At 43.7% G+C, this 72089-nt stretch overlaps 2 protein-coding genes and 1 non-coding gene across 7 annotated transcripts; 2 read left to right on the top strand and 1 right to left on the bottom strand.

The window, feature by feature from the left end:
* Positions 1 to 460: 460 nt before the first annotated feature.
* On the bottom strand, positions 461 to 13645 carry KLHL15 (kelch like family member 15). 4 transcript variants are annotated; one of them, XM_056558571.1, is made up of 3 exons: positions 13161 to 13645; positions 9641 to 10352; positions 461 to 2403 (listed from the first exon to the last, which is right to left on the bottom strand). In XM_056558571.1, exons 2-3 carry the CDS (start codon positions 10343 to 10345, stop codon positions 1294 to 1296), a joined length of 1815 nt encoding a protein of 604 aa, XP_056414546.1. In that variant the 5' UTR covers positions 10346 to 10352; positions 13161 to 13645; the 3' UTR covers positions 461 to 1293. The 4 variants fall into 4 exon arrangements, with proteins under 4 accessions (XP_056414546.1, XP_056414548.1, XP_056414547.1 ...); XM_056558573.1 differs by having other exon boundaries at positions 13060 to 13645; XM_056558572.1 differs by lacking the exon at positions 13161 to 13645 and adding an exon at positions 12812 to 13026.
* An 18297-nt stretch (positions 13646 to 31942) lies between these two features.
* PRDX4 (peroxiredoxin 4) lies at positions 31943 to 57129 on the top strand. 2 transcript variants are annotated; one of them, XM_056558589.1, is made up of 8 exons: positions 31943 to 32204; positions 37226 to 37343; positions 43300 to 43416; positions 43561 to 43683; positions 49362 to 49492; positions 54066 to 54100; positions 54325 to 54371; positions 57007 to 57128. In XM_056558589.1, the coding sequence occupies exons 1-8, from the start codon at positions 31997 to 31999 to the stop codon at positions 57008 to 57010; spliced, it is 783 nt and encodes a 260-aa protein (XP_056414564.1). In that variant the 5' UTR covers positions 31943 to 31996; the 3' UTR covers positions 57011 to 57128. The 2 variants fall into 2 exon arrangements, with proteins under 2 accessions (XP_056414564.1, XP_056414563.1); XM_056558588.1 differs by lacking the exon at positions 54325 to 54371 and having other exon boundaries at positions 57007 to 57129.
* Positions 57130 to 71763: 14634 nt separating this feature from the next.
* Positions 71764 to 71866, top strand: LOC130359723 (U6 spliceosomal RNA). The gene has a single exon (XR_008890414.1). It is a non-coding gene; the product is annotated as a U6 spliceosomal RNA (small nuclear RNA).
* Positions 71867 to 72089: the final 223 nt, after the last annotated feature.

Consider the following 72089-nt stretch of genomic DNA (forward strand, 5'->3'; position numbering starts at 1 on the left):
TATATATATTATATATATATATATATGTAAGTGCCCTCCCCCCCCATGAAAGTTAACATTTCACCCTGGGTCCCTAACCTAAAAAGGTCAAAATTCATTTAGACAGGCTTATTGTACTTGTGTTTTGCCATCCATATTCTGAGTATAACATATGGACAACCCCCCAGTTACAGACTGAACTGAACTTGATGCACCATAGATCTCTATTGTGCCATACATTCAGTTCAGTTGATCCGGAGGTCTAAATGTTGTTACATACAAAATACAGACCATTAAAACACAAGTATAATATGCTCCTCAGGATCATGCCCAAGTCCATTTTTTTATTCTGCACTATTATCCTTGTGGCAAATAACTTTTTCCTCCTTTTCTTACAGAAAAAAAAAAAATTATATATATATATTTCTAGATAAATATTCTATATAATTCTAGAAACTTCCAAGATATGCAAGAAGGAACAGGGTTAACTACTTTAAATTAATACATGTGTATAATATAGCATGAACCAGTAGTTTATCTTGTATATTTTACGTACATAATTTCAACCTGTATTTTATATTTAGTGAACCTGTAAAAGCCTTCTCAATACTAAAGGGCTGAACCATATTACGGGAGGTGTGCATGTTCCAGTTGTAAAGGAAAAACTAGGGTGTTTTAAGAAAACATTCATTTACAGTCATTTGTGCAATAATACACATTTATTAGCTAAAAGTTGTCCCTTTATTCTGAGGGTTCTGCAAACCTCAATAAATAGTTGTGCTTTGTGCACCTTCATTGACAGCTGCCACGTTTTTTGTTTTGGGAAGTCAAGTTTATGGACCTGATGAAGTGGTCATGTATTTCAATACTATGAGAAATGCTGCAGCCATAAAAGAATATAGGAGGTAGCAAAAGGCCTGAGTCATGCAGATATTGTAAAAGGTTGATATTTGCACAGGAAAAAAAACCTTAGCACATGTTTAATTTTAAAAGCCATTACTGAATATTTAACGTTTCTCATTTGCATGCCATATGGCAAATTCAGTATTAAAAAACTAAAAAGTCAAATAGGTGTTCAAGTAAGGGCATAAAAAAAAAATAAAAAAATTAAATGTATAAAATTTACTCACACCAATTTGAAATTAGGCAAAATTCAGACCAGACCCACTTGCAGTTTTGGATTTTTTCAGAACGGTTTGCTCCCTGTTTCACTGAAAGCATTTAAATATTGAGCTTACACAAAGCATAGAAAGAGCAAAGATCTGAGTTGCTTAAGACATAAAACTGATAACAGGAGTTTATTATATATTACTATTAAGTGCAGCGTTTTACGTGCTCTAAAACGTATTCTGGAAAATGGAGACTGCATACTTGTAAGCCATCCAGCTTGCAAGGCATTCTGGGGTATTCATCCTCTTTCCATTTGTTCTCCTCTGGGTCAAAAGTAAGGATGGAGTCGCTATAATGGCCATTATAACAGAGTCCACCAAGCACCATGATCTGTTTATCCAGCACAGCTACTCCATGACCACTCCTGCCAATGGGCATAGATGCCAGAATAGTCCACTGATCGGCATCCGGGTCATAAACCTCCGTTGAAGGACAGCCCTGTGATTCAAAAGATGCTCTTAAAATAACACAAACACCTCCAAAGACATAAAGTTTGCCATTGTAACATATCATCTTGTGAAAACATCTGGCATAGTTCATTTTGCACTTGTTCTCCCAGCAGTTTGTGTGCACCTGTGTTCTCCGAGTTCTCTGTTCTACCGTTCCTTCTTTACTTGGGTCAAATACACAAACTTGCTTGGATGTTGAAGATGACGTAATCCCACCAGTGATAAACAGCTTGTTGTTGAGAACTGTGCCCTCATGGCCGTACTTATTAACTGGATAAGGATCCACAAATTCCCATTTGTTCTCTATGATATCATAGCGCTCTGTTGAATAAAAGGTTTCATCTCTCGTCCTTCCGGCCACTGCATAAATATATCGCCCGATAACACCCACTGCAAACTCAGACCGAGGTACAGACATGTCAGACATTCGTACCCAAGTGTTTTGGCGAGGGTCATATCTGAATACTTTTGATGAAGCGTGAAATTCTCCATCCGGGCCCAGTTCTTCTCCTCCAAGTAAGAAGACAAAATTGTTGACTATTGCCAGGCAGTCAGGTCGTAGAGGTACTAGAGGTCCTTCAAGTTCCCACCAAACACGGGGCTTGTGCAAAAGAAGAATTTTACTATTTACCATGCTATGTCCTATCATCCCTCGGAACACTGCCGTATGAGGTTTGGCAGATCGGATATGGTTAGATTTCATCTCCATTAAGGGTTGCTCACTTACATTGTGAAAGTAGTTTAATGCCTGTTCAACTTCGTGCCTAAGCTGACGTGAATATCTGTAAAACTCTGAGGTTTTCACCTAAAAGAAAACAAAAAGGAGCAATATGAGAAATTACCAGAATAAAAAGGTAGTTCCTACATTACACTCACGTCAGTAAATTGCCATACCCATGACATAGCCCATACAAAAAAGACCTTATTTTCTTGTCCTCTTGTACTCCTGTTAAAACCAAGAAAACATACTCCGAAATTATATCTTCTTTAGTAAAGGCTAAAAAGAATTAACCCCTTAAGGACCAAGCCCATTTTAACCTTAAGGACCATGCCAATTTTATTTTTGCGTTTTCATTTTTTTCCTCTTCGCCTTCTAAAATCCATAAAACTTTTTTATTTCCATCTACAGACCCATATAAGGGCTTGTTTTTTGCATGACCAATTGTACTTTGTAATGAAACCTCATTTTGCCATAAAATGTACGGAGAACCCAAAACATTTTTTTAGGGAGGCGATTTTAATGAAAACCACAATTTTGAAGGGTTTCGTTTTCACACTGTACCCTTTATGGTAAAAATGACGTGTTCTTTATTCTGTGGGTCAATACGATTAAAATGATACCCATGGCTAGACACTACTATTTTTTGTGTTGCTTAGAATCTAAAAAAAAAACTTTTGTACAAAATCAGTAATCTAAAAATTGCCCTATTTTGACCACCTATAACTTTTTAATTTTTCCGTATATAGGGAGTTATGAGGGTTAATTTGCGCAATCTGTACTTTTTAAATCGATACCACATTTGCATATATAAAACTTTTAGATTTTTTTATTAGTTTTTTTAACTAAAATGTGCCTAAAAAGCAGCATTTTTTGAACTTTTTTTTTTTTTTTACATTTATGCCGTTCACCGAACAGGATCATTAAGATCAGACATATACGCACATGGCGATACCAAATATGTTTATTTAGAAAAAAAAAATGTACGCTTTTTGGGGGTAAAGTGGGAAATCTATAGCAATCATTTGATTGCGAATACTGTTCAGTGCTATGCATAGGACACAGCACTGATCAGTATTATCAGTCATCTTCTGCTCTGGTCTGCTCGATCTCAGACCAGGAGACGGCGGGAGACTGAGGCAGGTGAGGGAACCTCCGTCCGCCAATACAAACGATCGGATACCCGTGGCAGCGCTGCAGGCGATCCGATCATCTATTTTAACATCCTCACTGCCGCAGATGCCGTGATCTGTACTGATCATGGCATCTGAGGGGTTAATGTCGGCCATCTTGATTGCGAATGTCGGCCATTATAGCCGGAACCTGCCGTGTATGTCACGAACACAGCTCCGATGCTCGCGGTCATACACAGGATGTAAATGTACATCCTGGTGCGCTAAGTACCGCCGCACCAGGACGTACATTTACATCCGTGGTCGTTAAGGGGTTTAAAAAAAAAAAAAAAACCCTGTTCAAAACAAAAATAAATGAACAGACATACAAAAATCACTTTATATTACAGAACTAGGAGTCTTGTAAGTGCATTCAGTATCAGGCCATGTTCACACTTGCACTTGGTTTGGAATAACTATAAATTAAAGCTTTAAAAAGGGGTACTCCGGTGGAAAACTAACATTTTTTAAATCAATTGGTGCCAGAAAGTTTTGTAAATTACTTCTATTTAAAAATCTTAATCCTTCCAGTGCTTATCAGCTGCTGTATACTGCAGAGGAAGTTCTTTTCTTTTTACATTTCTTTTGTCTAACCATAGTGCTCTCTGCTGACACCTGTCTGTCTTTCTCAGGAACTGTCCAAAGCAGGAGAGGTTTGCTATGGGGATTTGCTCCTGTTATGGACAGTTCCTGAGACAGAAAGTTATCAGCAGAGAGCACTGTTGTCAGACAGAAAAGAAATTCAAAAAGAAAAGAACTTTATGTGGAGCATACAGCACTGGAAGGTTAAGATTTTTAAATAGTAGTCATTTACCAATCTGTTTAACTTTCTGGCACCAGTTGATAATATATATTATTTTTTATTATATAATATATTTTTTTCCACCGGAGTACCTCTTCAACCCCTTAATGACCAAGGACCAAAAAGTTAATGTCATTTAACCCTTTCCCTAATAAAAGTCCAAATCACCCCCCTTTTCCCATAAAAAAAAAAACCCCAGGAAAATATAAACATGTGGTATCGCCACGTGCGTAAATGTCGCCGCGTGCGTATAAAAATGTATCATTAAACCGGACGGTCAATGGCGTATGCGCAAAAAAAATTCCAAAGGCCAAAATAATGTATTTTTGGTCACTTTTTATTTCATGAAAAAAAAAAATGAATAAAAAGCGATCAAAAAGTCCGATCAATACAAAACTTCAGCTCACTGTGCAAAAAAATGAGCCCTCATACCGCCCCATTCGCCGGAAAATAAAAAAGTTATTAGGGGACAGAAGATGACAATTTTAAACATATACATTTTTCTGCATGTGGTTATGATTTTTTCCAGAAGTATGACAAAATCAAACCTATATAAGTAAAGTATCATTTTAATCGTACGGACCTACAGAATAAAGATAAGGTGTCATTTTTACCGGAAAATGTACTGCGTAGAAACAGAAGCCCCCAAAAGTTACAAAATGGCGTTTATTCTTCAATTTTGTCGCACAATGATTTTTTTTCCATTACGTCGTAGATTTTTGGCTAAAATGACTGATGTTACTGCAAAGTAGAATTGGTGGCGCAAAAAATAAGCCATCAGATGGATTTTTAAGTGCAAAATGTAAAGGGTTATGATTTTTCAAAGGTGGGGAGGAAAAAACGAAAGTGCAAAAAAAAAAAAACGGAAAAACCTGTGGTCCTTAAGGGGTTAAGAACCGCATTAAAAAGGCAAATGAATCTTAAAACATCTAAAACTATCTAAAACTACCTAACGGGTAGTCCACTGAAATTTTTTCTTCAACTGGTGCCAGAAAGTTAAACAGATTTGTAAAAAATCTTAATCCTTCCAGTACTTAGCTGCTGTTATGATCCACCGGAAGTTATTTTCTTTTTGAATTTCCTTTTTGTCTGACCACAGGGCTCTCTGTTGACACCTCTGTCCAGAGTAGGAGCAACCCTCTCCTGCTCTGGACAGTTCCTGACATGGACAGAGGTGTCAGCAGAGAGCACTGTGGTCAGGCAAAAAGGAAGAAAAAAATTCCAGTGGAGTACCCCTTCAACTTAGACGGGTTTGGTGTAAAAGACAGGTGTTAACTCATTTTAACAACTTCATCAAATCCTACCTACATAGATTTTTTTTTTTATCATATCCTACTATTTGTTTAAAGGAAACCTGTCATCACTCATGCTGCCTAAACCATGCCATCCTCCAGCTGCTTTTCCATGCCACACCATCCTGGGCTGATAGATATCACCCTATATCTAAGCAGGGGGAAATTTATCAAAGCCAGAGGGGCAGAAAGCTGCCAATGGGCACCCATGGTTTAGGCAGCAGGGGGAAAAAAAAGGTTCCCCCTTAAAACTACTATAAATGCATTACTAACAAATCCTTGCATATATCAGTTTCCTGTGAGAAGGACATACCGTAATCTCCAAATGGTCAGTAGTGTTTTCTAAATTTTTCACATTTGAGCTCCTACTCCTAAAATCTTACTCACCTGGTGCACTGTGATTTGGAGTTGTTCTGGCTTACCTCTTAGTGGATGACACACATACAGCATTATCATGATCTGCCTGTGTAGAAGTATAAAGAAATACTCCACTGCAGTATCTAACAAAACAGTTGAGTCATGACAAGGCTGGATATGATGCTCCAGTGGACGCAGGGCCAGAAGAATCTTAGGGCAGGGTTTCCAAAACAGGGAGCCTCCAGCTTTTGCAACACTACAACTCGGAGCATGCCTGGACAGCCTTTGGCTGTTAGAGTGCAAGGAGTTGTAGTTAGGCAACACTTACAGGCTTCCTTTTTGGGAAACCCTGCCTTAGGCTGTCCAAAGCAGCCATTTCTGGCTTTATCCCATACAGACAAACACTACATGCCAAAAGCAAGCAAACACCCCTTCTAACCAGTTGGTTTTGCCTTGTTATATAGTACAGTTGAGAAAAAAAAAAAAAAAAAAAAAAAAAAAATACATACGTTCATCAAGTTCAACCACATCCACTGGCAAAATGTACAAAAAGTCATGTGTACAAGCATAAAATCTTGAAAAAGAAACAGATGAATGGTACTTGAGAACATAGGGGCTTTTAATATGGCACATGACAGGATGTTACCAAGTCAGAATGTCAGCTTATCAAGTCTCTGAGCTGCCAAATAAAAAGTAGGTGTGGGTATTGTGAAGTGGAAACATCCAGGACCAACAGCACTTCAAAAAGGGGTACTCCGCTGCCCAGCATTTGGAAGAAACTGTTCCGAACGCTGGAGCTGGGAGCTCGTGATGTCATAGCCCCGCCCCCTCAATGCAAGACTATGGGAGGTCGTCACGCCCCCTCCCATAGACTTGCATTGAGGGGGCAGGGCTATGATGTCACAAGCTCCCGGCGCCGGCCCCAGCGTTTTTAACAGTTTGTTCCAAACGCTGAGCAGTGGAGTACCCCTTTAACACAAACATACTGTGTCAGCTCTAGCTAATGCTGCAACATGCAACATCACAGCAGAATGATTTCTTCCATTATATAGTTTGAGCAAAACCCTTTTCTATATCAAGACCACAAAAACCAAAAAAGTTTACAGAGTTTAGTATAAGACAACCTGACTCAAAAGCACATAGTCCCAACCTCAACCCAAAAAATAAAAAATCCTTTGGGTTAATTTGGTGTTCCACCTGTAATTGCAGTATTATATGAGCAGACTGTCTATTGCAAGCAGACCTACACTCATTACAAACCGGGGCTCAATGCATCACACTGCCAAGCAGCCTATCGCCAGCCAAGGCGGGACACCACTGCAGCCGGCAAATAGATGAGCCGCAGTGTGACAAGTTGACCATGGGCAACCAGGAAGAACACGGCAGGGGAGGACTGGAGCGACAATACTGTGACACCGACGGAGCGGCAGCAGACGAGTCATATTTGTTGTTTTATGTTCTAGCATAATGGCAGAAAATAGCTCTGCATGAAATATCTCCTTTAACCTCTTAAGGACCAAGGACGTACCGGTACGACCAGAGTCCTTTCCCTTTCTATAACGCGGGTCGGGCCCGGCCTCTAACAACGGGCGGGACCTGTGGCTAATAGCGCGCAGCACTGATGCTATTAACCCTTTAGACGCGGCGTTCAAAGTTGAACATCGTGTTTAAAGTGAAAGTAAAGCCATGCCGATTAGCTCAGGGGGCTGTTCGGGATGTCAGTGGCGAAATCGCGGCATCTCGAACAGCTCTGGGACACGAGGAGGGTCTCCTACCTTGCCTCCTGGTGTCCGATCACCGAATGACTGCTCAGTGCCTGAGATCCAGGCATGAGCAGTCAAGTGGCAGATTCATCGTTCAGTGGTTTCCTATGAGAAACCAGTGATCAATGTAAAAGATCAGTGTGTGCAGTGTTATAGTCCCCTATGGGAGCTATAACATTGCAAAAAAAAAAAAAAAAAAGTGAAGATCATTTAACCCCTCCCCTAATAAATGTTTGAATCCGCCCCCTTTTCCCATTTAAAAAAAAAAAAAAAAAAAAAAAAAAACTGTAAATAAAAACATATGTGGTATCGCCGCATGCGTAAATGTCCGAATTATAAAAATATATAATTAATTAAACCGCACAGTAAATGGCGTACGAGCAAAAAAAAAAAAATCCAAATTCCAAAATAGTGTCAATATCATGAAAAAAACATGAATAAAAAGCCAACAATAAGTCCGACCAATACAAAAACGGTACCGCTAAAAACTTCAGATCACGGCGCAAAAAATGAGCCCTCATCTTGACCCATATGCGAAAAATTAAAAAAGTTATAGGGGTCAGAAGATGACAATTTTAAACAAATACATTTTCCTGCATGTAGTTATGATTTTTTTCAGAAGTACGACAAAATCAAACCTATAGAAGTAGGGGATCATTTTAATCGTATGGACCTACAGAAGAGAAGGTGTCATTTTTACCGAAAAATGTTACAAAATGGCGGGTTTTTCTCAAATTTTGTCTCACCATGATTTTTTTTTTCTGTTTCGCCGTAAATTTTTGGGTAAAATGACTGATGTCATTACAAAGTAGAATTGGTGGCGCAAAACATAAGCCATCATATGGATTTTTAGGTGCAAAATTGAAAGATTTATGATTTTTTAAAGGTAAGGAAGAAAAAAAGGAAAGTGCAAAAACGGAAAAACCCCTGGTCCTTAATGGGTTAAGGAAATAAAAAATGCCTCATGCCTTCCAGTATTTTAGTTGCTGTATGCCTTGGAGTAAACTCTAATCCTTTTAATAAGACATGATCTGCTGTCAGTCTCTGGAACTGTCCTGAGCAGGAGCAAATCCCCATAGCAATCCTTGGACAGTTCCCGACATTGACAAAAGGTGGCAGTAGTGAGCACCGGGTGTGACTGGAAAGACTACAGGACTTCCTCCAGCTAATAAGTACTTTTTTTTTTTGAATGAAAGTCATTTACAAACCTGTTTAAAATTGCCTGGCATCAGTTTAAATTTTTTTTTTCTCCAGAGTATCCTTTTAAGCCTTGTTCATCATTGTACCATGTTCCAAAATCTTGTGCAAATCCTTCCCAGAAGTACAAAGGATGCTACAGCAAAGAGGGACCAACCAAATGCCAATGGTTTTGAAATGAGATGTTCATATGGCTTATAAGTTTATGGTTTATTTTGCCACAATTTTATCCATGCATCATACATTTCTGTGACGAGACTATCATAATATATATTTGTGTGCCTTTGGTCTACGCATTTAGACTGCATTTAACCTCTATAAGAAGGTTCAGTGATATGCACACAACATTTACAAGTACTATTACAGTTTAGTTAGCACTATTTAGTTAGCACTATGACAGGTCTAGTGCTAACTAAAACAAAAATAAAAAAATAAGTTACTAAAGACAGAACAAAAAGAAAAGAATTAATAACAAATTTAAGAATCACGCTAATTAATTTCTATACCATATACAAAATTTTATTTGCCGTAAATAAGTAACAAATAAAAGAATAAAAAAAACAAAAAAATAAAACGAATACATAAACAAATAACTGTGGGTCAATTCTAACTCGCCACCTCCACTACCTTTGCAATTTTCTCCAGTTTTTTACCCCACCATCTTAATAATATCTTACCTATTGATGTGGCGGTGCCCTAGCTAAGTGAAGAATCTTGTCTAGTGCTTTCAAACTCACTAACCTTCTCATAGACATGGGATGGAGTCATCAAACAAAACCTGATGTTCTGAATGATGGTATCTGTGTGTCTCCAGCGTCTCCTATCATGTCGCAGCCAAGCCTGAACAGCTTCATACAGCTCAATCTCGGGGAACCGACTCAGACGGTCATTGTCCAGGTAGCTCTTGAGCTTTTCAAAGCTAAGGTAGGAAAGAAAGTCAGGTCTAGCCATAAGGGGAACAAAGTTCTCCAACAGAAATGTGTCAAGCTTCTCCCTGACACCTTCAACGTCAACACTGAAGTCATCCAGAAGCCTCATGATTTCTGCACAGTTGTCCAGGCAAATTTTAGCCATGAGGAAAGAACAGCAAAATTTTACAACTTCAGTCAACTGCACATACATAGCCGCTTGCAGGATTTCATGGACGGTAGCCATGCTAAGGTCTATGTTACCATAGTACATAAACTGCAGCACATGGCTGAAGCCTGTAGCTGTCAATCCCTTAAGGTAGATCTTGTCCTGATCACGTTCTCTCATGTCTGCTGTAAACATGATGCGGAAGTAGTCACTCTGAGTGGCCAGCAGTGCCTTGTGTGCTTGAAACTGGTGATCCTCTATCACAAGGGTGACATCAACCAACAGGCCTTCTTCATACAGTGCCCTGAATCCTGCAGTGACACTGCTGTCATGGATTGAAGAAGAGTACCCTTCCACGTCCCCGGCCATGAATCACCTGAGAAATACATTACATCATTATTTATATCATAAAAGATAGTAAAAGCTTTCTATAGTATCCTATAGTAATCATAAAATACCTTAAAATCAAAACATGTACACAAGGCAAAGCAACAGCAAGGTGCATGTTTTCTTTTTCATTATTTATAAGGCTAGGCTTACATTAGCATAAAACAGAGGCATTTTTGTTTATTATGGTTGCAAAGCTTGGACAGACAATGGAGCTGATGACCCTGACTGCCAGCTAGGGTCATCAGAATTTGTGGCCAAAATGTGGACACAAAAATACACCTGTATTATGTGCCTAGGCTAAAAGTGGCCACGTAACAGTGTGACAAGTGCAAGTGTGTAAGCTCAGCTAATCCTCCCATTGTGTAATACATTAGATATTTATCATGAAGCTATAAAATAAGGCTTCTTTCACACTAGCAAATTACCGTACTCCGTTTAGCAAGTTCCGTCGCTAGTTCCGTCCTAAAATCAACTGTCACCGGCAGTAACGAAATCCTACACATCCGTTAGAAAATCCCATTAGTGTCTATGGGATTTTTCTAATATCCGTTTGAATCCATTATAGTCCGTTATTGATAACGGACGTTATTTTGTGACGGAAGATAGTACGGAAGAAAATAGTTCATGAACTATCAATAACGGACTGTAATGGATTCAAACGGATATTAGAAAAATCCCATAGACTATAATGGGATTTTATCATGGACGTATAGGATTTGGTTACTGCCGGTGACAGATGATTTTAGGAAGGAAATAGCGACGGAACTTGCTAAATGGAGTAATTTGCTAGTGTGAAACAAGCCTAAACTTTGAGATGTTACAGCCAAATCAATGGTGTTTTATACTGCACCAATTTGGTGGTATTTATAATACATTGGACCTGCGTCTATTGACATGTCAGAGCTCTCCACATAAAGGACAGGTCTCTATATATCTTTGTATGTGGGGACAGAAATGCTACGTGCAGCCACATCTACATATACAGATGTATATGTAGTATTATTCTTATTGTGAAGGGAGGACCCGTGATCATGTCATCCAGAGGTCCTCAATATTTAAAAGTAGGTGCTTGATTAAGTCTGAGTGGTAGGTAGGAAGTATCACAGATGGAAATTAGTGAGGAGTAGCGGCATAGACATCGGCCACCAATATAATTTAAGTTTTTAATTATATATTTCACTTATGTGTAATGGTGTGTTGGTGTACTTTTGGCACAGAAGTGATAGTTACAACATTGCTTACCATCTTGTGATGAACCTAAGGCTGGGCGGTATGGCCAAATATGTGTATCGCGGTATTTTTGTAACTTATGGCGGTTCCACGTTATATATCGGTATTCCCCCCGCCCACCCCCAAATTAATTATCAGCCCAGCGCTGCGCTGTCCCCATCGGGGTAAATACTCACATCACCCGCAAGCGGTGCCCTCCTCATCCTCCTGTATGTTGCGGCCGCCGCCGCTGACACTATACTGTATCCCTATGCCCGGGCTGCAAAAGGTAAACAAAAATAAACTTTAACGCATGTTCCCACGTTGTCCTTACGCTCTTCCTGGGGACGTGAACGTCAGACAGCCGTCAGCCTATCACCGGCCGCAGCGATGTCCCGCCCCGGCCAGGGATAGGTTGAGCGCACTGTCATGTAAGAAGCCGCCTTCTTACATGACAGTGGGCTCAACCTATCACCGGCCGAGGCGGAACATCGCTGCAGCCGGTGATAGGCCGACGGCTGTCCGATGTTCCATTCCTAGGAATCTGGTCCAGACCGATGGGGAAGGTGAGTTAAAGTTTATTTTGTTCACATTTTGCAGCCCGGGCATAGGGACACCGTATAGAGCAGTGGTCTTCAACCTGCAGACCTCCAGATGTTGCAAAACTACAACTCCCAGCATTCCCGGACAGCCAACGGCTGTCCGGGCATGCTGGGAGTTGTAGTTTTGAAACATCTGGAGGTTGAAGACCACTGGTATAGAGTGTCAGCACCGGCGGCTGCAACAAACAGGAGGACGAGGAGGGCAGCGCTTGCAGGTGATATTTGAGTAGTACCCAGATGGGGACAGCACAGCGCTGGGCTGATAATTCATTCATTCCCGAGGGGGAGGGGCCAAACCGGTATTGCGGTATGGGTTAAAAATCATATCGTGCAGCACAAAAATTTCAGTATTCAGTATGAACCGGTATACCGCCCAGCCCTAGATGAACCCCTGCAAACTAGCCAATGCTACCGCAGGGAACTTCTGCGGATGGTTTTCATAGCAGCATAGGGAGTATGGCACCGGTCCGACCCCACTGCTGACTAGGGGATAACCTTCAATCTTGGGACGTAGCTCCTGGTCACTGGGATCTACAACATAGTCACACTGGTGACCCCTGAAGGTGGACCGCCGCCAATCAGAATGTTATGGCATAACACTAGGATATCCTGTAGCATTGTAACATGGGAATACCTCTTTAAAAACACAGGCTACATGGAAGCGCACTCTTGTCCAATAGCTAGTATAAAGCATGGCTGGACTATGGTGAAGCCACCGCTACCCTGTGCTGCAGTCAAAACAACCCCAGTGCAGCTCAGGACAGATGAGTCATGTCTGACAGTCTGGTTACTAGGGACACACTGCCTAACAACGAGAGTGAGGTCATCAGGAAGCACAAGTAATAACCGTGTCCAGGCCCAGCCTGACCTACTGCTGCTCACCATACACAGGTGTCCGGGTATCCTGCCTCCTGCACGGGACATGGGCGGAGCTCCCATCCATATAAGGTAATGCCGGTGCACACAGCGCGCACAATACTCACCTAGCAGCCCGTACACTGAGGGGATGCGTCCTGCACAGCCCAGTCCTGGATGGAACATCCGGCCTTTATCTTCCGCACGTCTTATAGCCGCTGCCCGGTGTCCGCTTCACAGACACATGCTCACCGCTTCCCCGCCACACCAGCCTGCCCGCCAGCTCCGCTATCAGCCTAGACAGCAGCACCTTACTACCTGCGGCGTCCAGGCCAAGAAGAAGCCCCGGAAGTCGTGTCACGCCACTCCGCATTCCCATTGGTTGATTTCCAGCTTGTATTCATTCGATTGGATAACTTATTTTCAACCCATCCGCCCTTTCCGGCAGAACTTCTCCGTTTTCCATATAGGATGGATTTTCCCTTAGTTAATATGGCGGTAGACACCGCCCCTCTCCTGCCAAGTATGGTCGGTGGAGTGCATATTTTTTATTATTCATCCTCAGACCAATTGTACTTTGTAATTATACCTTTCCCTTTACCATAAAATAAAAGCTGGAAACAAATAAATATAAATATATATATATATATATATATTGTCTGGGAAATGGAAAAACATTTTTTTTTTTTCAAAGTTGAAGGGGCTTAGTTTTTGCATAGGACACTTCATGGCAAAAATGAAACCTACTCTTTATTCCTTACCTTTTAAAAATCATAACCCTTTAAATTTTCCACCTAAAAATCCATATTATGGCTTATTTTTTGCGTAGCCAATTCTACTTTGCAGTGACATTAGTCATTTTACCCAAAAATGCACGGCGAAACGAAAAAAAAAATCATTGTGCGATGAAATCAAAGAAAAAACGCCATTTTGTAACTTTAGGGGGCTTCCGTTTCTACGCAGTGCATATTTCGGTAAAAATTACACCTTATCATTATTCTGAAGGTCCATACGGTTAAAATGATATCCTACTTATATAGGTTTGATTTTGTCGCACTTCTGGAAAAAATCATAACTACATGCAGGAAAATTAATACGTTTAAAAATGTCATCTTCTGACCCCTATAACTTTTTTATTTTTCCACGTACAGGGGGGCGGTATGAAGACTCATTTTTTGTCGGTATGATTTTTGTTTTGATCGGACTTTTTGATCACTTTTTATTCATTTTTTAATGGTATAAAAAGTGACCAAAAAAGCGCTTTTTTTTTACTTTGGAATTTTTTTGCGCATACGCCATTGACCGTGCGGTTTAATTAATGATATATTTTTATAGTTCGGACATTTACAAACGCGACGATACCACATGTGTTTATTTTTTTTTTTTTTACACTGTTTTATTTTTTTATGGGAAAGGGGGTGATTCAAACTTTTATTAGGGAAGGGGTTAAATTACCTTTATTAACATAGGGACCTATAACACTGCACACACTGATCTTTTACACAGATCACAGGCGTGTATTAAAACGCCTGTGATCAGTGTTATCGGCGCTTGACTACTCCTGCCTGGATCTCAGGCATGGAGCAGTCATTCGTCGATCGGACACCGAGGAGGCAGGTAAGGGCCCTCCCGGTGTTCTGTCAGCTGTTCGGGACGCCGCGATTTCACCGCGGCGGTCCCGAACAGCCCGACTGAGCAGCCGGGTCACTTTCACTTTAGAAGCGGCGGTCAGCTTTGACCGCCACTTCTAAAGGGTTAATACCGCACATCGCCGCGATCGGCGGTGTGTGGTATTAGCCGCGGGTCCCGGCCGTTGATGAGCGCCGGGACCGACGCGGTATGATGCGGGATCGCTGCGCAATCCCGCTTCATATCGCGGGAGCCGGCGCAGGACGTAAATATTCGTCCTGCGTCGTTAAGGACATTCATAAATATACTGAATGAATAATACTGCAGCGAATAATTAGCAAGTGACCGAAAAATTGCAAAAATCAGTGATCATGCTGATGCCAGTCATTAACCCTTCAGATGCCATGATCAATGCCAATCATGGCATCTGAAGTATCTGTGGGGGTGGGGGGCTTGTGGGGTAATTCATCAGACCACCTACAGTGCAATCGCCAGGGTCTGAATAATCAAGATGGCCGCTGGAGCTTTACTTAACTCCTTGGGGGCGGAGCCCATTATAACCCTAGAGACCGGAGCATTTTTTGCAATTCTGACCACTGTCACTTTAAGCATTAATAACTCTGTGATGCTTTTAGTTTTCATTCTGATTCCGAGATTGTTTTTTCATGACATATTCTACTTCATGTTAGTGGTAAATTGTCGATTTGCATCATTTATTGGTAAAAAATTAAAAAATTTGATGAAAAAATAGAAAATTGTGCATTTTTCTAACTTTGAAGCTTTCTGCTTGTAAGGAAAATGGATATTCCAAATAAATTATATATTGATTCACATATACAATATGTCTACTTTATGTTTGCATCATAAAGTTGACAAGTTTTTACTTTTGGAAGACACCAGAGGGCTTCAAAGTTCAGCAGCAATTTTCCAATTTTTCACAAAATTTTCTAAATCGGAATTCTTCACGGACCAGTTCAGATTTGAAGGGGATTTGAAGGCCTTCTTATTAGAAATACCCCATAAATTACCCCATTATAAAAACTGCACCCCTCAAAGTATTCAAAATGACATTTAGAAAGTTTGTTAACCCTTTAGGTGTTTCACAGGAATAGCAGCAAAGTGAAGGAGAAAATTCTAAATCTTCATTTTTTTACACGCGCATGTTCTTGTAGACCCAGTTTTTGAATTTTTACAAGGGATAATAGGAGAAAAAGTACCCCAAAATTTGTAACCCAATTTCTCTCAAATAAGGAAATACCTCATATGTGTTTGTCAAGTGTTCGGTGGGCGCAGTAGAGGGCACAGAAGGGAAGGATCAACAATGGGATTTTGGAGAGTGAATTTTTCTGAAATGGTTTTTGAGGGGCATGTCACCCCTCAAAGCACGTAACAAGGGGTCCAGTGAGCCTTAACACCCCACAGGTGTTTGACGACTTTTCATTAAAGTCGGATGTGTAAATGAAAAAAAAAAATTTCACTAAAGTGCAGTTTTTTCCCAAATTGACCATTTTTACAAAGGGTAATGGGAGAAAATGCTCCCCAAAATTTGTAACCCCATCTCTTCTGAGGGTCTAAAATGCTCTGCGGGCAAACTACAATGCTCAGAAGAGAAGGAGTCACATTTGGCTTTAGGAAAGCAAATTTTGCTGAAATGGTTTTTTGGGGGGGCATGTCGCATTTAGGAAGCCCCTATGGTGCCAGAACAGCACAAAATACCCACATGGCATACTATTTTGAAAACTACACCCCTCAAGGCACGTAACAAGGGGTACAGTGAGCCTTAACACCCCACAGGTGATTGACAAACTTTTGTTAAAGTGGGACATGAAAATGAAAAATTTTATTTTTAACACTGAAATGCTGGTGTTACCCAAAACTTTTCATTTTCAAAAGAAGTAATAGGAGAAAATGCCCCACAAAATTTGTAACCCCTTTTTTTTCGAGTAAGGAAATACCTCATATGTGTATGTTAAGTTCTCTGTGGGTGCACTAGAGGGCTCAGAAGGGAATGAACAATATTGGGCTTTTGGAGAGCGAATTTTGCTGAAATGGTTTTTGGGGGCATGTCGCATTTAGGAAGCCCCCATGATGCCAGAACAGTAAAAAAATAAAAAATAAATAAACACATGGCATACTATTTTGGAAACTACACCCCTCACAGAACTTAATAAGGGGTGCAGTAAGCATTTATACCCCACTGGTATTTGACAGATATTTGGAACAGTGGGCTGTGCAAATGAAAAATTACATTTTTCCTTCTTACGGACGACTGTTCAAAAAATGTGTCAGACACCTGTGGGGCGTAAATGCTCACTGTACCCCTTGTTACATTCCGTGAGGGGTGTAGTTTCCAAAATGGGTTCACATGTGGAGGGGATCCACTGTTCTGGCACCATGGGAGCTTTGTAGACACACTTAGCCTTCAATTCCAGCCTAATTCTCAAAAAGCCCAATGGCGCTCCTTCTCTTCTGAGCATTGTAGTTCACCTGCAGAGCACTTCACTTCCACATATGGGGTATTTATATACTCAGAAGAAATGGGGTTACAAATATTGGGGGGCTTTTTTCCTATTACCCCTTGTGAAAATGAAAAATTTGGGGCAACACCAGCATTTCAGGGAAAAAAAACAAATTTTTTATTTTCATGTCCAACTTTAACGAAAATTTGTCAAAGACCTGAAGGGTGTTAAGGCTCACTAAACCCCTTGTTGCGTTCCATGAGGGGTGTAGTTTCCAAAATGGGGTCAAAATGGTGTTTTTTTTTTTGCGTTCATGTCAGATCCGCTGTAACCAATCAGCCACCTCTCTGCAAATCACCAATTTAGGCCTCAAATGTACATGGCGCTCTCTCACTTCAGAGCTATGTAGTTCGTTCGCAGAGCATTTTACGTACACATATGGGGTATTTCCGTACTCAGAAGAAAATTGTGTTACACATTTTGGGGGTAATTTTCTCCTTTTACCTCTTGTGAAAATGAAAAGTATGGGGCAACACCAGCATGTTAGTGTAAAAAAAATAAAAAACATTTTTTACACTAACATGCTGGTGTAGCCCCCAACTTTACCTGTTCATTAGGGATAAAAGGAGAAAAATTGCCTCAAAATTTGTAGTGCAGTTTCTACCGAGTATGGAAATACCCCATATGTGGCCCTAAACTGTTGCCTTGAAATACGACAGGGCTCTGAAGTGAGAGAGCGCCATGCGCATTTGAGGCCTAAATAAGGAATTTGCAATAGGGGCGAACCCGGTTACCTACAGTAAAACCCTACAGCAGTGTTTCCCAAACAGGGTGCCTCCAGCTGTTGGAAGACTCCCAGCCTGCCAGGACAGTCTATTGCTATCCGGCAATACTGAGAGTTGTGGTTTTGCAACAGCTGGAGGCTCCCTTTAGGAAACACTGCCGTAAGAGACGTTTTTCATTTTTATTGGGGGGGGACGACGACGACGACAATGACGTGTAAGGGGGTGTATATGTAGTGTTTTACTTTTTATTGTTTGTTATTGTAGTGTTTTTAGGGTACATTCACACAGGCGGGGGTTCACAGTAAGTTTTCCCCTGGGAGTTTGAGCTGCGGCGGAAAATTTGCCGCAGCTCAAACTTGTAAAAGGAAACCCACTGTAAACCCGCCCGTGTACCCTGTACATTCACATGGAGGAGCGCCCCAAACCTTCAGCTCTGGCAAAATGACAACTCCCAGAATGCACTGACAGACCGTACATGCTGGGAGTTGTAGTTTTACAACAGCTGTAGGCACACTGGTGGGGAACCACTGAGTTAGAAAACAGACTCTAGCTCAGTGATTCCAACCAATGTGCCTCCAACTGTTGCAAAACTACAACTCCCAGCATGTACGGTCTGTCAGTGCATTCTGGGAGTTGTAGTTTTGCAACAGCTGGAGGCACACGGGTTGGAATCACTGAGTTAGGAAACAGACTCTAGCTCAGTGTTTCCCAACCAGTGTACAGCTGCTGCAAAACTACAATTCCCAGCATGGCCAGACAGTCAGGGATGCTGGGCGTTTAGTTCTGAAATATCTGGCCCTTCAGATGTTGCAGAACTACAACTCCCAGCATGCCTGGACAATCTGGGCATGCTAGGAGTTGTAGTTATGTAACAACTGGGGAAGAACAGTTTGGAGACCGCTAAGTAGTGGTCTCCAAACTGTAGCCCTCTAGATGTTGCATAACTACAACTCCAAGCATACCCCTGCCTTTATTTTTATATTTTTTTTTAGTTTTCTACCTATTGCTCTATATTTTCTGCTCAGTCAGATTTACAGACTGTGAAGGGGCATTCCCCAGTAGGCGTGACATCATCTGAAGCCATACAGGAGAGAATTTCCTTCCTCACTCTGCTACACACAGCCCAGATCAGTTCAGTATGTGAGATAAGCTAGGATTGGATAAGGCTGCACACACACCCTCAGCACTCCGAGTCCAAAGTCTGTGCAAGAGTTGGGGGGGGAAAGTGCTCTGGACAAATAGGGAGACACCTAGTGGCAGCTTTTTGAAACATAAATTAATCAGAATACTTCATTTTTTTAAACAAAGTACATTAGAACATTTTTTTATTTACCATAATGAGTGCAATAGCAAAAATTAGTTTTAATGAGAGTGCCCATTTAACTACTCCCAGCCATCTACTGTGATCTTCTCCTCTGGTCTGTCTTAGAGCAGACCAGAGAAGTAGATCGCAGATAATGCTGATTAGTGCTATGCATGTGCATAGAACTTATCAGTACTAGCAATCTAAAGATTGCAATAAACAGTCCCCTTGGGGGACCAAAAAAGGGCAGAAAAACAAATTAATAAAAGTGAATAAGCCCTCTTCCTATAAAAAAAAATGTTTCCCTCCCTTTCGATTTTACAAAAGTTCAAATGTTTAACCTTGAAGTCTATGGATGATGGAGGTTCTCTAATGGCACCCGTTAGTGTCTGTTATTTGTATATTCCATTATGATCCGTTATTCCTACGGAGCATGCCCAGTAAAACCAGGAAGTAAAAAATGGGTTAAAATATAAAATAAGGGATTATAACGGATGGCCAATGTCTGTTATTTTAACAGAATGTCTGTTAAAATAACAGACATTGGCCATCCATTTTGATCCATTGTGATCAGTTATTTGATCTGTTAATTCATGATCCGTTATTGCTGAATAATGGGTGTCAAAGGGTAGGAACATGACAACAGTGTAAAAGTAGCCTAAATCAACATATTTGGTATCGCTGGGTGCGGAAATTTCAGAACAATTAACACCTTAAGGACTAGGGGCGCCCGCCTAGCTGGACTTGGGTCATAGCCAATTGGTCCCCGCTGCTATCAGCAACCGAGACCCGTGGCTAATGCCGGATATTGTCGATTCAGCCGGTGTCTGGCATTAATCCTTTAGGCGGCAAAAGCAAAATTGACTGCCAGTATCTCATCAAATCATAGCGCCCTGATCAGCTGACAGGACGGCGGGAGGGCCCTTATCTGCCTCTCCACTGCCGATTGGCACTCCTAGACAGGAAGTAGCAATGAAGCATGATAACGCTGATCAAGGATGTTCTATGGAACAGCATTGTTCAGTGTTTGCAATCTGAGAATTGCATGTGATAGTCCCCTATGAGGACTAAAAAATAGTGTAAAAAGTGTAAAAAAAAAAAAGTTAATAAATGTGAATTAACCCCTTCCCTTATAAAAGTTTAAATCATCCCCCTTTTCCCTTTTTTTTTTTTTAATTAAAGAAAGACAATGGTGGAGTAGCAGCACAACCAAAATAAGAAGAGTGGTGCAAGTGGCCAACCAACCTCGGTCACAAGTCCTTGATCCAAACAAGAAACAAAAAATGGCTGCAGCACTCAAAAATCAGATGAAAAAAAACATGGGTAGCTTTATTCCATAGTAAAATACATGCAACGTTTCTACTGCCTGTGTTTTTTTTCATCTGATTTTTGAGTGCTGCAACCATTTTTGGTTATATATATATATATATATATATATATATATATATATATATATATACACATACACACACACACCCTGTTCCAAATTATGCAAATTATATTTTTCTCATTTACCTAAATTATTAATTTAAATAACAGTCAGCATCATTCTCATGTTATCAACTATTGAGAGTACAATTCAAATTTTATTGAACAAACCTCCTAATGGTAACAGTATTTATTTTTTTACATGAAAAAACTTACAATGCACTGTTACAAACTATTACGCACAGTAAGTTTCAAAACACTTTATAGGTTGTAAAGAAGTGAAAATTGTCATTTGTTGTATTTGCAGCATATCTACTGAAATCAAAAGCTATTTCAATCAAACTTTTAACAACATTTTAACTTTTTAAACATTTTAACAGGTCACTTTACATTTTAACATAGGACCCCTTATTTGATAGCAGCTTTACAAGTATTGCATCCATTGAACTTGTGAGTTTTTGGACAGTTTCTGCTTGAATTTGTTTGCAAGATATCAGAATAGCCTCCCAGAGCTGCTGTTTGGATGTAAACTTCCTCCCACCCTCATAGATCTTTTGCTTGAGGACGATTCAAAGGTTCTCAATAGGATTGAGGTCAGGGGAGGATGGAGGCCACACCATGAACTTTCTCTCTTTTTAGCCCATAGCAGCCATTGGTGCAAAGGTATTCTTTGCAGCAGGAGATGGTGCATTGTCATGCATGAAGATGATTTTATTACGGAAAACAAAGTTCTTCCTTCTGTACCAGGGAAGAAACTCCACATACTTTGCAGAGGCCATCTTTACACCTTCAGGGATCTTAAAGGGGCCGGCCAGCCCTCTTCCCATTATTCTGGCCCAAAACATGACTCCACCACCGCCTTGCTGACTTTTCAGCCTTGTTGGAACAGGGTGGCCTTCCACCAACCATCCAGTACTCCATCTATCTGGACCATCCAGGGTTGCACGGCACTCATCAGTGAACAGGACTGTTTGAAAATGATTCTTCATGAATTTTTCTGCCCAATGCAGCCGTTTCTGCTTGTGAGCATTGGTTAGTGGTGGCCGAATAGAAGGTTTATGCACAGTTGAAAGACTCTGGAGGACTCTACACCTTGATGTCCGTGGGACTCCAGAGGCACCCACAGATTCAACTATCTGTTTGCTCCTATGTTATGGTATTTTAGCAGCTACTCTCTTGATCCAATGCATGGATCTGACAAAAATCTTCCTCAACGTGCCTTTTTCTCCACTAATCCGTCTGTGCTCTGAATCAGCCACAAATCTCTTAATAGTGCAATGATCACGCTTACGTTTTTGTGAAATATCTAATGTTTTCTTACCTCTTCCAGGGCATTGAACTATTTCATTCTGTTCGGCAGCAGAGAGATCTTTTTTTCTTCCGCTTATTGCTTGAAAATAGTGCTCTGTTAATAATGTGGAACACCCACTTTTAGTATTTTTTGCTTAAATTGGGCTCACCTGGCAATCTAATTATCACAGGTGTCCTAGATTGTTTTCAGTGATCAAAAGAGCCCTGAGACACAATGCCATCCATGAGTTAAACTAAAAAACTAAATATTGAATCTTTGTGACACTTAACCCCTTCAGGACCAAGCCCATTTTGGCCTTAAGGACCAGAGCGTTTTTTGCACATCTGACCACTGTCACTTTAAACATTAATAACTCTGGAATGCTTTTAGTTATCATTCTGATTCCGAGATTGTTTTTTCGTGACATATTCTACTTTAACATAGTGGTAAATTTTTGTTGATACTTGCATCCTTTCTTGGTGAAAAATCCATAAATTTGATGAAAAATTTGAAAATTTTGCATTTTTCTAACTTTGAAGCTCTCTGCTTGTAAGGAAAATGTATATTACAAATTAAAAAAATTTTTATTCACATATACAATATGTCTACTTTATATTTGCATCATAAAAGTGACGAGTTTTTACTTTTGGAAGACACCAGAGGGCTTCAAAGTTCAGCAGCAATTTTCCAATTTTTCACAAAATTTTCAAACTCACTATTTTTCAGGGACCAGTTCAGGTTTAAAGTGGATTTGAAGGGTCTTCATATTAGAAATACCCCACAAAAGACCCCATTATAAAAACTGCACCCCCCAAAGTATTCAAAATGACATTCAGTCATCATTTTAACCCTTTAGGTGTTTCACAGGAATAGAAGCAAAGTGAAGGAGAAAATTCACAATCTTCATTTTTTACACTCGCATGTTCTTGTAGACCCAATTTTTGAATTTTTACAAGGGGTAAAAGGAGAAAATTGATACTTATATTTGTAGCCCAATTTCTCTCGAGTAAGCACATACCTCATATGTCTATGTAAATTGTTCGGCGGGCGCAGTAGAGGGCTCAGAAGGGAAAGAGCGACAAGGGGATTTTGGAGAGTACGTTTTTCTGAAATGGTTTTTGGGGGGCATGTTGCATTTAGGAAGCCCCTATGGTGCCAGAACAGCAAAAAACCCTCACATGGCATACCATTTTGGAAACTAGACCCCTTGAGGAACATAACAAGGAATAAAGTGAGCCTTAATACCCCACAGGTGTTTCACGACTTTGGCATATGTAAAAAAAAAAAAATTTTTTTTCACTAAAATGTGTGTTTCCCCCCAAATTTCACATTTTTCCAAGGGTTAATAGCAGGAAATACCCCCCAATATTTGTAACCCCTTCTCTTCTGAGTATGGAGGTACCCCATAAGTTGACCTGAAGTGCACTATGGGCGAACTACAATGCTCAGAAGAGAAGGAGTCATATTTGGCTTTTTGAGAGCAAATTTTGCTCGGGGGGCATGTCGCATTTAGGAAGCCCCTATGGTGCCAGAACAGCAAAAAAAAAACACATGGCATACCATTTTGGAAACTAGACCCCTTGAGGAATGTAACAAGGAATAAAGTGAGCCTTATTACCCCACAGGTGTTTCACGACTTTTGCATATGTAAAAAAAAAAAAAAAAAATTTCCACTAAAATGTGTGTTTCCCCCCAAATTTCACATTTTTGCAAGGGTTAATAGCAGGAAATACTCCCCAATATTTGTAACCCCTTCTCTTCTGAGTATGAAGGTACCCCATAAGTGGACCTGAAGTGCACTATGGGCGAACTACAATGCTCAGAAGAGAAGGAGTCATATTTGGCTTTTTGAGAGCAAATTTTGCTCGGGGGGCATATCGCATTTAGGAAGCCCCTATGGTGCCAGAACAGCAAAAAAAAACCCACATGGCATACCATTTTGGAAACGAGACCCCTTGAGGAACGTAACAAGGGGTACAGTGAGCATTTGCCCCCCACTGGTGTCTGACAGATCTTTGGAACAGTGGACTGTACAAGTTTTCATTTTCACGGACCACTGTTCCAAAGATCCGTCAGACACCAGTGGGGTGTAAATTCTCACTGCACCCCTCATTACATTCCGTGAGGGGTGTCGTTTCCGAAATGGGGTCACATGTGGGGTTTTGTTTTTTTTGCGTTTGTCAAAACCGCTGTAACAATCAGCCACCCCTGTGCAAATCCCCTCAAATGTACATGGCGCACTCTCCCTTCTGGGCCTTGTTGTGCGCCCCCAGAGCACTTTGCGCTCACATATGGGGTATCTCTGTAGTCGGGAGAAATTGCGTTACAAATTTTGGGGGGCTTTTTTCCCTTTTACCTGTGGTGAAAATGTAAAGTATAGGGCAACATCAGCATGTTAGTGTAAAAAATTTAATTTTTTTACACTAACATTCTGGTGTAGACCCCAACATTTCCTTTTCATGAAGGGTTAAAGAAGAAAAAGCCCCCCAAACCTTGTAACGCAATTTCTCCCGAGTACGGCGATACCCCATATGTCGCCCTAAACTGTTGCCTTGAAATACGACAGGGCTCCAAAGTGAGAGCGCCATGCGCATTTGAGGCCTAAATTAGGGATTTGCATAGGGGTGGACATAGGGGTATTCTACGCAAGTGATTCCCAAACAGGGTGCCTCCAGCTGTTGCAAAACTCCCAGCATGCGTGGACAGTCAACGGCTGTCCGGCAATACTGGGAGTTGTTGTTTTTCAACAGCTGGAGGCTCTGCTTTGGAAACAGTGGTGTACCGGACGTTCTTATTGGGGGAGGGGGGCTGTGTAGGGGTATGTGTATATGTAGTGTTTTTAACTTTTTATTTTATTTTGTGTAGGTGTAGTGTAGTGTTTTTAGGGTACAGTCACATGGGAGGGGATTACAGCGAGTTTCCCAGCGCAAAATTTGCTGCATCTCAAGATGCGAGAAACCCACTGTAAAAGCCTCGCCCATGTGAATGTACCCTGTACATTCACGGGGGGGGGGGTGCACCAGCTGTTGCAAAACCACAACTCCCAGCATGCATGGTCTGTTAGTGCATGCTTGGAGTTATAGTTTTGCAACAGCTGGAGGCACACAGGTTAGGAAACACGGAGTTAGAAACAGACAATGTTTCCCAACCAGTGTGTCTCCAGTTGTTGCAAAACTACAACTCCCAGCATGCCCAGACAGCTGAAAGGCATGCTGGGAGTTGTAGTTCGGCAACATCTGAAGGGCCAGATGTTGCTGAACTAAAACTCCCAGCATGCCTGGACAGTCAGTGCATACTGGGAGTTGTAGTTTTGCAACAGCTGGAAGAGCACAGATTGGAGACCATTATACAATGGTCTCCAAACTGGGGCCCTCCAGATGTTGCAAAACTACAACTCCCAGCATGCATGGTCTGTTAGTGCATGCTGGGAGTTATAGTTTTGCAACAGCTGGAGGCACACAGGTTAGGAAACACTGAGTTAGAAACAATGTTTCCCAACCAGTGTGTCTCCAGTTGTTGCAAAACTACAACTCCCAGCATGCCCAGACAGCTGAAGGGCATGCTGAGAGTTGTAGTTCGGCAACATCTGAAGGGCCAGATGTTGCTGAACTAAAACTCCCAGCATGCCTGGACAGTCAGTGCATGCTGGGAGTTGTAGTTTTGCAACAGCTGGAAGAGCACAGATTGGAGACCATTATACAATGGTCTCCAAACGGGGGCCCTCCAGATGTTGCAAAACTACAACTCTCAGCATGCCCAGACAGCCAAAGGCTGTCTAGGCATGCTGGGAGTTGTAGTTTTCAGACTCCTAGAAGCAGCAGTGAAGATCTTCACTGCTGCCTCTGAGGACCACATACTTACCCGTCGCTGCTCGTCCACGTGGCCGGTCCCGCGCTGCTCCTCGGGCCCGCCGCTGGATCAGGTAAGTCCGCCGGTCCCCACGTGTTCCCCCCGAATGCCGCAGGTCCCCGCGAGCCCCTGCAGCCTTCGTCCCCCGTTCTGCCCGACTTCCAGGGGCGGGCAGTGCGGGGGATCTGAACTTTCACCCCAGATCACTGTGATTGGTCCACAGGGACCAATCACAGTGATCGCTGACCAGGACCATCAATGGATGGTCCTGGGGGTGAAGCAGAAGTTGTCCCCTGCTGGAAACAGCGGGACTTCTGCCAGTTAACCCGTGCGATGCTGCGCATCGCCGGGTTAACTGAATGTCATTTATAAACGCCGGGATGCGCGAACGCACTGCACAACCCGGCGTTTATATATGACATTCTGCGGGAAGGGGTTAAATAGAATTTGCATAATCATTTGGAACAGGGTATAAATAAGTTGATGTGCACAGTGTAATACTTCCTGGCCGGATCTATAAAAATTCCTCTGCTGATCAACAGCCAGAAGGCAGCAACTTAGTTAACGCCTAGTTTTTCGCCAGGAGCACTTTTCGGTCCTTGTGAGCTCAAGTGATAGGGGACATTGTACCTGGAACCTTGCAGGTGCCTTCTGAGCCGGAGGCAAAGGGTTTGGTTTGTTGGAGGGCCTCCTTTCAGAGAAGAGCTTGCGATGGACCGCATCCTTGTGCACGTTTTTTTGTGAGAACACTCTTTACCTGTACTTGGGTGACTCAAGAACACATACCTCGGCTCTTCAAAAAATCTGAGAAGGTTGCTCATTAGGTGTCAGGGATGTTGTTGGGATCAGAGCGATCACAGCTAGGGTGCGCCAACTTCCATCTGCTTTCTGGCCTTCACTTCTTCCTCAGCGCCAGGAGTTGCTGGTAGGGCTATGTTATGGTCTAGAAGCAGACATGTGTGCCTGAGCGGGGCACGTCTGCTTCCAGCAGCCACTACAGCAGTGTCCCTGTACATGGCGAGAGAAAGGGGCAGAGCGACCAAAGCTACAAACTAAGTAAAAAGAAAAACATTTTTTTTAAAACATTGCGTCAAGGCGTACGGTCCACTGAGCAAATGCCCTGTGTGCTCAATGGCCAGTCCAGCCCTGGCTTCCAGTGCAGGACTATGCTGCACTGGAAACGATACAGCTGCGAAGGGAAGTAATGATGCTATGCATCAGGGAAAAAAAATACCAAACACAAAAATGCAATGTAGGTTTGACGTTTTGCATTTCCCTATTGACTTCCTGCTAACATCTAGCCACTGCATTTTTCACATGTAAAAACGCAACAAGCAGTTTGCCCAAAAAACGAAGTGGAAATTTAGCATTGGGGTCTATTCACACGGGCGGAATTTCCGCCGGCAGAATACCACTGGCAGTATTCCGCCTGAAATGAAAGCCCATACACTTTTATGGGATTCTGCACTCCTGTTGACGGAATTCCGCTAGAGTAAATTTCCGAAGTATCAATGGGAGTGCGGAAACCCATAGAAGTGTATGGAATTTAATTCCGCCTATGTGAATAAACCCTTATACAGAGCATTAACAAGCTGAGATTTGGAGCACAATTTTAGTGGTCCTAATTTTCGGCTATGTTCACATGGTAGAAGACCTGCACAGAAAATGACTGTGTGGACATTCCACTAACAGCCGATATGCTGGCACTAGGCACTGCCGGCACTAGAAGATACGTTGTCTCATAGATGGCAATGAATCTACGTGCAGACTTCTCAGAAAAAATAGTAGAGGTGCGCCGAAATGGAAATTTCAGAACCGAAACGAAACCGAAAAAAAAAAAAAAATGTCCGGCCGTAACCGATACCGAAAATGACTTCTCCCCTTCTTCTGGTAAAATGCAGCGCTCCGCTCATTAGATTAGATTCCCCCACATTAGATTGCCAGCTCCCCCACATTAGGTCGGGAGTTCCCCCACAATAGTAGGCAGCTCCCCCCAACAATAGTAGGCAGTTCCCACACAATATTAGGCAGCTCCCCCCAACAATATTAGGCAGCTCCCCCCACATTAGGTCAGCAGTTCCCCCACAATAGTAGGCAGGTTCCTCACATTAGGTCAGCATTTCCCCCACAATAGTAGGCAGCTCCCCCCAACAATATTAGGCAGTTCCCCCACAATATTAGGCAGCTCCCCCCAACAATATAAGGCAGCTCCCCCCACATTTGTAGGCAGCACCCCCCCCACAATATCAGGCAGCTCCCCCCAACAATATTAGGCAGCTCCCCCCACATTTGTAGGCAGCTCCCCCCACAATATCAGGCAGCTCCCCCCAACAAGATTAGGCAGCTCCCCCCACAATATTAGGCAGCTCCCCCCAACAATATTAGGCAGCTCCCCCCCCCCATAATATCAGGCAGCTCCCCCCCCCCCCACAATATCAGGCAGCTTCCCCCCCCCCACAATATCAGGCAGCTTCCCCCCTCCCACAATATCAGGCAGCTTTCCCCCCCCCCCACAATATCAGGCAGCTTCCCCCCCCCCCCCCACAATATCAGGCAGCTCCCCCCCCCCACAATATCAGGCAGCCCCCCCCCCCAATATTAGGCAGCTCCCCCCCCCCACAATATTAGGCAGCTCCACCCCCACCCCCAAATATTGGGCAGCTCCCCCCCCCCCACAATATTAGGCAGCTCCCCCCCCCCCCACAATATTAGGCAGCTCTCCCCCCCCCCCCACAATATTAGGCAGCTCTCCCCCTACCCCCCCCAATATTAGGCAGCTCTCCCCCTCCCCCCCCCACACACACACATTTGTAGGCAGCTCCCCCCCACATTAGGTCAGCAGTTCCCCCACCCCACAGACATACAGCTTCCAGCCATATACAGTGTATGGCTGGAGGCTGTATGTCTGTACTGCTGCCCCCACAGTGTTCCGGTCACCGCTCCTCCGGGACGGGGTCACATCTACTGCTATGGCCCATGGACCATAGCAGTAGGTGCCGGTACCGGGACCGGAGGAGCGGTGACCGGAACACTGAAGAAGATGACGCGGTCACTTACCAGGCCCCGGCCGGCGTGCGTTCTCCTGCGACGATCCTGCGGTCCTCCTGCGTCTCTATGGTTGTACGCACGGGACGTCAGTGACGTCCCGTGCGTACGACCATAGAGGCGGAGAAGCGAAGGACCGAAGGAGGATCGCGGGAGGATCGCAGGAGGACGCCGGGGAATGGTGAGTGACCGCCGGACATCCTTATGTCCCGAAAAGATTTTTCGGGACACAGGGATGTCCGGGATAGGATTAGGAATACTTCTTATTATGTGCCCAGGCCGGCTCCCGTGTGTGGCTGCAGGCGGGGGCCAGCCAGAGCATATAAAAACTAATACTGTATACTAAAAACCAGGGGGCCTCCAGCTGTTGTGAAACTACAACTCCCAGCATGCCCGGACAGACTTTGCCGGTCCGGGCATGCTGGGAGTTGCAGTTTCACAACAGCTGGAGGCCCCCTGGTTTTTAGTATACAGTATTAGGTTTTATATGCGCTGGCCGGCCCCCGCCTGCAGCCACACACGGGAGCCGGCCCGGGCACATAAAAAGAAGTATTCCTAATCCTATCCCGGAGAGCGCAACCCCCCCCCCCCAGATGTTGCGGCCGGCCCCCCCTGCACCGCCCACGAGTGCCTCTGCCACTGGCAGTGTTTGTAACTTGTGCTGTGGGCGGGCAGGGGAGGTGGGTCATTATCGGCAGATTTTTTGTTGTTTCGGCATTTTGCCGAAATAGCTATTTTCGGCCGATATGTATCGGCCGCCGATATATCGGTGCATCCCTAAAAAATAGACATGTCTATTCTTTTTACAGACTAAGGAAATTCCACCATGTGCACAGGGCAGCAGAATCCCATTGAAATCTGCAGAAGAATTCCGCACGGACATTCCACAGCAGCAGAGTCCCATTGATTTCAATTTGTGAACTAGTGAAATTCCATTGTGTGAACATAGCCTTAGGCTCCTTTCACACTAGTGATTTCTCCGTTATTGAAGTTCCGTCTCATGTTCCATCACGATTTTCGGCAAAAACCTGCCGTTACAAAACCCCTGACGGCCGAGACTAAATCGCATTGCAGCCTATGGGATTTTGTAACTGCTCGTTTGCACCCGTATATGCCCATAATTCATTACAGACGTTATACAGTAACGGGACATCGTGGCGGAAAAATTACTGCAGGTTTTTGCCGAAAATTGTGACGGCAGGTTTTTGTAACGGCAGGTTTTTGCCGAAAATTGTGACGGAATATGCAACGGAACTTCAATAACGGTGAAATCACTAGTGTGAAAGGAGCCTTAGTTTGTTACTTATGTAAAAGAAACCTGACCACAGAAGCAATCAATCAGATTTCACCATGACCAAGACTAAAGAGCTGTCCAAGGATTTCAGGGACAAGACTGTAGACCTACACAAGCCTGGAGTGGTTTACAAGACCATCACCAAGCAGCTTGGTGAATCGTTTACAACAGTTGGTGCAATTATTCGCAAATGGGAGAAACACAAAATATCTGTCAAATTCTCTCAGTCAGGGGCTCTGTGGAAGATCTCACCTCATGGAGTTTCAGTGACCATGAGAATGGTGAGGTTAGGTTCATACATCTGAATTTCCGTGCGGGATTTCACTTGGAATGTCTGCTCGGAAATTCTGCTGCAGCAGAGTCCAGTTAAATTCAACGGGATTCTGCTGCTCTGTGCTTATGGCGGAATTTCCGTGCCAGATGTTTCTGGCATGAAAATTCCATTTTCTGTGGAAAGTCCGCACAGAATGCATAGCCGTCTATGAGACGGCGCATTCCTATGCGGTCCTAGCGATGCCAGTCTCTGTGCCGACATTCCATTGTGTGAACATAGCCTAAGGAACCAGCCCAGAACTACACAAGAAGATCGTCAATGATCTCAAGGCAGCTGGGACTATAGTCACCAAGAAAACAATTGGCAACGCAATAAGCCGTGAAGGACTGTAGTCCTGCATCAACCTCATGCGAGTACATCGCATCCAGACTGAACAGTGGCTGGGTCTGTTTTATAGCTATGGCAATAACATACCTGAATTATTAAATGTATTACAAAAAAATTGATTAAAATAACTAAAATCATGACAATATCTGAATTGTGTGTAAGACATTTTCTATTAATTGTATTTGTCTGTGAAAATGCCACAGCAAAGTTTTTCCGAAAGGAGAGAGGCCCCCAATAAACCAAACCCTTCACCTCCGGGCCTAAAGGCACCTGCAAGGTTCCAGGTACAATGTCCCCTTTTGCTGAAGCCACTCAGGGACCGAAAGTGCTCCGGGCGAATGGGCAAAAACCAAGTTGTCACAGAGGAGCCAGTAAAACTGGCTTGGCACGCCTGCCGAAGCAAGGGTGCCCGGGGCATGGCAGGGAGGTGAGGAACCTGATGGGCACACACACCTCCCCTAGACCGGCAGGAGGGACACCCAGAAGGGCTACGGCACCCTGACCAATCCTAGTGACGAAAAGAACACAAAACCTGGACACAGTGACACAAAAATATCCAGATCAAGCCGGATCTATAAAAATTCTATAAAAAGTTCAAATCAATAAAAATTCTATTATTGCAATTGAAAACCTGAATGTGTGAACACACCCTCTCCATATCATTAGTCCGTGGGGTGTTTTCCGAAGCACACTGACACTCTCACATATTTAGACTAGGGTTATGTGGTGGGAAGGTTAGTGACAAGAAAGTTGGCAGAGATTGCAGCATTGTGAAGTCCACACTTGTATTCTTTTCTGCTGACAGTCAGGCCAACAAGATATATTCTATTTTTTTATTAGCTATAAAGCATTTCAATGCAGGCAGTGCAACACTGCAATCATTGGCTGTGAAATGGGTGCCCCTAGTCTAAATAGGGTAACGCCCAGTTGTCAATGTATTCATACATTTCCAAGAGGAATAAAAGAGGAACAACGTGATCCAGCATTGTTATTTTATGTATGTTTATTAAAGCGGACCTGACAGGAGAGCTGACGGGCTGAACGTAGCCTTCTGAGGACTTGTAACTGAATTTCCAGAGAAGGAAATGAGTGATAGATTATGATACGTTCACTATTCAAAAAAAGCCCCGCCCCCGTGCTCTCCCCTCCTCTTATAACCACGCAGCCCCGCCTCCTCCCTCACACTGTCAGTACGTGGCCCTTCCACAGCTCCAGTAAGGATGGAGGCCGCGCTGTCCAGGCCCGCGCTGCTGCTGGTGTTCTGCATTGTCCTGTGCGTGCATGCAGCAGAAGATAAAGAGCAGGCTCGGCCTGGCAGAGCAAGTCAGGACGGAGAGTGTCACTTCTACGCTGGAGGGCAGGTGTACCCCGGGGAGGCCACCCGTGTGCCAGTGTCCGACCACTCCCTGCATCTCAGCAAAGCAAAAAGTGGGTGCTCGGTGTAGAGAAGGGGAGCCCTGCCAGTGCTGTGCTCTGTACTGTACTATACAGTATCGTGTACTGTACTATACTGTATTGTGGTTCTGGACTAGTACTATACTGTGTTGTGTACTGTACTAATATTGTGCTGTGTACTTTACTAATGTACTAGTACTATACTGTTATCTGTAATATACTATATTATGGTACTGTACTAATACTGTGCCTATGCTAACTATACTATATTTCTGTGCTATTATGTGTACTGTATTAATATTGTACTGTGTAGTTTGCTTATGTACTGTACTAGTATTATACTGCATTATCTGTACTGTACTAATACTGTGCCTATGCTAACTATATTGTTTACTGTACTAATGTCCCTGTGTAGTGTACTTATACAGTGACCCCCCCCCCCCCCCCGACCTACGATGGCCCTGACATACGATAATTTCAACATGCGATGGCCTCTCAGAGGCATCAACATACAATGCTTTTGTATGTCTGGGCCATCGCATAAACGGCTATCCGGCAGCGCAGACTGCTTCAGCTGCTGCCGGATAGCCGTTGACGATACTTACCAGTCCTCAGGGCTGCGGAGCGTCCTCTTCGGGATCCCCTGCATCGCCGACCCTCTCCTTTGTCGTCGTGCACGCCGTCCTGTCATCCAATAGGAGCGGCGTGCGTAGTGACGTGATGGCGGCGACGGAGAGCGAGGGTCCCGGGGGACGCAGAGATGTCCGGAGCGTCGGGGACACCCCAGGGATGTGGCGAGAGCGATGGAAGGCGACATCCAGGGCAGCGGTGACGGTCCGGAGCGGAAGGGACAGGTGAGTATAACTTCCTATACTTTACATTGCACGGATCCCTCAACATACATTGGTTTCAACAAATGATGGTTCATTTGGAACGGATTACCATCGTATGTTGAGGGACCACTATACTGTACTATACCACGCTCTGTGTACCAGTGGTCTCTAAACTGTGGACTGCCATCTGTTTGCCAAACTACAACTCCCAGCATGCCCAGACAGCCGTGGCTGTCCGGGCATGCTGGGAGTTATTTTGCAACAGCTGAAAGTCCACAGTTTGGAGACCACTGTACTAAGGGGAGATTTATCAAAATCTGTCCAGAGGAAAAGATGCGGAGTTGCACATAGCAACCAGATCGCGTTTTTCATAGGCCTTTGAAAAATTAAGTGATCTGGTTGCTATGGACATCTCTTTCTCTGCACAGGTTTTGATAAATCTCCCCCGTATATGTGCGCTGTGCTTCTATTGGTCTAGATCAGTGTTTCTCAAGCATGGTCCTCAAGACCCCCCCCCAACAGGTCCTGTTTTCAGGACTTCCTTAGTCTTTCACAGGTGATGTAATTATGGTCAGGGAATTAGCCATCACCACAGTTATATCTAGGGTGCGCAGACTTCAATCTGCTTGCCTGCCGCCACTTCTTTCTTGGCGCCAGGAGTTGCTGGTAGGGCCACCTCAGGGGCTAGAAGCAGACGTGTGTACCTGTGCGGGGCACGTCTGCTTCCAGCAGCCACTGCAGCAGTGTCCCTATATGTGGCCAGAGGAAGGTGCAGAGCGACCGAAGCCACAAACTTGGATGACTGACCATTTAGGGTTGATGCACGTGGTTCTGGCTTGCGGTTGCATTCCTCCTTCTATACAATCCTTATGGCTTAGATCAGGTTAAATGTACGTACAAAGACTTTTTTTTACCTTTTGGATCAGTCTCTAGGCCAGTGGTCTTCCACCTGCGGACCTCCAGATGTTGCAAAACTACAACTCCCAGTATGCCCGGACAGCCAACGGCTGTCCGGGCATGCTGGGAGTTGTAGTTTTGCAACATCTGGAGGTCCGCAGGTGGAAGACCACTGCTCTAATCTATGCCCTTTTCCGGTGGTAGGGAATAAGGTTGTGGATTAAGCTGATAAGTCAATCATGCTATTCCTGTATTAGGGCTGTGGTGTTCCTAAACCAAAGGTGGTGGTGTTTGTTTAGCTGGAGAGTTACATTGCTGTTGACATTGATCTGTAGCGAAGGACACGTAATGCAAAACGGTAGCTTGAAGGTAAAACAGCTGCTGGTGTTCACTGCTCATTTGTTTTATATGGTTGTACGCATGTGTAATAGAACTGCATCCTTCACGTCTACACAGTTGTAATGTGTAATAGGGGCAAAAGTTTCTGTAACTTTTTTCACATTAGGTTTCCGCACAGCTACAATACACCCATGTGCAGCTCTACTGTGCCTAAAAGTTTGCTTAATGTACATGGTTTGTGTGATCAGTTTATGCATGAGACCTTTTTGTGTTTAAAATCTTTCGCTATTGTTAAAGGGGTAGTCCGGTGGAAATTATTATTTTTTTTTTTTCACATCAGCTGGCCCCAGTAAGTTAAACAGATTTGTAAATTACTTCTGTTAAAAAATCTTAAAGGTGTAGTCCGGTAATGGAAAAACGTGTGCTCTATCCTAAGGGTAGGGGAAAAGGATCAGATCGCGGCGGCGGGGGGGGGGGGGGGGGGGGTCAGACTGCCGGGACTCCCTGTGATCTCCCATACAGGGACACACCAGTCAGATAATGTGTCGACCAGTGCACGAAGCGGCGGCTGACACGACCCCTCGATACAGTGCTATGGCAGAGCCGGAGATTGCTGAAGGCAGCGCCGCGGCTCTCCCATAGAGTTGTATTGAGGGGGCGTGTCAGCTGCTGCTTTGTGGGGTGGTCTACATGCCCCCTTCCTGCAGATTGCCAGTGTTCCAGCGGTCTGACCCCCAAACTCCCCCACGATCTGAAACTTATCCCATATCCTTAGTTTTCCAGTCCTGAAATACTCCTTTTAATCCTTCCAGTACTTATCAGCTGCTGTGTACAGAGGAAGTTGAGTTGTTCTTTTCTGTCTGACCACGGTGCTCTCTGCTGACACCTGTGTCTGTGCCAGGAACTGTCCAGAGTACAAACAAATCCATCATAGCAAACCTCTCCTAAGGACTGTTCCTGATGCTGTGGTCAGAATGAAAAGAACATAACTTCCTCTGTAGTATACAGTACTGAAGGATTAAGTGTTTATTTATTAATTTATTTTTTGTAGAAGTAATTTACAAATCTTTAACTTTTTTGAGCCAGTTGATATTTAAAAAAGTTTGCCACCAGATTACCCCTTTAAAATCTGCTTGCTGCCTGTGTACCAGACTACAATTTCCCTTTGCTTATTTATCCGTTGTAGCAAACAGGAGTTTGAGGATTATTTTTTTCCTCTGGTTTACGTAGAATGTCACCCTTCTGTGGAGATTTCTGCACTGAACATGTGAAGTTCTGACCTCAGGAACTTGCCCAACTGAATACAGACTCTGGTGTTAGTCAAAGTGGGCCTGCACTCGCTGATACAAAGTACCGATACTTAAAAAAAAAATAAAAAAATAGTCACAGGGGGGTGTTTACAGTAATTAAGAAAAATAGAAACTTTTTTTTAATGCTATTTAAACTTTTTGACTCCCCACAGGACACTGTACTGCCTGTTACCTAGCTTTCCCAGTCCCATGGTGGGACAGGGAGATTACCAGCATTTTGGACGTACTTTTTTCTCTCGCCCTATTTGGGCACTCACCCTTTAAATACCGACCTTCCTGCTAGGATCGGGGAATTTTTATACATCCGGTCGAATGTCTGGGCTGTACTTCAAAGCACACATCCACTTTTGTGTCAAGGTCCACTTTTTTTTTTTTTTGTCCACTAGGATTTGTTCAGGATGCAGTCCCTTCTTGCTGTCCCCCCTGCTGGTCCAGGGGAGGTGTGTGGCCATCAGGTTCCTCACCTCCCTGCCTATCCTGGCAGGGATGCCAACTGGCTTTAACTGTTCCTCGATGGACATCTAGGTTACACCTAGGTGGAAGCCAGGAGCACTCTTGGTCCCTTAGTAGCTTCAGCGAAAAGGGACATTGGAGGAAATTTATCAAACCTGTCCAGAAAAAAAGTTGCCCATAGCAACCAATCAGATTGCTTCTTTCATTTTTGTGAAAAATTTTGAAAATACGGTCTGAGGCGCTGCGCACAAATGTGGTCACAAATGGGAAGACTCGAGCTAGCACAGGACAATAAATATTTTTATTTGAAACAATGGATGACACGTTTCGGCACACTGAGTGCCTTCCTCAGGTCCAAACATACAGTGCAAATTCTGGGGTGGATCAGATGCAAGATTGCACTTGTGGGGTTCCTGTGTTGAGCAGTGCTGGCGTGGGTCTCAAGGTTCCAGTCCCGGTCAGAGTGCAGCAGCCATTACCTACTAAAACCATACCCCCACCAGTCCACTGCAAGCGTTGGTCCCAGGAATCCTGGGAGTAAGGTTTGCCATCCGATCTGATGAGTATATCTTTTAGGTGTGGTGGAGGGTCACACTATCGGTATAGGTAAATTAACGGAGCACCCTCTGTTTTCTTTTTACCTCTTTTCCTACGTATTCTTTAATTTTTAAGACCTCTGAAAAAGGAAAGAGATTGGTTGCTATGGGCAACTCAGCATTTTTTTCCCCCTCTGGACAGGTTTTGATAAATCTCTCCCATTGTACCTGGACCCTTGCAGGTGCCTTTTGGCCTGGAGGTGAAAAGATTGGTTTGTTGGCCACTTCTCTCTTCTCGGAGAAGGGACCGATCCTCGTGCTGTGTTTTTTTTTTTTTTTTTACTTTTGCACTTTACTTGCAAATGGGTGGTTTGAGCACAATCCTTTTGGCATGTCAAGTTGTTGATTGCACTGGGTTTCACTCCTGAGACTTGATGCGATCAGGAGTTATTAGCGTGGGAAGCAGATGGCATTGTGCTGCCTTCCCTGGGCTGGTCGAGAGATCTGTTTATTTGTATGTAGAGATACCTGCTGGTCAAGAGATCCATAGATATCATCTACAAACAGGAAAAGCACTTTATCTGATGAGTCTATATTTAGGTTACAAAAAATTTTAGAAGATTGATATAAAGATACTAACTACTGTGAGTTATTTAATTTAATTTTTTATTTTTTTTTCTGTTTAGTTTCCAAGCCAGCTCCATACTGGGAAGGAACGGCAGTCATAAATGGAGAATTCAAAGAGCTAAAACTTACAGATTACAAAGGAAAATATTTAGTTTTCTTCTTCTATCCTCTTGATTTGTAAGTATGTTTGGTGGATCTGTATTTAACATGTTGGGGATGAAGGGTGTACCTGTACTCCCTGGTCCCATTCCCTGGGTTTGAAGCTTGCTCACGAGCTGAGCACGCTTCAAACCTGGTGGGTCCCACTATGATCAGCAGCCAGGATGCAGGGTTAATGCCGGGCATCACCGATCGGGCCGATGCCCGGCACTAACCCTTTAGACACTGCAGTCAAAGTTGATTGCGGTGTCCTAAAGTAAAAGTATCCCGATCAGCTGAGAGGACGACGGTAGGGCCCTTACCTACCTCATTGCTGTCCGATCGGTGATCTGCTGCTCCCAACCTTGTGGGGGCTAAAAAAACAAAGTTTATAAAAGTTTAAATCACCCCCCCCCGCCCCCAATTTTTTAAAATAGTAAAATAAAAATCATATGTGGTACCGCCGCGTACAAAAACTCATAAAATATAAGGGTAGTTAAATGGCACGGTCAATGGCATACACGTAAAACAATGCCAAAGTCCAAAATTGGGCATTTTTGGTCACTTCATATACCATAAAAATTTTTATAAAAAGTGATCAAAAAGTCCCATCAAAACAAATGGTACCGATAAAAACTACAGGCCATGGTGCAAAAATGAGCCCTCATGTAGCCCGTATGCGGAAAAATAAGTTACAGGGGTCAGAAGATGACTATTTTAAACGCACTAATTTTGGTGCATGTAGTTGTAATTTTTTTTTTTTAACCCCTTCCCGCAGAATGTCATATATAAACGCCGGGTTGTGCAGTGCGTTCGCGCATCCCGGCGTTTATAAATGACATTCAGTTAATCCGGCGATGCGCAGCATCGCACGGGTTAACTGGCAGAAGTCCCGCTGTTTCCAGCAGGGGACAACTTCTGCTTCACCCCCAGGACCATCCATTGATTGTCCTGGTCAGCGATCACTGTGATTGGTCCCTGTGGACCAATCACAGTGATCTGGGGTGAAAGTTCAGATCCCCCGCACTGCCCGCCCCTGGAAGTCAGGCAGAACGGGGGACGATGGCTGCGGGGGCTCGCGGGGACCTGCAGCATAGGGGGGGGAACACGAGGGGACCGGCAGCCTTACCAGATCCAGCGGCGGGACCGAGGAGCAGCGCGGGACCGGCCACGAGGACGAGCAGCGACGGGTAAGTATGTGGTCCTCAGAGGCAGCAGTGAAGAGTCTGAAAACTACAACTCCCAGACAGCCTTTGGCTGTCTGGGCATGCTGGGAGTTGTAGTTTTGCAACAACTGGAGACACTGGTTGGGAAACATTGTTTCTAACTCAGTGTTTCCTAACCTGTGTGCCTCCAGCTGTTGCAAAACTATAACTCCAAGCATGCACTAACAGACCATGCATGCTGGGAGTTGTAGTTTTGCAACATCTGGAGGGCCCCAGTTTGGAGACCATTGTATAATGGTCTCCAATCTGTGCTCTTCCAGCTGTTGCAAAACTACAACTCCCAGTATGCACTGACTGTCCAGGCATGCTGGAAGTTTTAGTTCAGCAACATCTGGCCCTTCAGATGTTGCCGAACTACAACTCCCAGCATGCCCTTCAGCTGTCTGGGCATGCTGGGAGTTGTAGTTTTGCAACAACTGGAGACACACTGGTTGGGAAACATTGTCTGTTTCTAACTGTGTTTCCTAACCTGTGTGCCTCCGGCTGTTGCAAAACTATAACTCCAAGCATGCACTAACAGACCATGCATGCTGGGAGTTGTGGTTTTGCAACAGCTGGTGCACCCCCCCCCCCTGTGAATGTACAGGGTACATTCACATGGGCGAGGCTTTTACAGTGGGTTTCTCGCATCTTGAGATGCAGCAAATTTTGCGCTGGGAAACTCGCTGTAATCCCCCACCCATGTGACTGTACCCTAAAAACACTACACTAACACAAAATAAAATAAAAAGTTAAAAACACTACATATACACATACCCCTACACAGCCCCCCTCCCCCAATAAGAATGTCCGGTACGCCACTGTTTCCAAAGCAGAGCCTCCAGCTGTTGAAAAACAACTCCCAGTATTGCCGGACTGCCGTTGACTGTCCAAGCATGCTGGGAGTTTTGCAACAGCTGGAGGCACCCTGTTTGGGAATCACTGGCGTAGAATACCCCTATGTCCACCCCTATGCAAATCCCTAATTTAGGCCTCAAATGCGCACGGCGCGCTCACTTTGGAGCCCTGTCGTATTTCAAGGCAACAGTTTAGGGCGACATATGGGGTATCGCTGTACTCGGGAGAAATTGCGTTACAAGGTTTTTTTTGTTTTTCTTCTTTAACCCTTCATGAAAAGGAAATGTTGGGGTCTACACCAGAATGTTAGTGTAAAAAAATTAAATTTTTTACACTAACATGCTGATGTTGCCCTAAACTTTACATTTTCACAAGAGGTAAAAGGGGGAAAAAAGCCCCCCAAAATTTGTAACGCAATTTCTCCCGACTACAGAGATACCCCATATGTGAGCGCAAAGTGCTCTGGGGGCGCACAACAAGGCCCAGAAGGGAGAGTGCACCATGTACATTTGAGGTGATTTGCACAGGGGTGGCTGATTGTTACAGCGGTTTTGACAAACGCAAAAAAAAAAAAAAAACACATGTGACCCCATTTCGGAAACGACACCCCTCACGGAATGTAATGAGGGGTGCAGTGAGAATTTACCCCCCACAGGTGTCTGACGGATCTTTGGAACAGTGGTCCGTGAAAATGAAAACTTGTACAGCCCACTGTTCCAAAGATCTGTCAGACACCAGTGGGGGGCAAATGCTCACTGTATCCCTTGTTACGTTCCTCAAGGGGTCTCGTTTCCAAAATGGTATGCCATGTGTTTTTTTTTTTTGCTGTTCTGGCACCATAGGGGCTTCCTAAATGCGATATGCCCCCCGAGCAAAATTTGCTCTCAAAAAGCCAAATATGACTCCTTCTATTCTGAGCATTGTAGTTCGCCCATAGTGCACTTCAGGTCAACTTATGGGGTACCTCCATACTCAGAAGAGAAGGGGTTACAAATATTGGGGGGTATTTCCTGCTATTAACCCTTGGAAAAATGTGAAATTTGGGGGGAAACACACATTTTTGTGAAAAAAAAAAAAAAATTTTTTACATATGCAAAAGTCGTGAAACACCTGTGGGGTATTAAGGCTCACTTTATTCCTTGTTATGTTCCTCAAGGGGTCTAGTTTCCAAAATGGTATGCCATGTGAGGGTTTTTGCTGTTCTGGCACCATAGGAGCTTCCTAAATGCAACATGCCCCCCAAAAACCATTTCAGAAAAACGTACTCTCCAAAATCCCCTTATCGCTCTTTCCCTTCTGAGCCCTCTAATGCGCCCGCCGAACAATTTACATAGACATATGAGGTATGTGCTTACTCAAGAGAAATTGGGCTACAAATATAAGTATACATTTTCTCCTTTTACCCCTTGTAAAAATTCAAAAATTGGGTCTACAAGAACATGCGAGTGTAAAAAATGAAGATTGTGAATTTTCTCCTTCACTTTGCTTCTATTCCTGTGAAACACCTAAAGGGTTAAAATGATGACTGAATGTCATTTTGAATACTTTAGGGGGAGCAGTTTTTATAATGGGGTCTTTTGTGGGGTATTTCTAATATGAAGACCCTTCAAATACACTTCAAACCTGAACTGGTCCCTGAAAAATAGTGAGTTTGAAAATTTTGTGAAAAATTGGAAAATTGCTGCTGAACTTTGAAGCCCTCTGGTGTCTTCCAAAAGTAAAAACTCGTCACTTTTATGATGCAGACATAAAGTAGACATATTGTATATGTGAATACATTTTTTTTTTATTTGTAATATACATTTTCCTTACAAGCAGAGAGCTTCAAAGTTAGAAAAATGCAAAATTTTCTAATTTTTTATCAAATTTTAGGATTTTTCACAAGGAAAGGATGCAAGTTACCACAAAAATGTACCACCATGTTAAAGTAGAATATGTCACGAAAAAACAAACTCGGAATCAGAATGATAACTAAAAGCATTCCAGAGTTATTAATGTTTAAAGTGACAGTGGTCAGATGTGCACAAAACGCTCTGGTCCTTAAGGCCAAAATGGGCTTGATCCTGAAGGGGTTAAGTAGTAAAAAAAAAAAAAAAATACAAAAATTGGGTATCTTTGTAACCGTTTGGACCAATAGAATAAAGATAAGGTGTCATTTTTACCGAAAAGTGCCCTGCGTAGAAACGGAAGCCCCCAAAATTACAAAATGGCATCTTTTTTAATTTAACCCCTCAAAGTTTTTTTTTTTTTTTTTGTTTCACCGCAGATTGTTATAAAATAAGTGTCATTACAAAGTACAATTGGCGATGCAAAAAAGCCCTTATATGGGTCTTGGGTGCAAAATTGAAAGCGTTAAGATTTTTAGAAGGAGAGGAGAAAAAAACGATTGGCAAAAAACGGAAATTGGCCTCATCCTTAAGGTCAGAATGGGCTTGGTCCCCAAGGGGTTAAAGAGGACCAATCGGGCCCCTGGTGCCTTACACATAGCACTAAAAACAACTTTGAATGGCATATGTATGTGACAGATGTTGTCTGGAAGGAGTCGATGTGGTGGCTCAATCTGCCGAGCTTGATTGACCATCTGAAAGCTCTGGTCTACTCGAAGGCGGACCAGAGAAGACCCTGTAAGGGCAGCCAGAGGCAGGTAAGGAGACCCCTGCCATCTTGGCTGATCTGCTTCCTGCGGTCGTGCATTGCTGCAAATGTCGTGATCAATATTGATCATGGTATTTCAGGGGTTATTGGCAGACATGGGCACTATTTCTGAGGTCCCTATTACCGTCGGGTCCGTGGCTGCTGATAGCAGCTGAGACCTGCTGTGCATGATGCAAGCACAGCTCCTGTGCTCGCTTCATGTACAGGATGTAAATGTAAATCTTGGTATGTTAAGTACAAGACACCAGGACATACACTTTAACCCCTTAACAGAGGAGGTAAATGTATGTCCTTTTCAGAAACCTTTTATATGATGTAGATAATAACATGTATATTTGCAATATAAATTGGATAAATAATGTGTATATTTTTGGTTGAAAAAAAAATCCTGGCTTGTCCCTGCAGCTGTCTGTGTCTCTGTGCAGTGACAAAATACAGGAAGGGTGGGCGGACAAGAAGGGCTCTGTGCACTGAGGCAGTCTATGCTCCTGGCTCACACAGCAGGCTAGGAGCCTGCACAAAACCCTGCTTGTCCTGCCCACACACAGGCAATAGCAGCAGGGACAGCATTTTTCACCCAAAAAATTCAAGTTTTTTAACCAACATATATTACAAATATATAAATGTTTATCTACTTTTATATAAAGAAAACGAAAGGTACACTTTAATTCATTACTATGCCAGGGCTTTGTGTTAGCCTGTAAAAAAAAAAAAAAAAAAAAAAAAAAAAATAAAAAAGTTAACCCCTTCCCCTTATTACCCCAGTACCCACCAGCAACAGGAGTACTAGGAAGAACCTGGTACTGGTAGACTTGGAGGGACAAAAAGATGCTCCTGGTCTGGGGTGGTGGCAGACTGGCATTATGAAGCTGACAATAGCCCAAATGTCCATTGCCACTCTTGTAATGCCAGACTGACTGTGAGGCTTGCATCAGGCTGGGTATTGAAAAGTATGAGGTTCCCCCCTCTTTCTCTAAACCAGCCAGATAAAAACCAAACAGTTGCAGTCTAGCATTACCAGTGTGGCAAGGGCCATTTATTTCGGACATTGCCAGTCTGCCACTTAACAATTTTACTTAACAAAAAACACTCAAATAGAGCAAAATAAAACAATACTTGCGCTGTAGATTTAGTCAACAAAAACCATTCAGATGACTAAACTATAAAACAAAAATGCATTTTAGTTATACTACAACTAAATTGAAATTTGCCATAAAAATTTTATGCTTTTACAGTTGTACAAATGTTTTTCTCAACCTCTATTTCTTTCTTCCTAGCACATTTGTTTGCCCAACTGAAATTATTGCCTTTGGGGACCGCATAGAAGAATTTAGATCAATCAATACTGAAGTTGTAGCCTGCTCTGTGGACTCCCAGTTTACACACTTGGCATGGTTTGTTTCTTTGTTTGTTGCTTGGGATTTTTTTTTTTGTGTGTGTGGTTAACCTAGACACAACATTAAAATTTAGAGACTATTATTAGTTGCATAATAACATAATGCTTATAGACTGTTTTGTTTTTTCTTGTAATATCACAGGATTAATACACCACGGAAGCAAGGTGGGCTTGGGCCGATGAAAATTCCTCTTCTTTCTGACTTGACTCATCAGATTTCAAAAGACTATGGTGTATACTTGGAGGACCAAGGTCACACACTCAGGTTTGTGTGCACAATTCTGAATGAGCATAATTATGCAAAAAAAAATTTGTTGCATTTGTTAACCTGTTGGGGACCACGGGCGTATGGATACGCCCTTGCGTCCTGGTACTTAAGGACCAAGGGCGTACCTGTACGCCCGTGGAAATTTTGATCCCCGCCGCTAGCCGGATGGGGATCGGAACGGGATGCCTGCTGAAATTATTCAGCAGGCATCCCTTGCAAATGGGGGGGGGGGTGGGGGGGGGGGGAAGTGGGGGTGGTGTCCTCAGATCAGTGATTCCGGGCTCATCATCAGATGACCCGATAGCTCGGAAAATAGGGATTATCGGAGGTACCACCTTCTCCTATCCCCTGCGATTAGCCGATCAGGACTGATTGGCCTATCGCAGGGGCGGGGTTGAACGTTCATTTCCCCAGCTCTGCCCGCCCCTGGATGCGGGGGAAGATGGTGGCGATGTGTGGGGATGCGGTGGGGACATGCACTGGCGGCTGACAGGAGGCACAGGCAAGTGGAGGCAGCGGCGGCGGTTTCCCAGATACAGCAGTGAAGATTGCTGTAAAGTGATCTTCACTGCTGTATCTAGGAGTTTCAAAACTACAACTCCCAGCATGCCCAGACAGCCTTTGGCTGTCTGGGTATGCTGGGAGTTGTAGTATTGCAACATCTGGAGGGCTACAGTTTGGAGACCACTGTCCTTCATTGCTGTAAAGTGATCTTCACTGCTGTATCTAGGAGTTTCAAAACTTCAACTCTAAGCATGCCCAGACTGCCCAGGCATGCTGGGAGTTGTAGTTCGGCAACATCTGAAGGGCCAGATGTTGCAAAACTACAATTCTCCGCATGCCCAGACTGTCCAGGCCCGCTGGGAGTTGTAGTTCTGTAACATCTTGCCCTTCAGATGTTGCAGAACTAAAAGTCCAAGCATGCTTGGACAGTCTCGGCATTCTGGGAGTTGTAGTATTGAAACAACTGGAGGCCCACTGGTTTTGAAACCTTGTTTGTTTCCTAACTCGTGTTTCCCAACCCATGTGTCTCCTGCTGTTGCAAAACTATAACTACCAGCATGCACTGATAGACCATGCATTCTGGGAGTTGTAGTTTTGCAACAGCTGGAGGCACAGGAGTTGGGAAACACTAAGTTAGGAAAAAGACAGTACTGCAGTGTTTCCGCACCAGTCTGTTACCTAACTCAGTGTTTCCCAATCCCAACCAGTGTGCCCCCAGCTGTTGCATAACTACAACTCCCAGCATGCATGGTCTGGGAGTTGTAGTTTTTACATTCACATGGGCGGGGGTTTACAGCAAACTTTTCCAAAACGGAGCCTCCAGCTGTTGCAAAATAACATCTCCCAGTATTGCTTAACCATTGACTGTCCAGGCATGTGGTGAGTTTTGCAACAGCTGGAGGCAACCTGTTTAGGGAAAACTGACGTACAGTATTTTTCATGGAGGAGGCAAATGAACTGCTTGCATCCAGGTACACCCCTATAAAAAAAATCCCTAATTTTGGCCTCAAATGCGCATGGTGCTCTCACTTCAGAGCCCTGTCTTATTTCAAGGCAACAGTTTAGGGCCACATATGGGTTATTTCCGTAATCGGGAGAAATTGCGCTACAAATTTTGGGGGGCTTTTACCCCTTATGAAAAGGTAAAGTTGGGGTCTACACCAGCCTGTTGGTGAAAACATTTTACATTTTTTTACACTAACATGCTGGTGTTGCCCCATACTTTTCATTTTCATAAGAGGTAAAAGGAAATAAAGACCCACAACATTTGTAACACAGTTTCTCCCAAGTAGGGAAATACCCCATTTGTGGGCGTAAAATGCTCTGCGGGCGCACAACAAGGCTCAGGAGTGAGAGCATAATGTACATTAGAGGCCTAAACTGGTAATTTGCACAGGGGTGGCAGCTAGTTACAGCAGTTCTGACATAAACACAAAAAAAAATACCCACATGTGACCCCATTATGGAAACTACTCGCGGAACGTAACAAGGGGTATAGTGAGCCTTAACTCCCCACAGGTGACTGACAGATTTTTTGAAACAGTGGTCTGTGAAAATGAAAAATTACATTTTTCATTTGCACAGCCCACTGTTCCAAAGATCTGTCAAATGCCAGTGGGGTGTAAATGCTCACTGCACCCCTTGTTGCATTCAATGAGAGGTGTAGTTTCCCAAAAATGGCGTGTTTTTTTGTTATTTATTTTATTTATTTTTGCTGTTCAGGCACCATGGGGGCTTCCTAAATGTGACTTGCCCCGCAAAAACCATTTCAGCTAAATTTTCTTTCCAAAAGCCCATAGTAGAATGTCAAGAAAAAAACAACAATCTCTGAATCAAATTCATAAGTACAAGCATCCCAGAGTTATTAATGCTTAGTGACAGAATTGGTCAGAATTGCAAAAAAATGCTCTGGTCCTTAGGGTCAAAATGGGCTCTGTCCCCAAGAAGTTAAACTTTGACATGCTTGTGTTTTTTTTTTTTCTCCTACAGGATTTAGGGGGCGATTTAGCAAAACTTGTGCAAAGGAAAAGTTGCCCATAGCAACCAATTTGATTGCTTCTTTCATTTTGCAGAGGCCTTGTTAATTTTTGTTTTCAGGCTTGCATTGAGGGGGCGGAGTGACGTCACACGGGGGCGGAGCCGTGACATCCCCATGATCGCAAGTAATCAGACCCGGAGCGAGCACGCACCGAGGGCTGATTATAACTGGGTGCGACGTGGAAGATCACGGGGGTCCCCAGCAGTGGGACCCTTGTGATCAGGCATCTTATCCCCTTTGGATAGGGGTTAAGATGTCTTAGTTCCGGAGTACCCCTTTAACTAAAACTGTCTTATCTTACATAGTGGTATCTGCAGATTCTTTTTGTTTGACTTCTGGCACATTGGATTTGTAAATGCCCTGTCAATTTTAGAAAGTCTTTGTCTGTTATTTCTTTACTGTTTGTTCCAATAGACCAATTTGTCAACTTGACCAAAGTTTTGTCATTGTGAACAAAAGAAATCAGTGTTTGTACCAAAAGTTTATCCACTAAAGCAAACTGGAGGGAATTTGGAATAGTAATGAAGATTTGTCACACAGAAAATACAAGATCATGCACAGCCATTAACCTTACATGGAAATGTTCAGGTTCTCCATTCAAACATTTTCCTCAAGCAGGATTTATTTTCTGGACAATTACCAGTAGCAACCACCAGGTTTGACATGACTGGAAATGTCAGATCTCGGACAGTGAAATTATACTGTAAAATTTAAGTATACCCTCTAGGGATCGACCAATATCTGTTTTTTTAGGGCCGATGCCGATAATCAGTGGAGGTTAGGGCCGATAGCCGGTAACTTATACCGATATTCGCTTTAAATCAAGGCGCTTTAAATCAATGCACTGCAGTGGTTTTTGCGGTTCCATAGACCACCGCCGCCGCCACCCGCTTCTCTCCCCCTGCCTGTCCGGGGGTCCTGAGTCCTATCACCGCCACTCCCGCACCGCTCCCCCCACCGCCGCATCGCTCCGCGCCGCGTCCCCTACCGCCGCGTTTTATAATTACCTGGGCCCGGGGTCCACTCCACATCTGGCTCCGGTGGCGTCCTCCTGAGCTGTCAATGTGCGCACTGACGATGACGTCACGTCGCACACGTCACGTCACTTGTCATTACGCACAGTGTAACGCAGGACGCAGCAGGATCCAGAAGTAGCGTGGGCCCCTGGAACAGGTAATTATAAAACCGGGGATGGGGGAGGCAATGGGGGCGGTGCGGTGGGGGGGTGCGACGCGGTGCAGCGGGTCGGGGGGGGGGGGTGGCGGTCGCGGTGTGAGGGGGCGGGGCATTATCAGCAAGGTAATTGCCGATACCGATAATGTCCAAAATCGTGATTATCGGCCGATAAGATCTGCCAAACCGATAATCGGTCGATCCCTAATACCCTCAAATCATAACACACTGAAGAGGGAGGACCTAAAGATGATTGGTACTACCTATCATGCTTTTTGTTTCACCTTAGCAGATGCCAGAGATATGCAAATAAAAAATCTACAAAGATAGTAAATGTCTTCAAATTCTAAACATGATAGCAAATCTGTCTTCACGTCTTAAACATGATGATAAATCTGACCTGTATTCTCCCATAGAAATTGTATAGTAGTACTCTGTGGTGCATGGGCTACAGTGTAGGTTCTCAATGAAAACTTGATTTGCACACTGTGGGTGCATTCACACGTACATATTTTCTGCTGTAGCAGATTTTGCTACCCATCAAAGTCAATGGGCAGCGAAATCTGCATAAATACTCACTTGTGAACGCACCCTATAGGGGAGATTGATCAGGAGCAGTTGCCCATAGTAACCACTTAGATTCCAACACCTTTTTTAAAAGTGAAGAAATCTAATTGGTTGCTGCGGGCAACTGCTCCACTGTTACTCTGCATAAGTTTTGATTCTCCCCTAGTTGGTGAGAGGTTTATTAAAAGGAAATCTCTAACTTTAGGGGAATAAGTAGCTGATCGTGGGGGGTCTGACCGCTGGGACCCCCTGTGATCACCGGAACGGGACCCAGCACTCAGTGAGGAGCACATGCACCATTCATTTCTATGCGAGCGCTGAAAATAACCTTAGTACAGCTCTTGTGCTATCTATACTTATGCCATATCCAGCTACTTATCCCCTAACCTATTTTCACCGGTGTACTCCTATTTTCCTCCGGAGTACAGAACTGTAGTGAACTCCTCTATCAGACCTGATTAGACTGTGCTAAGGTTTACATGGGTGCTAAGGTGTAAATTAAGTCTGCTTTCTTTTAGGAACAGTGCCACACCAGTCCATAGGGTGTTTTACTGTATCTAAGTTCTATTAAAATGGATGGGTCTGAAGAGCAATACACACACTATTTGTGATACAGCAGAGAAAATAAATGTATTAAAACTGGTGCAAGGTTAAAGTAGAGCCATGGTCCATAACAGTCACATTCCAGATTTTCAGTGGCGTGTTTGCAAATAAAAAACAATTGTTTGCTTTTGGCAAATCCTTCACCTCTCTAAATCTTCCCCACCGTGTTTAAAAAAAGGTGGCCATGCTTGTCTTAATGGTGTATTCACACGCACAGTATCCTGCCCAGATTTTATGCGCATGATTTTATGCTGCAGATTCCAGTGTAAACTAAATGACTGAACGCAGCTTTAAATCCTGCGCATCAAATCTGCGCAGAATACTGTACGTGTGAATAGACCCTTAAGGAGGTTGTACAGGGTATTCCAGCCACTTAAAACTTACCTATTTTTGCCTATGTTCTAGGAACTTGTTGTAAAGCATATTGTAGCCATAACCTGGCTCCCCACCACTGTGGGTTGCGTTCGCTGCATACACTGATTCCGGACCTCAAAACAGTTTCCTGGTGATTTAAGGGTTCACCAGAAACATATTGGTCCGGTATTGTACTCTGTATCATATTTCATATAAAGCATATTGTTAAAAGCAGCCCTCATATTAATGTGCAAAAAAATTAAATAAAAATTACCATCAGAAAATTGAAACAGATTAGGAAGTGTGGTGGTATCTGGCCTATTAAGGCTAAAACACTGTACTGAAACACTTAAGTTAAACAAAAGTGTAGACCATACATTCTCTTTAATAAAAATGTAAGACTTTTGAGTGTAGTTTTTTTTTTCTGATATTACAGAGGGCTTTTTATAATCGATGACAAGGGGGTTCTACGTCAGATTACGATGAATGACCTTCCTGTTGGAAGATCTGTGGATGAAACGCTTCGTCTTGTTCAAGCATTCCAATATACAGACAAGCATGGGGAAGGTAAGAATGTTTTATCCATATATGGGTATGTATGTTAGAAATTGACTGTAATAAGTGTTTGTAGTCAGTGTTGGGTGATCTTCCACTGTTGGCTTTGCAGGTATATAGTCAGTTTATTGGTGAATACTGCAGGGAAACAAAAAGCTTTATTTATTTTTATTTATGGAGTTTATTATTATTTTTTTTGACTCTTAAATTTATGTTAGAGAGCCATAGTCTCAACAAGCTCCCCAAAAACTGCGAAGGGAAAAACACCAAGTGGCTTTGGAGTTTCCTAATTCCCGATTTACTTTCAGCCAACATCTGGCCACAGCGCCTTCACTGCAAAAGCAGTGCCGCAAATGTGGCTCTTTTTCTTTTTTTGGATGTATTTTCTATAAAAAAAAAAGTGGAAACCTAGCCTTACAGAGTTCTATTTAAAATAAGTGGGTTGTCTATGTAATGCATGGACATCCTAGGTCTTCCAGAGAGTATCTTTGAAGCTGCTTTGTACGGTTAGGGCTATTGGTCACAATTGTATGCTTCTAGTTAGGACCTCTAGAGGAGACTGTCTTATAACAGTTGAGAATTTAAAGCATAATTCCACTGTTTTGTTTACAACTATAGTGCAGCACATAGCTGTTTTTGAAATTCATATTGTAAATACCTTTTCTGAAGGGCTTTTTTTTAAATTTTTTTTCCCTGGTCACAGCAAATCATTACACACGCTGTGTGCCAGAGCCTCCCCCTGGTCTCCTAGGAAATCCCACCTAGAGTAAAACAGCCATTACATTAAAAAAATATATTTTTGGTGGCAAAATTGGAAGAAAAAGAACACCATTTTGTAACTTTTGGGGACTTCCAATTCTACGCAGTGCACTTTTTTTGGTAAAAATGACACCATACATTCTGTAGGCCCATACAGTTACAATGATACCCAATTTAGGTTTTCTTTATTTTACTACTTAAAAAAGTAAAAATAAAAAAATAAACTACATGCACCAAAAATAGTATGTTTAAAATTGTCCTCCTGACCCCCTAGAACTTTCATTTTTATTTATTTATTTTTTTGGTATACGGGGTGGTATTAGGGCTAATTTTTTGCGCCGTGATCAAAATTTTTTTATCGGTACAATGATTGTTTTGATCTGACTTTTTTTGATCACTTTTTATATTTTTTTTTAAATTTTTTTTAGGGTATACAAAGTGAACAATAATATGCAATTTTGGACTTTGGAATATTTACGTGTACGCCATTGACCATGCGGTTTAATTAACCTTATATTTTTATAGTTAAGACATTTACGCACGAGGCGATACCACATGTATGTTTTTATATATTTTTTATATGGAATTTATGAAAAGGGAGGTGATTTTAACTTTTTATAAGGCAGGGGTTAATGTGTGTTTTTGAAACTTTTTCTATTTATTGTATACTTTTAGTCCCCTTAGGGGACTTTTAGGAGGAATCATTTGATTCCATGGAACCACATTGATCTGTGTTTTCTGTGCACGATTGATAAAGCCTGGTCTTGCCAGGCTTTCATTCAAAGCACAGCAGCTGACACAGAAACAGAGGTAATCCCTCCGGCTAACTCGGACACCCCCCGCGATCGCGCTGCAGAGTTCTACCCCACTGGACTACCAGGGAGCAGTTAAAGGTACTTTTAGACAACGCTGTCGGCTTTGACAGCGGCGATCTAAAGGGTTAATAGCCGGCAGAGTCGATCGCCGCATGTCTGCTATTAACGCCGGCCCTCAGCTAAAAGAACCAACTGGGGGCCGGCCGGTGTGAAGCGGGCTCGAGTTGGGAGCCCGCCCCATAGCCCATTAATGGCACAAGGACGTGTATAAACCTCCTTGGTCATTAACCAGTTAAATTCATACTATTGCATGTTCTTCTTATCCTTTTAATCCTAAAGGTAAAAGATGCACAATTTATAGTAGGAAGATAGTTACGTATAAGTGTTTACTGCTTAAATCGGGAGGTAAACAAAGATGCAGCAGTGCCCTGTAAGCTCTAAGATAAATGTAAACATTTAATTGTTTAAGCATTTTAAATTGTAGGACTGTTATATTGTAAGTACAAAGTTCCTTGTGTACATTTTTAACTTATTGTAGGAGTACTCCCTCATGACAAAGCAACCTCCTTCAGATGGGTCCCTATGCTAAACATATACCTGTTCAACAGTTATTTATTTATTTTTTGGCCAGGTATATGCATCCTTCGGCACTACCGATGTTTGGCAGCATTTTGACTGTAAGAGTATCATCAGATGTGGCCCAAAGCATCATGATGAAATGTAGTCCAAAATATCTGCAGTGCCGAATGTCTAGGCATTCTAAACAGACCAGGCATTGCAACAAGATTATGAACATTACAAATGTTTAGTATGCAAGGGCTACACAGAGACTTTGGCTGCACTTTGGGAGTGACCACACTGTCTTTCCCTGAATAATTCTGCCTTGTAGGTAATTGAAAAGGGATTGTCGCAAATTGACAATTCCCAGAAATCCAACCAGGATTGTGGGTCACAACATGACAGCATACATTTACACTAACTAGTATTCAGCAGCATGAATTGAGGCCAACTGCAAGAAGGCTGCATCTTAATTACACACAGCCAAAGGCCTGAATACCTCTTTATAGAAGCATATTAAGATTTTAAATATCTATAACTTGCAGGGATAGTGATATGTATAGTTAAGCCCCTTTAACACTATAGAATTATCAGTTTTAAAGATCTGTTTTAATGTTCAGTTAACAAAACCCTTAAATGGTTTTTTGGCCTTTTGGCTAAGATAAAGTTTAGTATCTGTTCTTATCAGTTTCATGCCGGTGGTCTCCACAGCACCGGTTTGGTGTTGGTGGGGATGGGTGCTGCATGGAGGGGACAGGTGTATTGGGGCTGTTTCTGAGGAATCAGCTCGACGGCTGCCCCGATGTGACCGGTTTCCTCCGGGTCTCACTATGAGGCTGAGAGGGTCTAGAGCCGAGGTACTTTAGTGCCTCTGAGAGTAGTGACACTGAGGTGCCAAAAGCTCACTGAGTGGAAGCACTGGCACCATGATCTCTTCACCTTGTGGCACTCACCTCTTGATTCCCCGGCCTTCTGGCTAGGATTAGAGAATTTTTTTTTTTTTTTTTTTATAGATCCGGATGGATGACCGGGAAGTATACTTGCACACATTCACTTTGACACAACATGCAAAGTGACACATTTATTTATTTTTGTCACTGTGTTCAAAGGATTGTAAGGATGCGGTAGCCTTTCTGGGTGTCCCTCCTAGTGGTCTAGGGAAGGTGTGTGGCCATCAGGTTCCTCACCTGCAAAAACCCCAGGTACTCCTGCATGGACAGGGTACCGACCGTTTATGGCTCTGCAGGCAGATACATTGGCTAGGGGGATGGAGATGCCAGGAGCATTTGTGGTCCCTTAGTAGCTTCGGTGAAAAGGGACAGCGAACCTGGAACCTTGCAGGTACCTTTTGGTCCAGAGGATAAGGGTAAGGTTTGTTGGGGGGCCTCTCCTGTCGGAGAAGGGCTTGCGATAGACCGCATCCTTTGTGCATGTTTTTTTTAGTGTAACATGTTTGCACTTTTTCTTGCACTTTGGGTGATTCGAGAGCACGTTTCTCGGCTATTGGAAAAATAAATAACCCTAAAAAACGGACATTAAACGGCTGTTATTTTTGTGACTGGAGTAAGAACAGAAGAAATGGTGCATGCACTATTTCTTCTGTTACTCCAGTCACAAAATAACATCCGTTATTAATAACTGGCCATGACGGGTTAAAACAGATAATGTAAAAATCCCATAGACTTCAATGGGATTTTGTAACAGCTGTTTAACGTCAGTTTTTAAGGGTTTTGTTAACGGAAAATTAAAACGGATCTTTAAAACGAATAATTATATAGTGTGAAAGGGGCCTTGCCAGTTAGAACAACACTTTGTGAAGAAATGTATCTGTAGGCAGGCTGGGCCTTGTGGTACCACAGCTGTCACTGCCTTTAGGGTTTTGTGCTTGTCTCCCCCTCCCAATTCCGGTGCGGAAGAGCAGGTCCTCAAAGGATGTAAAGGAAAACTGACACCTTGTTCACCCACAATACACCCAATAAACAGGGTTATAGAGAGTGTGTGTGTGTGTGTACTTGATTAAAAACTCACTCCGATCAGTGGTCTGGTTCAGAGATCCAGGCTGTATACGTACACCATTGCTAATATATCCCTTCCTCATATGCGCACAAGGTGGACAAGCATAGGAGAGAAGAGGACTGAGGCAGGGAAGCTCTGCATACCAGCTCCCTCTTAAAATTGCTAATCCCCTGGTGCAATGGAGATGTACTCAGCATGGATCTCAGGAATCGGACCACTGATCTGAGTTAAACTTATCAATTAGGTTCACCCGCACTATTACTCAGTTTTTGTTGGGTTTATTGTGGGTGAACTGTGTAGTCCAGCCAATAGGGTACGCATTGGAGGGAGGTTGAGGACAATAAAATCTCTTTAAATCTCCATATTGCCAGAATAATCATTTTCAAGACAACAAAATGTGATTTTTTTTTTTTTTTTTTTTTTTTTTTTTTTTCTAGTTTGTCCTGCTGGGTGGAAGCCTGGTAGTGAGACGGTAAGTGCATAACTTCTCTCAAATCCGACGTAAATTATCACAATTATATTAGAATTGCAGCATATCCAGAATAAAAGCAGTTTGAAGATTTTAGCTTCAGGACCTTTCTACCTAGAATCTGTCAAATGCTTTGCTAGCCACTCTACTAGGCCTTGATCTGTATGTTTGCATACAATAGCCTTTATAAATTCTGTCTTAGTGCCACCTTTATTTGGTTAACTTAGATCAGACCTGATGATGCTATGAAAGCTTGGTGGCCAAGACAGGAACTGTAAGTAGACTTACACAGAATGTCTTAAGTACCCCTGTAACATACACTGTACTGGTATACCATTTCTTTTTAAATGTCATCAGAAAATGACATATTGTTAAAAACAAAATTGGTTAACATAAAAACCTGATTTAAATTATTTTTTTATTTTTAGATCTGTATTTTATAATCCTCAAATCTTCCAGTTTGGCCACTAGGCCCAAAACTATGCAGAGACTTCCTGTTCTGTACAAATCATTTCCCAGTAATGCCTATTTCACAGAACAGACAGGACAGACAAGATGGATACACACTAACTTTTGCTCAGAGAACCCCCCCCCTTTGATATGCCATAAAGCAGATCAATATATGCTGTTAAAAACAGCTCAAGCAAGATGAGTTACCTTGACAGATTCCCTTTAGCTCCTGCTGAGCTTTGCTATGTAGATGGACATAGTAAAAAAATGTATCTGCAGATTAGATTTTATTACTGGGATGTGAACAGAACTTCAAACTTGCCTGAATTTGGACCATGAATTATGCAGACAATTGTAATGTGTGATTTAAATGTATACTAGTTCAAACCAGACCAGATGTGTTCACAAGTAGACAAATTTGGTCTATTAAAGCCTATGGCCATGGTGCAATGTATATAAAAAAAAAATCTTGCTAAAATTTTTTAGACTTACAGTACCTACAAGGTTTACTGTAATCGATCATTATAGAAAAGGATAATCTGAGTTATACTGTACATTGAGGTTTCCATGTACATGCTGTAGGGAATAGATGCCTCTAAGTTGGGTGCCTATGGGTTCATTTTTTGTATATGTTAGGATCTTATACAACTCATGAACTAAGTCAGTTTCCATGCAGATTTTTTCCATATGGTGTGGATGAAATTTGGTAAAATTGTCATCCACTTTGCTGTGCAATATTCTACTAGCAAGATCAAGATGTAATATTCTGCAGTGCAAATGCCCTGTGTAAATAAAACTCTAACCTGCAGCAGCTGTACAATACCCCTCCCTCCCCTTTTGCACAAGTCCACAGGGATGTTTAAGGTGGAACTTCGGTGGAAATAGAATGTTTTCAAATCAGCTGATGCCAGAAAATTAAACATTACATGTAAAAATAAACAAAGTGAACCCTTAAAGGGGTACTCCACCCCTGGCATCTTATCCCCTATCCAAAGGATAGGGGATAAGATGTTAGATTGCTGCGGTCCCGCGTCTGGGGACCCCGGGGATCGCCGCTGCGGCACCCCGCCATCATTACTGCACAGAGCGAGTTCGCTCTGTGCGTAATGACGGGCGATACAGGGGCCGGAGCAGCGTGACGTCATGGCTCCGCCCCTCAGGACATCACGGCCCGTCCCCTTAATGCATGTCTATGGCAGGGGGCATGACGACCGCCACGCCCCCTTCCCATAGACTTGTATTGACGGGGGGCGGGCTGTGACTTCACGAGGGGCGTAGCCGTGACGTAACTATGCTCCGGCCCCTGTATTGCCGTCATTACGTGCAGAGCGATCTCGCTCTGCGCAGTAATGATAGCGGGGTGCTGCAGCAGCGATCCCTGGGGTCCCCAGCAGCGGGACCCCGGCGATCTGACATCTTATCCCCTATCCTTTGGATAGGGGATAAGAGGTCTAGGGGCGGAGTACCCCTTTAAGTAGATCCAGCAAGGAGAAGTAAAAGCCTTTCCTTTATATTGGTCATTCATTTTCAATCTACTTGTGGCAACATGTAAAAGGTTGCTGCAAATTTGTCCAGGTTTCTGTCCTCCCTACTTGTGGCCTTAAAGGGGAACTCTGGTGGAATTGTTTTTATTTTTTTTTTCAAATCAACTGGTGCCAGAAAGTTAGATTTGTAAATTACTTCTATATAAAAATCTTAACCCTTTTAGTACTTAGCAGCTGCTGTATACTACAGATGTACTACAGATACATTTTGTGAAGTTCTTTCCAGTCTGACAGCAGTGCTCTGGTGACACCTCTGTCTGTGTCAGGAACTGTCCATATTAGAAACAAATCCCCATAGAAAACCTCTCCTGCTCTGGACAGTTTCTGACACGGACAGAGGTGTCAGCAGAGAGCATTGTTGTCAGACTGGAAGAAAATTCACAAATTTCTCTGTAGTATTACAGCAGCTGCTAAGTACTAGAAGGGTTAAGATTTTTAAAAAGTAGTTTCCGAATGTTTAATTTTCTTGCACCAGTTGATTTTAAAAACATTTTTTTTCCACCCGAGTAGGGACAAGTAGGGAGAAGTGAAACCTGGACAAATTTGCAGCAAACCTTTTTACGAGTTGCCACAAGTGGATTGAAAATGAATGACCAATATAAAGGAAAGGCTTCTCCTCATTGCTGGATCTACTTAAGGATTCACCTTTTTATTTTTACATGTAATATTATTTATAATTCCAGTGTAGCACTTTTTGACCCAGAGATTAGTGTATATAAAAAGGTGTATTTAATCTTCTTCAATCCACTTGTTGCTTTTGTGTTAAAAAAACAAAACTCATAGAAGCGCCTGATTCTAAACTAGAAGTTTGTGTTCTGCACCAATTTGTTATATTATGAGGAATACTTGAGTAAATCTGAGCTTGTGCTACTTTACCCATGATCTCTTTTTTTTTTTTTTCCTTTTCTTTTATAGATAATTCCTGACCCAGCTGGAAAACTTAAATATTTTGACAAGCAACACTGATTTTGGTAGTGTTTAAATATGCATATGGATCAGTACTTGTTAAAGCTGGTTGATAACATTCATTAAAATTCTATGAATTTTGTTACTATTGCTTGTCTTTGCCTTTTTGTAAATGGCCAAGAAAATATTACTTAAACAGACAAATTAGGCCATGTCCGGCAACCCTCGGTGTACATGTACACAATGTATGTAATGTAATGGCATGGTCCCATTGTAGTGCACACAAGACTTTCTCCAATAATCAGCTATTTTTTTTAAACATATTTTTATTCAGAATTTTCAAAGTTTATAAACATGCATACAGGGCATACCCTGTGAAATAATGAGTAGTATAGAGGTAGTAACCATATACAACAAAATTATATAACGATACAGTACTGCCCATTAATTGAGTAACCCGCATCCCTCCCCCCACCCACAACCCAAGCCATAATCAAAACGCCAGCCGGCGAAAACCATTCAGGAGATCATCATCAAACTGTAGGTGAGATCCCCTCGCATCGAATACCCAGAAGCCAATAAGTAAATATAGATTAACATTAAATCGAAGCCTACCCAACGAGCCGGATATGGATCTGGTAAGATACCAGGTCGTATCTGTAAATGGTTGCATCAAGGAAATCACATCAAGGAAGTGATCTAGTGTCAGATATTTCTTTACTTGCGCTAGAACATCCATAGGCGAAGGCATATGAGCCGTCAACCAATGATTAAAGAGACACCGCTTAGCCACCAGCAGAATCGTGTGGTGCAACGTCAGAGACATCACCCGGTGGTATGTGTAGGACTATAAGCGAAGGAGTCAGAGGTAATGCGACTTTCAGTTTCCTATCTAACAGCGTGAAGAGAGCGGTCCAGAAGTCACGAGTCCTAGGGCAGGTAACTAATCCGTGTAATAAGTCAGTATAGGGGGCATTAGTTAGGGCAGTCAGTCAGCCTGTCAGGTGTCCGGGGCAGGGTGAATCCGTAGGTAGCGGGGTGTAATATTTTAAATTGCGTTTCGTTCGTTACCGCCTTGCGCATCTTAGCCCACCCTTCCAGAATTGGCACAGAGGAGTCAGAGATTTCAAGTGTGGTTTCCCAATATCTGAAGAGAGAGGCTGAGGCAATCCCACTCCCCTTCCTGATCAGATGGCGGTACAGTGTAGAAAGAGAGTGAGAAGGAATAGTCTGTCACCAGACTGTCAAAAGAGGTAGCCGAGCTTATTCGGGAAAGGTCAGTCAATCTTGCTGTTAGAAAGGACAGAACCTGTCGGTATGACAGATGCTGACCTGGACCAAGACTAAATTGGGCACTTACTTCGGCAAACGAGAGATAGCTACGTTCGGTAGGGTGCAGAAGCTGGCCAACGGACTGAAGGCCAGCTGATCTCCAAAGGGCAAATAGACTCTTCTCCGAACCCTGTGGGAACTCAGGATGGGACCATAGGGGCATGTACTTAGATAGGGAAAAGGGCAGGCGCATAAGGTCCCTGTCTATTTTCCACGTGGCAATTGTGTCCCTTATGAGAGTGCTATTTTTTATGTGGGCTGGTAAGTTCCGGAACTTGGAGTGAAGAATTCCAGCCAAGGACCATGGTGCGACCATGGCAGATTCCAGTGCAATGTTAGATTGGCTTAGAGGTGATTCGACATATTCTATGCAATGCCTATATATACATGCAACATTATGGTGCCTCACATCCGGGAACCCCACCCCCCTTTTTTCTTTAGGGAGCATCAGCTTCGATAAGGCAATACGGGGTCTTTTATTGGCCCAAATAAATCTAGTAAATGCTGACTGAAGTGACTGAATGTCGGCCCTCTTGAGAAGTGGAATCATTTGCATGGGATAAAGCATCTTCGAAAAGCTAAGCATCTTCAATAGATGGCATCTGGCTAGTAAGGAAAGTGGTAGAGATATCCACCTCTGCAACTCTCCAATTATTTTGCGGAACGGGTGAAGTTAAGAGAGTATAGCGAAGAGGGGGACCTCCCCACCAATATCCCCAAGTATTTAAAGGAGGATCTGGTAACTAGGATCGGGAATGGCATTGATCCAGAGCTGTGAGACGGGAATAGGAGAAATGTCCAGTAGGACGCTCTTTTCTACATTAACTCGAAATTCCGACACCTCCCCAAAATCAGAAAGGATGTCAAAAACCCTCGGTACAGTCCTCTCCGGGTCAGATAACAAAGAGTGTCATGCGCAAATAAAGTATAGGGAAATCGTTTGAGTACCTATCTGTATGCCCAGTGATCCCCCTCTCCCTCTCAATGTGGAGAGATAACGGTTCAATAGCCAGATCGAAAAGAGGGGACAGGGGACACCCCTGCCTAGTCCCCCTCTCAGGAGTGAAGATATCAGATAAGAAGCCCATGGTGTGGAGACGGGCTCTAGGTGAGGCATAAAGGGAACGTAAGTAACCGAGAAAAGGCCCTCCGAACCCCATGGCCAAAAAACACTTCCCACAGCCATTCCCAGCGAACGCAGTCAAAGGCCTTTTCGGCATCTATCGATAACAGCGCCGCCTTGGGATGTTTGTTGGGCCGTAGATGTACCTCATCTAGCACAGAGAGCACAGCTCTAATATGGGATACCGAAGAGCGTCCCTTAACAAATCCAACCTGAGCCGGGGATATCAATCTAGGCGAAACAGCTGCCAGTCTGTCAGACAAAATTTTGGAGACTAACTTCAAATCTACATTGGTTAAAGAGATTGTTCTATAACTACCAGGTAATAGAGGATCCTACACCGGCTTAGGCAAGACCCTGATGTGTGCCACATTAGAGGATAGTGGGATCGGGTTACCAGAAAGATAAGAATTATACAGGGCCAGCAGGGAGGGAGATACCTCAGGTGCCAAGATCTTGAAGAAATCCCTGGAAAAGCCATCAGGACCTTGGGCTTATTTAATTTTGAGATGTTTAAGGGCTGGAGCTAGCTCCTCCGAGGAGATCTCTGCTCCCAACATCTCCCGTTCCTCTGAGGTCAATGAGGGGTGCGAGAGCCATTGTGTGGAATCAGCCATGGGGGAAACTGGTGCTGTGTAAATGTCTGCAAAATAGCTGGCTAAGATATCAATAATTATTTTGGGGTTTCTGTGGGTAACTCCCCTAGTATCCTTCAGGGCAGATATGTTACTCACCGGGAGGGCACCTTTAGCAAAGCGTGCCAATAAACGGTCCGGTTTGTTGCCGAACCAAAAGAGAAGCCTCAAAATGAGATCTTTTAAGGTTGTCTCGCCGTTCTAACCAGCCATCATAAGATGCCTTAGCGGATAACCAAAGCTTTCTCGTATTCTCAGTCGGCACGGCAACAAAGTCGGTGTAGGCCTTTTGAAGAGCAGAACCAAGAGATTTAAGCTGTGAAGCTATTTTATGTTTAAGGGGGGTAGTGTATGCCAGGATTCTCCCGCGTAAAACTGCCTTAGCTGCATCCCAAAACTGTTGGGGACTATTCATATGTGCCGCATTATCCGCCGCGTATTCCCCCCCCCCCCCCCCACCTTTCAGGAGTGAATGAAAGTGCTCGTCTCTTGCCAAACTGGAAGGGAAGCGCCATAGGAAGTCAGAACCGCGAGGGACCGAGTCCTACAACTGCAAAAATAAGGGAGAGTGGTCCGAGATCACCATGTCAGTCAGTGATATGTCCTCGGTCTTCAGTACAAGAGAGTCCGTCAAGAAGCAGTAATCAATTCTCGACCAAGAGTCATGAGAATGAGAGTAATGGGAATAGTCACGTCCGTCCGGATTCCTAGCTCTCCAAATGTCCGTCAGTCCTAAACTCGAGGTCCACGGATCCAGGAAGCCGTCTGCGCGTCTAGGAACCGGTCCTAAAGCCCTATTGGAACATCTGTCTTCAGTCCCATGCATTACCATGTTAAAGTCACCCATAATCACCCTTTGAGAAGGAGAAAGAAGATAGTCGTCCTGTTACGTCTGTCAAGAACTGGTCCTGGCCGTCATTGGGACCATAAATATTGACTAAGGAGAATTCGTCAGAGGCCGTCTTTATGTGTACAGAGCAAAAACGTCCTTTGTCATCAGAAGCTACATTCAGGATGTCACAGGTAAAGTTCCTATTAAATAGTATTAAGACTCCGGCCTTTCTCGCTACAGCCGCTGAACCCTTTACCCTCCCTACCCACCATTTTTTCATGCGAGAGAAATCTGCTAAATCAAGGTGGGTTTCCTGGAGTAATGCAATGTCAGGTGACATTTTTTTAAGATGTCTCAAGACTAGGCTTCTTTTGCGAGGGGATCTCAACCCTTTCACATTCCATGACACCAACCTCATAGAAAGAACGAACGTAGAAATAAACTAATGATGAGTTGCGGATACCTCCTAGATGAAACTAAAGAGGAATTTCCCAAATACTCTTTAGGAATGAATCACAATCTCTCCCCCACTCCGAGCTGGATATCCCTACCTTGGGGACCACCTATCCAAAAGCTCTAGGGACTTCCCTTTGCCTCTGCCTAAGGATATGCCAAACCTCCAAGGGAGCCCGCCTCCCCATGTGACTAGGTAAAAATGTGTGAATATCCGCCAAAACCTTTTATATAAAGAGCATAATGGCCCCCAGGGGAAGAATACCAGATAAAACAAGTATCCCATTGCCCAAGGGCAAACCGGGAAGCAGCTAATTGGATAGCGAGGCATCTGAGGAGACTCAAGCGGAGGGAACCCTCACCTGTGAAGACCGGACCTAATTGGGAGGATTAAAAATAGTGGCAGAGAAAGATAGTGTACACTAAAACCGGTCCACCCCCCCATCCTAAAAATTCCCCAGTAGAACTAAGTTAAAGAAAAGCGTCAACCATATCGCAACTGCATTTTTTTTTCTTTTTCTTCTTCCCTCCCCACTTGTTTTTTCTCCTCCCCCACAACCGGTACTCTCCAGGTCCCCTCCCTCTTATAGCCCAGAAACAGAGAGCAAGAAGTGCGAGAGGATCCCCGCCCTCCCACCCACCCTCCAATACAAAATTCCCTTCTCGAGTCCCCAACTTCACCAACCGTTAACCCCTGTTCCCCCTCCCTGTAAACTGAAAACAGAACTTTCAATATAATAAAATGGACCCCCACCCCCACAAATCATGATGCCAGGTCATGGTGTAAAAAAGCAAAAATAAGTCCAGTCCAGGGCCATGACTGGACCATATACCTTGGGCACAACCAGTGAGGCACAGTGTCCCTAATGGAAGCAAGATAAGAGGAAGTCCAAAGGGATCAGCTGGTATCACGCCATGGAATGTCGCCAAGTCTACATGAGTCCGGTACAGCAGGAGGGGGAATATTCCACGACTGCTGGGGCACCCTCGTGCTTTGTGTCAATCAACAAAGTAGTCACAGGTAGCGAACAGAGAGAACATGTAGACAAGGAAAGAGGTACCTGTAGGTGCAGCTTGACTCCAAGCAACGTTCAGGATGGATTCCCGGAGTTCCATCTGTCCCTCCTATCTAAAGGGGGGCGCTCTTGCGGAGGTGAACCCTGCTGGGGAGAAGAGACCACTGTGGGGTCCGGGTGATGATCCAGAGGGGGAGCCATTCCATCCCCCTCCCGCTGCCTCTGCCGATGAGGAGAGCCGCCGATATCTTTGCGGAGATCTTCCAGCTGTGCAGAAGCTTCCTCCGGAGAGCTGTAGATCGCAGAACGGCCATCGGGAAAGAAGACTCGCAGAGCGGCCGGATATTGAAGGGTGAATCTGATACCCAGCCGATGCAGGGACGAGCAAAGAGGTGAGTATAATTTGCGCTCGCGACTAACTTCTGCAGAAAAGTCACCGAATATAAGAAGTTTCGCTCCGTCAGGTCAGTAAGTGCGCTTCCTCTTAAACGCGGTCTTATCCTGGAAATCCAGATGCCTAGTGATGACCTGGTGCGGTCTAAGATGCAGTTGCGGCCCAGTTTGCCATCCAGCGTCCTGGCCTTCTCGCAGATCCGGGCCCAAACAGTGTGCCCGTTCAACTTTACATAGTCGGGGCAGGCCCAGTAATTTCGGCAGCACAAATTCACGTACATGGATGAGATCAACAGCCGGTACTGATTCAGGTATCCCCACTATTCGCAGGTTATTTCTACGGGATAGGTTTTCAAGGTCTTCCACCTTGTCCCTTAGACGCTTGCACTCAGCTTCCAGCGTAGAGAGGCGGGTGTGAGAGGCAGTCTCAGCGGTCTCGAATGCCTGTACACAGTCTTCCGCCGCCGTCATACGGGCGCCATGTTGTGTCACTGTACTTTGCAGGTCTAAGAGGGTAGTCTGGATTGCTGCCACGATCGACTCCTTTACCTTGGGCACAATCTTCTCGGCCACCGCAGCAGCCAGAGTCTCCTAAGCGATCCCCGCAAGCTCCAGACGATCATCTCCATTGAGCACACTGGACGTAGAGAGCGAGGGAGAGGGCGCTCTGCTGGATGCAGGGGAGGAGGCCATACTTGACCTTCCGCACCGACTCCCCGAGTGCGGCTCACCTTTATTTTTGGACTGCTTCTTGTCTTTATGATTGCCCATCGGGACCAAGTATCTTTCCATAAACCCCCTGGCAGGCACTGGTGGTCAGCGGTAGAGTTAGGCAGGTGCTATTTGCGGGTATAGAAGGAGAAGGTAGAGGAGCGGGCTCCCTGCACGTCCTCACAGCATGGCGCCGGAACCGGAAGTTACAATCGGCTATTACTAACTTAAATCTTGGTAGCTGCCATCTTGGATTTATTTTTTTCTGGAAATTTTTTCTCCATTTTAAACCTGTCAGCCTACAAAAGGGAAACAACCTATTACAGTGTTCAGCATTTTTTTTAACACTGCTACTATTAGAATACTGTTAGGACCTTCTCCACGCTGCTATATCAGTACTGCTGCTGCACAGAAAACTACTGGGATCTGCTCTGTGCTACTGTAACTGAACTGCGGGCACATACCACTACTGGGACCTGCTCTGTGCAGGACTGCTTCATTATACCTCAGGCAGGCTTCTTCTGTGGGGCACATATCTCATCCTCCACGTTGTAGTTCTAGAACACTTAAGTCACTCATGACGGCTCCCTGAGACCCTCCTAGTTTAACAATGTGTATTGAACTCTGCAGCATCAAATATGCACAGGATATTGTATGTGTGACTACACCCGAAGGCTAGGTTCAGACTACGGAATTTCCGCCTGCAATCGCGCTTTGAAATTGCAGGCGGAAATTCCGCTTGCTAAAATTTAGTGTAGTGAATGAGTTTCCGTTCACAAATTCCACTTCACAAATTCTGAAGTGTGAATTTGTGAACGGAAAATCCGTTTGGAAATTTCTGCCTGAAGAATGGTGTTGCTCATTCTTCAGGCGGAAATATTTGCGGAACACGATGCAGTCTATTAGAGACTGCAGTGTCCGCGCGGTCCTAGCGCCGACTGATTCAGTCAGTGCTGGCCGCACTCTGAATCCCCGGGCGGAAATTTTCTGCCCTGAGATTCCGTAGTCTGAACCTAGCCTAAGTGTTATTCACACATACAGTATCTGATGCTTCAGATTTGAAGCTGTGCATTTTATGCTGTGTTCAGACAATTAGTTTAAATTGAAATCTGCAGCATCAAATATATCTAGGAGACTGGATGTGTGAATAGACTAGTGTTTCCCAACCAGGGTGCCTCTAGCTGTTGCAAAACTACAACTCCCAGCATGCTCGGACTGCCAAAGGCTGTCCGAGCTTGCTGGGAGTTTTAGTTTTGCAACAGCTGGAGGCACCCTGGTTGGGAAAAACAAATAGACCCTAAATGTTTAACTGTGTAATGCCTTTACAAGTGAACACTGCAATAACTGGGAAAGAGCTGTAGATGGCAACCAGCTTAATTTCGTATATCAGATGCTGCATACTCATTGACAGTGCCTCTTGCCAGCATTTTTCTGCTACACTTTTCTACATAATCTTACTCCCAATTGCCAGGGCCCCTGGTAACACATACCATTAGTGATTCTAAGAACTCCAAGGTGATCTCTGGATTGCCTTCACCCTTATTACTGTAAAATGCAACTGCAGTGGGCTTTTAACTATACCACAAAAGCCCTCTCCACTACCAAGCTGCTGCACCTGGATATGTCAACTGGGAGTTGGGCAGGCACTTAACTCAAACTCCTCACTAAGCCCATGTAGCACCCTCAAATCACTTACGCTCTAAATGTTGTCCACGTCTGAACAGCAGAAAGCTATTAAAATCAAGCAAGGTGCTTCCATTACAGACTTTGGCAATACGGTTATGTTATTGAATGCGTCGCTGACCGAATAAATATCTCGATTACAGGACAGACAGATGACTTAAAATGAATTACACATGGTACCTGTTCATTTTTAGTGCCAATCTTTTCATGGGGATAGTGAGGACCAGGCAAAGCTGATATTTTTATAGCTGTTAAGTAGTAAGCGAGCAGCAGGTTTGTTCCTCCTGTAACCCCCTTAATATTGCATTACTCTGCATTACCTGAAGTGTCCAGTAGCTGGTGAACTCACTGTAATCCCCCGCCCGTGTGACTGTACCTTAAAAATACTACACTACACTAACACACAATAAAATAAAAATTAAAAAACATTACATATACACACCCCTACACAGCCCCCCTCCCCTCCCCAATAAAAATGAAAAACGTCTGGTACGCCACTCTTTCCAAAATGGAGTCTCCAGCTGTTGCAAAACAACAACTCCCAGTATTGCCGGACAGCTGTTGACTGTCCAAGCATGCTGGGAGTTTTGCAACAGCTGGAGGCACCCTGTTTGGGAATCACTGGCGTAGAATACCCCTATGCAAATCCCTAATTCAGGCCTCAAATGCACATGGCACTATCACTTCGGAGCCCTGTCGTATTTCAAGGCAACAGTTTAGGGCCACATATGGGGTATCTCCGTACTCGGGAGAAATTGCCTAACAAATTTTGTTTTTTTTTCTCCTTTCACCCCTTGTGAAAAGGTGAAGTTGGAGTCTACACCAGCATGTTAGTGTAAAAAAATTAATTTTTTACACTAACATGCTGGTGTTGCCCTATACTTTTCATTTTGACAAGAGGTAAAAGGGAAAAAAGCCCCCAAAATTTGTAATGCAATTTCTCCCGACTACGGAGATACCCCATATGTGGGCGCAAAGTGCTCTGGGGGCGCACAACAAGGCCCAGAAGGGAGAGTGCACCATGTACATTTGAGGTGATTTGCACAGGAGTGGCTGATTGTTACAGCGGTTTTGACAAACGCAAAAAAAAAAAAACAACAACCCACATGTGACCCCATTTCGGAAACTACACCCCTCACGGAATGTAATGAGGGGTGCAGTGAGAATTTACCCCCCACTAGTGTCTGACAGATCTTTGGAACAGTGGGCTGTGCAAATAAAAAATTTTGTACAGCCCAATGTTCCAAAGATCTGACACCAGTGGGGGGGTAAATGCTCACTGTACCATGCCATGTGGGGTTATTTTGCTGTCCTGGCACCATAGGGGCTTCCTAAATGCGACATGCCCCCGAGTAAAATTTGCTCTCAAAAAGCCAAATATGACTCCTTCTCTTCTGAGCATTGTAGTTCGCCCGTAGTGCACTTCAGGTCAACTTATGGGGTACCTCCATACTCAGAAGAGATGAGGTTACAAATTTTGGGGGGTATTTTCTGCTATTAACCCTTGCAAAAATGTGAAATTTGGGGGGAAACACACATTTTTAGTGAAATTTTTTATTTTATTTTTTTACATATGCAAAAGTCGTGAAACACCTGTGGGGTATTAAGGCTCACTTTATTCCTTGTTACGTTCCTCAAGGGGTCTAGTTTCCAAAATGGTATGCCATGTGGGGGGGTTTTGCTGTTCTGGCACCATAGGGGCTTCCTAAAGGCAACATGCCCCCCAAAAACCATGTCAGAAAAACGTACTCTAAAATCCCCTTGTCGCTCCTTCGCTTCTGAGCCCTCTACTGCGCCCGCCGAACAATTTACATAGACATATGAGGTATGTCCTTACTCGAGAGAAATTGGACTACAAATATATTCTCCTTTTACCCCTTGTAAAAATTCTAAAATTTGGTCTACAAGAACATGCGAGTGTAAAAAAATGAAGATTGTGAATTTTCTCCTTCACTTTGCTGCTATTCCTGTGAAACACCTAAAGGGTTAAAATGCTGACTGAATGTAATTTTGAATACTTTGGGGGGTGCAGTTTTTATAATGGGGTAATTTATGGGGTATTTCTAAGATAAAGACCCTTCAAATCCACTTCAAACCTGAACTGGTCCATGAAAAATTGTGAGTTTGAAAATTTTGTGAAAAATTGGAAAATTGCTGCTGAACTTTGAAGCCCTCTGGTGTCTTCCAAAAGTAAAAACACATCAATTTTATGATGCAAACATAAAGTAGACATATTCTATATGTGAATAAAAAAAAAAATTATTTGGAATATAAATTTTCCTTACAAGCAGAGAGCTTCAAAGTTAGAAAAATTCAACATTTTCAAATTTTTCATCAAATTTTGGGATTTTTCACCAAGAAAGGATGCAAGTTATCACAAAATTTCACCACTCTGTTAAAGTAGAATATGTCACGAAAAAACAATCTCGGAATCAGAATGATAACTAAAAGCATTCCAGAGTTATTAATGTTTAATGTGACAGTGGTCAGATGTGCAAAAAATGGCCGGGTCCTAAGGTGTAAAATGGCTGGGTCCTTAAGGGGTTAAGGACTGAGCCCTTTTTCACAATTCTGACCACCGTCACTTTAAGCATTAATAACTCTGAGATGCTTTTACCGATTATTCTGATTGTGAGGTTGTTTTTTCATGACATATTCTACTTTGTTAGTGGTAAATTTTCGGTGAAAAATCTGTGAAAAATCCCAAAATTTCATGAAAATGTTGAAAATTTAGCATTTTTCTAACTTTGAAACTCTCTGCTTGTAAGGAAAATTGATATTCCAAATAACTTTTATATTGATTTCCAAATACAATGGGGGATATTTATCAAAGTTGTCTATGTCCCGCATCAATATAGACCAAACTACAGAGGGTTAGTCTGGTCTATTGTGCACCTAATTTATCCAATGGCGCACGGCTCTTGATAAATTCTGTGCACAGACTGCATGATCTATGCTTTAGTCTATATTTAAACCTGCTCCAACATGGTCTGACATTTTGGCATACTTTCAGCCTATGCGACTTGTCGCTGAAAAGTCGCTTTTGATAAATTCAGCACCAATGCATTTTTCAATGCATTTCAGTCTAAAATAGACTTGCATGCATCATGTTCTAAAAATCCTCTAGAGCAAAAGTCGCAGAAAAGTCGCACAGATTTAGACTGCGACTTTCTGTGCGACAAATTTAGACAAGAAAAAACAGTCTAAATCCTTTGATAAATCTCCCCCAAGATGTCTACTTTATGTTGGCATCATAAAATAGACATATTTGAGGGCTTCAAAGTATAGCAGCAATTTTCAAAATTTTCATGAAAATCTCTAAATCTGAAGGGACAGATGTTACAGAACTACAACTCCCAGCATGCCTGGGCAGTCTATGCATGCTGAGAGTTGTAGTTTGGCAACGTCCCTTGAGAAAGTCCAGGTTGACGAAACGTACGTTGGGGCGGTGGTGACAGGCTTCTATCATGGGTAAGTGAGCATCAGCCTTTCCAGTGCTATTATTTTTATGCACCGTTAGTGTCCATTCCAGTTATCCTGAGTGGGTAACTGGACATCACATCGGTAGAGGTTATATGCCCCTTTCTTTGTCCTATCAGACATTACTAGTGGACACCCATACTGCTGCTGTAGATCTCACTGCATATACACTGTATATATATATATATATATATATATATATATATATATATATATATATGGTTACATTTACTATACCTGTCTTACCACCTTCTTTTCGGATTAGTTATCTGTCTACAACCATTGACCTTGTATTATGACAATATTCAGCAGTCATATTTGTGATTGTGATTTTAAAGAGTGTTAATAAAATTATTCTAGTTTTATCAGTAGTTATGGCTCTAGTGTTTCTTTATAAGTATACAATATTCATTTTTTGAGCTATACTGTAGCATTGGTTCATAGACCCGCAGCGAGTTCCAGATATGGTTTATACACCAGTAGTCTCTATGTATGCTATACTACAACGCTGCTATTTTTTGTTGCTAATATTTTTACTTTTAGAAAAAATTAGAGGGCTTCAAAGTATAGCAGCAATTTTCATTAAAATCGCAAAATCTGAAGGGACAGATGTTACAGAACTACAACTCCCAGCATGCCTGGGCAGTCTATGCATGCTGAGAGTTGTAGTTTGGCAACATCTGGAGGGCCACCGTTTAGGCACCACTGTAATAGTGGTCTCCAAATGGTGACCCTCCAGATGTTGCAAAACTACAACTCTCAGCATGCCCAGACAGCCAAAGGCAGTTTGGCAACCACTAGAAAGGGCAGCAGTAAATATCGCTTACTGCCCCCTTCCTTTGAAAAATTGAAAGAGATAATGAAAACATACCAGCACATACATACTTATGGCACATGGCAGCAGCCTCAGTTTTATGCACACTCTGATGCATTTTGCATAGCTTCCTCTAGTAGTAGTAAGGTCTGTGGGCTATTTATGGAAAGGGTCTCAGAATTGTGGCCAAACTACAATGGTGCTTGATTTTAAATTTTTTAATAGCCGAGGAACGTGCTCTCTAATCACCCAAAGTGCAAATGTGTTACACTAAAAAACATGCACAAAGGAACCTGATGGCCACACACACCTCCCCTAGACCTCTAGGAGGGACACTCAGAAGGGCTAGCGTATCCTAACAATCCTGTGGACACACAACACGCAAAAAGTGACGCAGTGACAAAAAAGCTGAGGAACGTGCTCTCCTCGAATCACGCAAAGTGCAAGAAAAAGTACAAATCTGTTACACTAAAAAAAGTAAACAAAGGATGCGGTCTATCGCAAGCCCTTCTCCGACAGGAGAGAGACCCCCCCAACAAAACTTACCCTTTGCCTCCGGACCAAAAGGTACCTGCAAGGTTCCAGGTTCGATGTTATATCTTCAGGGGGACATGGGGGAAGGAGAGGGGCCTTCACTCCTCTTCTTCATCGACGGCCGGGCTGTCCAAGATGAAATGGTCTTTGAGCAGGCTCCTGATGAACCTGCGGCAGTCCCGGACGGACATGTTCTCCCTGTTGATCACGAGGCAGTTCCTGGCAAGCCACACAGTGTCCTTAAAACAGTACATAAGGCGCCAGGCCTCCTGGATGGCTTCCATGTCGTGGGTCCCAGGAAACAGACCACAAAGCACCGAATGGTACGATAGGCACTTCCTGGGTACAGAGTCTCTGAGTTCCTGTTCCAGGGCGTCCAAAGGGGCACTGCCAAAACACATGCAAAGATTTTTCCTCCACGAAGGGGCACTGGGGGCAGTATCGGGTTCTGCACAGGTTGCGGGCATGCATGAACGACCAGAGAGACAATCCTCCCTTAATGGCATCCACGATAATGGCCATCTGTTCATTGGTAAGCCACTTTGAAGCCACATTAGTCCAAACAGTCTCTGCCGTTGCTGCGGGGAGCCCCGGAATAATCTCCAACAAGTCCTTAGCTCGGATTAGCTAGTAGATGGTCTTTGGCTTCCACAGGTCAGGTTTCAGTCCCTCCAGCTGGTGCTCCCTCAAAAACCGGACAACATCCCCATAGATCCAGGGAGTGTTCCAGTTGTAAGGGATGGAGCTGTTCCACCTGTCCCAGCTGAGCTGTCTCCAGAGGAGCAGGAGAAACAAGCGAGACATGGACCTACCCGCTTAGCCAGTCTTTTCAACAAGAGTTCGGTGCATGCTGACACATGACCGTACCAGGGAGTGGACCGTACCAGGGAGTGGAGTCTAAGGTGCTGCTGGTTTTCACCAGAGCCCGTCGCAAAGCGGGATGGATTTGCTGCGGCAGGCGGCACCCAGGTCGCTACCCCTTGCACGGCTCGACCACACAGGCAGCTGAGGAGATGCGAGGCACAGGAGGAATAAGGCAGCTCATAGTCTGGATAGCAGAAGGTCAGGACAGGCGGCACAGTTGCGTAGTCAGGACATAGGCAGGCGGCAGAGAAGCAAGGTCGGGTCCCAAAGCGAATGATCAGATACATGGCAAGGCAGGATCAGGAATGCTTTCTCTCAGGTTCAGGGCAACAAAGATCCAGCAGGGAAGTGAGGAGGGTGGAGGTATATATAAATGAGCCACAGGTGAATCACACTAATGATCGCACTGGCCCTTTAAATCTTAAAGCTCCGGTGCACACGCGCCTTAGGGGACGGTGACACGTGCGCCAGAGCACTGAGGCAGAGGCTGGGGCAGAGGAAGGACTAGGTGAGTGACAGACTGGGCTCGCATGCGGGCGCATCCCGCGATGCAGGTGCCAGCCCCGCCGGCAGCAGCAGGTAACGGGACCAATGCGCTCACGGCCAGTGTGTGCGGCTGGAGCGCATAACATAACAATACCCCCCCTTTGGTCTCCCCCTCCTTTTTCAACTCAGAAAACTTCTGAGAAGTCACGGTCCAGGATATTCTCCTCAGGACTGTAACCCTCCCAGTCAACCAAAATTTTTTTTTTTACCTCTCACAATCTTTGTAGCAAAAATCTCTTTAACCTTAAATATGTCAGAAGTGCCAGAGACAGGAGTGGAGACAAGATTCTTCTGAGAAAACCGGTTTATGACAAGAGGCTTGAGGAGAGAGACGTGGAAGGAATTAGGAACACGTAACGTAGGAGGTTGATGAGGCGCGGAACGATACAGAGAAGAGTAGCATGGCCCCTACACAAGGATGGCACCCAAATTCGTCAAGCATTCCATATTTTATTCCGGCCGTGTTTCTCAGTGACTTTGATTCCAGGTTGGCTCCGTGATTTCTGTCTGGTCAAGAGACTTTCTCTCCTGAGCTTTCCCACGTCTGTCTCCTTTTCAAGACCTTGCCTCTCCCCCTTTCCATTTGCATAATTGATTTGGCTTTGCTACTGGATGGAAAGAGCAGTAGGAGTCATCCTACTGTCCAACGAGAAATTCAAGTTTGCGTTCCAAGCCA

The sequence above is a fragment of the Hyla sarda genome, chromosome 2 (genome assembly GCF_029499605.1).
Source record: "Hyla sarda isolate aHylSar1 chromosome 2, aHylSar1.hap1, whole genome shotgun sequence".
In the NCBI taxonomy this organism is placed as follows: domain Eukaryota; kingdom Metazoa; phylum Chordata; class Amphibia; order Anura; family Hylidae; genus Hyla; species Hyla sarda.

What these genes read in the sequence shown, in the direction of transcription:
- KLHL15 (XM_056558571.1), bottom strand. Translation starts at nt 10,345, where the DNA reads ATGGCCGGGGACGTGGAAGGGTACTCTTCTTCAATCCATGACAGCAGT. An exon ending in CATCCCATGTCTATGAGAAG is followed by an intron (nt 2,404 to 9,640) that starts GTTAGTGAGTTT and finishes GTTTTCTTTTAG; the next exon opens with GTGAAAACCTCAGAGTTTTA.
- PRDX4 (XM_056558588.1), top strand. Translation starts at nt 31,997, where the DNA reads ATGGAGGCCGCGCTGTCCAGGCCCGCGCTGCTGCTGGTGTTCTGCATT. An exon ending in TACAGACAAGCATGGGGAAG is followed by an intron (nt 49,493 to 54,065) that starts GTAAGAATGTTT and finishes TTTTTTTTCTAG; the next exon opens with TTTGTCCTGCTGGGTGGAAG. An exon ending in GGAAGCCTGGTAGTGAGACG is followed by an intron (nt 54,101 to 57,006) that starts GTAAGTGCATAA and finishes TTTCTTTTATAG; the next exon opens with ATAATTCCTGACCCAGCTGG.